The sequence below is a fragment of the Phoenix dactylifera genome, chromosome 6, assembly GCF_051530095.1.
Source record: "Phoenix dactylifera cultivar Ajwa chromosome 6, Ajwa_hap1_PhDact_Kaust_v1.1, whole genome shotgun sequence".
Classification (NCBI taxonomy): Eukaryota; Viridiplantae; Streptophyta; class Magnoliopsida; order Arecales; family Arecaceae; genus Phoenix; species Phoenix dactylifera.
This window is the reverse complement of record NC_143195.1, coordinates 22,651,929-22,724,017: the sequence shown is the minus strand read 5'-3', so window position 1 is coordinate 22,724,017 and position 72,089 is coordinate 22,651,929. Positions and strand designations below refer to the sequence as shown.

General features: G+C 40.6%; 3 protein-coding genes, 1 long non-coding RNA gene and 1 pseudogene across 5 annotated transcripts; 3 read left to right on the top strand and 2 right to left on the bottom strand.

Moving 5' to 3' along the window:
- Positions 1-8,741: 8,741 nt before the first annotated feature.
- Positions 8,742-10,384, top strand: LOC103710302 (heavy metal-associated isoprenylated plant protein 39-like). The gene is made up of 3 exons (XM_008795968.6): positions 8,742-8,893; positions 9,021-9,102; positions 9,972-10,384. Exons 1-3 carry the CDS (start codon positions 8,885-8,887, stop codon positions 10,151-10,153), a joined length of 273 nt encoding a protein of 90 aa, XP_008794190.1. The 5' UTR covers positions 8,742-8,884; the 3' UTR covers positions 10,154-10,384.
- A 205-nt stretch (positions 10,385-10,589) lies between these two features.
- On the bottom strand, positions 10,590-13,365 carry LOC148703159 (uncharacterized). Its single transcript, XR_015987902.2, has 2 exons — positions 13,028-13,365; positions 10,590-11,783 (listed from the first exon to the last, which is right to left on the bottom strand). It is a non-coding gene; the product is annotated as an uncharacterized LOC148703159 (long non-coding RNA).
- A 10,261-nt stretch (positions 13,366-23,626) lies between these two features.
- Positions 23,627-29,752, top strand: LOC148703158 (transcription factor MYB3R-3-like). Its single transcript, XM_088723302.2, has 6 exons — positions 23,627-24,181; positions 24,491-24,548; positions 25,498-25,592; positions 25,684-25,784; positions 28,220-28,348; positions 28,871-29,752. Exons 1-6 carry the CDS (start codon positions 24,026-24,028, stop codon positions 29,634-29,636), a joined length of 1,305 nt encoding a protein of 434 aa, XP_088579428.2. The 5' UTR covers positions 23,627-24,025; the 3' UTR covers positions 29,637-29,752.
- A 5,931-nt stretch (positions 29,753-35,683) lies between these two features.
- On the top strand, positions 35,684-42,654 carry LOC148703157 (uncharacterized; annotated as a pseudogene).
- Positions 42,655-42,924: 270 nt separating this feature from the next.
- LOC103710301 (uncharacterized) lies at positions 42,925-48,936 on the bottom strand. Of its 2 annotated transcripts, none has more exons than XR_015987901.2 (10): positions 48,663-48,908; positions 48,347-48,561; positions 47,937-48,140; positions 47,744-47,866; positions 47,402-47,439; positions 47,161-47,290; positions 44,484-46,601; positions 43,785-43,874; positions 43,536-43,673; positions 42,925-43,421 (listed from the first exon to the last, which is right to left on the bottom strand). XR_015987901.2 is itself a non-coding variant. In XM_088723388.2 (10 exons), exons 2-10 carry the CDS (start codon positions 48,422-48,424, stop codon positions 43,178-43,180), a joined length of 3,168 nt encoding a protein of 1,055 aa, XP_088579514.2. In that variant the 5' UTR covers positions 48,425-48,561; positions 48,663-48,936; the 3' UTR covers positions 42,925-43,177. The 2 variants fall into 2 exon arrangements, 1 of the variants encoding a protein (XP_088579514.2); XM_088723388.2 differs by having other exon boundaries at positions 43,536-43,678; positions 48,663-48,936.
- Between the last annotated feature and the right edge of the window lie 23,153 nt (positions 48,937-72,089).

Sequence of the window (72,089 nt, the reverse complement as noted above, 5' to 3'; positions counted from 1 at the left end):
AGTCGACTCGAGCTGTCTGGGAGTCGACTCGAATCTCAGAGGCAGTAACTTGGTCTTCTGTCTGTTGATGGTCGCGGAGTCTTGGAGTCGACTCGCATATTGCGGGAGTCGACTCGAATCTCAGAGTCCGAAAATTGCTCTCTGACTTTTTCTTGTGTTCCTCTGAGAGTCGACTCTTACTATCCTGAAGTCGACTCGGTGAACATCGGAGTCGACTCGCCCACTTTGGGAGTCGACTCGTTGACAGGTTCTGAGTTGAAGCTTTCTGTTCTTCTGTCTGTTCTCAGTCGGAGTCGACTCGTACTGATCTGGAGTCGACTCGAGCCCGTGCCAGTGAACTTGATACGCTTGGAGTCGACTCGTGATACTCAGGAGTCGACTCGAATCTCAGACTTTGGTTCAGGCTGACTTCTTAACTTATCCAAAATACTATGAACCAAGTCTAGAGACACGTAGACAGGATTTTCACTGAAACACTTAATTGAATTCATTAGTAAACAAGAATTATACTCAAATGCTTTGAGCTCATCAAAATCAAATGGGATTTTAATCAATCACTCCACACTACAGATGAACCTTTAGGAACCAAAATTTAGTCGCCAAAACTTTTACCTCTAGCCCGCGCGAAATACTGGACTCGCGCCAACTTGGTTTTGATTTTCTACGATCAAATATGCATTTAATTGATGTAAAACAATCATTCAGTAACTAAAAAGGATGCGTGCAAATTTATTTCTGAGCGGATTTTCGATCCTGCCTGTAGGATGTCCAAGAATTCTATATATTTTTAAGCGAATTTTCGTTCCTGCCACGTCCTCATGTCGCGTATCCTGTCGATCCATATATTTATTTGATAAGGAGTCAAGCATCGAGCTCGAGCTTTTAAAATTATATTATAATAATAATAAAAAAAAGAATTTAAGTATGAAGAAAAGTTGTGGGATTGAGATTTAGCCGAAGAGACAAGAATATGCATGCCTAAGTGAATTAAGATGTCAAACGGCACCGTTTGAAAATAAGCAGTTTTTTCTTTTTTTGAACTTAGAAATTAGCATTTTACAGGGGCTAGCACAACATCGTTCGATTTTATGGGAACTTTAAGGACCGAAATTAGATTCGTAAAAGTTTTTCTGGACTAAATTTTTTTTAGTCGTTGGAGGTGAACTTTAAGGACCAAAATTTAGTCGCCAAAAGTTTTACCTCCAGCCCGCGCGAAATATTGGACTCGTGCCAACTTAGTTTTGCTTTTCCGCGACTAAATATGCATTTCGTCGGTGTAAGATATTTATTCCGTAACTAATAAGGATGTTGGTCGCAGATAGCCTTCTTTTCTGTGACCAAACGTTAGTCGCCCAAAGTTTTACCTCCACCCGCCAACTTGGTTTTGCTTTTCCGCGACCAAATATGCAGTTCGTCGGTGTAGGATAATTATTCCGTAACTAACAAGGATGGTGGTCGCAGATAGCCTTATTATCCGCGACCAAACGTTAGTCGCCAGAGTTTTACCTCCACCCCGCCAACTTGGTTTTGCTTTTCCGCGACCAAATATCCATTTCGTCGGTGTAGGACAATCATTCAGTAACTAATAAGGATGTTGGTCGCAAATAGCCTTATTTGCCGCGACCACGATTCATGTAGTCGCCGAAAGTGGTCGCTGAAAGTGTATTTTCTTGTAGTGTATATCCATGTTTATTTTAGTTAATGGATATAAATACATATCGAATCTTGGAAATAAGAATATAAACATGGATATAAAATCGAAGATATCACTTAATAAAATGTAAATAAAAGTTCATAAATATTATATAAGATTAAATAAGATTTATATATATAATCAGATATTTGGATACAAATCAAATAGTTATCTACTCACATCTATATCCATTTTTTCTTTAATAGATATGAAAATGCATACAAATATTAGTCAAATATTCGAATTTTTATTACTATCTAAATAGATTCAGATACGAAAATGAATTCGGTGGATATTATGTGATCCACTTTAACCCCTAATGTAGCAATGCAAAAACCTAGACAAGCCACAATGAGAGTCCTATCATTCACTTTGTTAAAGGTGGCAATCAACGGTTAGATTAGATTTAGGTGCGGTCAAACTTATACATTTTATGTTTATAAGTCTAACAGAACTTACCCTAACCTACCAGATGGTAAAAAATAGCTAATCAAAATTTGACTCGCAACCAGCCTGCTTATCCCACATCCAACCTATTGGCCATTTAATTAATCCAAGAACATTTAGTTTTGAGTTTGTTATCGCACGGATGAATTATTTATTTATCACACCTTCTAGATTATTTTTGTTACAAATTATCACAAAATCTTTTTAGTTATATAAAAATCTATTTTTATTGGATCATTAAATATTTTAACAACACATTTTATCTTCACTTTCTCTTCTTTTCTTTGATTACGAGCTATTAGGTCAAATATTTAATGGGTCATGCCACTCACTATATAAAATTATAATTTCTAAGAATATCATTACATCTATACCCTCCATGATTCAACAAATTGAGGGGTCATGATCTGGTTGACTGATGTGCTTGCAAGTAGATGTTGGTTGACCCAAAGCCAACCTGGCCACAAGCCAAAGAGATCAGGTTAGATGGTCAAGTGTAGATTAGGTCGTGGAAGAAGATACCTATGGGAATGCAATGAAACGAATTGAGCTTAGTTAATAACGAGCTCGCCATCGTTGACAAAGGATGCTCTTTGTCACTAAATCCACAGAGATTGACACCCACATCATTGGATCCATGGAAGAGGGTGTCTCTTGTTGCTGGCTTTTTGAGGAGTTTCTATTCTTGCTTTCTTCTTCCCTCTTCTTTCTATCCTTTTCTGGCGTAGGAGAGGATCGATCCAAACCCCATCAGAAGGGAAGTGACATTGTAGGGAAATTAAAGGAGCGGAATGACCAGCTTTGACTACAGCTACCCTACAATCAGACAGGACCTTGACAATGTTTTGCGTCACATTAACGGGTTTAAAACTATGGTCCGATTTAAATCATAAACTCTAAGGGTTCCCTCTAGATGTGGTTCTTGGATATGCAGTGAGGCCCAGTAATCACGAGAGCAAAGACATCACTCTCAACGTGTATAGAAGGTTTCATTAACATGATTAGGTTCCTCATGCACTAGAGTAATTTTAACACTTGCTATAAGTGTTGTACATGAGCTATGGTGTATGTATGCTATTAGAATGATTTTAAAAGTGGTCAATTGCGTTATAGATAAATGTTCAAGTAATAGGTGTGATCTAACAGTTATTACATTATAACGGTTGTCATATGATAGAAATAATGACCATTATTTAATTTCTATATTTTCTGAATTTACTAATTAAAATATTATTTTTGAGGTTGAAATCTCTGTATTGGTTTGGATATTCTTTTTATTTGGTTACAAGATTTTTAAATCTCACTATATCAGTTATCTCAGTGCATGGGTGGCGAAAATCGAGATAAATAGAGTACCTCGGTATATCTTGTCCAATATAGTAAGTGCCAAAATTTGGAAGGAAATGAGATATTTCAAAATCTGCACTGATATTTTTAGATGGAAACTTCAAAATCTCATTTAATATTATAAATTTGAAATTAAACATTACGTTAAGCATTGATTTTAAGATTTATTAATTAAAAAATATTTTGAAGAGAAAAATGATTAAAAATATCAATTGATATGATAATATTATATTGGCTGATATCTCTAATTATATCAATTGATATGATCATATCTCTTCCAACCTTCTCAGCCATTGACCGTGCACTAACTTTCTTCTTTGCTGTATTCTGGCAATTAGTCGAAGCACTTCAGCGTCCCCTATATCTAGGTGAGATGCTGGACGCTATCTTGTTTCCTCTTCCCCAACACTACTCTCCTCTGTAGGGTGCCAAAAGGTGCATGTGTGCTCGTCAGATCTGTTGATCCTAAATAGCTGATTTTGATGATGCAAAATAGTTATGTCAAAAGTTGACAAATTTATTTATTTTGAGTTTAAGTGATAAATTTTAGAAAATAAAAAAGAAAGCTTTCAGCTACCCTCAAAATAAGATTATTTATCTGAAGCTCTATATCAAGAAGCTATCTCTAAAAATCTATAGAAATATTTTTTGAAAGCTCACACACAAGATAAAAAAAATTATCCTGAGCTACCTCAAAAGTCGACCCTAAACTTGCAATGAGTCGACCCCAGCACACTGTCGCTGACTAATGCACCTTCACGAGCCAACTCTAACAGATCGCGAGTCGACTGCAGAACAGTCTCCGAAAACAAATTGAAATCTAAAAATTTACCACATGGACGAGTCAACCCATGAAATATTTGAGTCGACTCCAGTCCAACAAGAGTCAACTCCAAAAAGAGATGAGTCAACTCCTGAATGGTTATGGAAAAAAGACAGAAAGCTGAAAAATTCATCGCAATGACAGGTCGACCCATAAAATTCACAAGCCAACTCCAATCAAACTAAAGTCGACCCCAAACGAAGACAAGTCGACCCCAGAACGGCTACAGTGGAAAGACAGAGAGCAATAAAATTTAGTCCGTTGAAGAATTGACCTCTGAAAGCAACGAGTCGACTTCAAACATTTAACGAATTGACCCTTAAACTGAGAGAGTCGACTCCACAAGTGCCACAGAAGAAAGATAGAGCGCAGCAAAAATAAAAGCAATCTCAAGACGACTCTTAAAGATCACGAGTTGACTCCTAAAAATCTCGAGTCGACTCCAGAAATTAGCGAGTCGACCCCTCTGCACCTGACAATAGTAATAACAAGTTTTCTATAAATCAAAACGGTTGTTTTCATCTCACAATGGCTCTATTAACTGTCTAACGACTATAAAAGTGTTCCAACCTTCTCCAAAAAGTTTTATGTATTGGAACACCAAAAAAAGAAGAAGAGCTCAAGCACTACAAAAATATTCTATCAGAGCAAGAAAAAGAAAGCAGAGAGCCTCAAAGAGAATATTAGTCAAGAACTTTCATTGCAATTTAATCGATTACATCCTTAACATCATAGAGTTGTTGAAGTGTCTTTAAGAGCAATCAAGTCAACCAACAAAGTCTAGCTCCATTTATTATTTTGTATTTATTATTTTGGAGCTATATTTATTGTGCTTAAATTCTTTCTTTTCTTTGCTATAACAAATTTATAGGTTGTCATTTCTTCTATGACAACCTTATTTAACCAAACAATATGCAATTTTCACATCATTATGCGTGCACAAATACATGCAACAACTATCGGCATCAAGAAGCCACCAACGCTACCATATTGACCATATTTGTCACTATACCATAACATGCCACCACTCTAGGCTCCACGTTTGATGTCACCATCATTCCTGATGGTAGTAATTTTTCCAGTGTTGTGTGCCTGATTTTCTGATTGGATCTAATGAAATTCTTTGATTTTTTGCACCACATCATGCCCATTAACGTCCCCACTCTCATGTCCACATTTGTCTGTTGTTGTCCATCAGCAATTCGATGCTAGCTGTTCATGCACTCCCATCCTCAATCTGTATTTTTCTCCACTCAACAGAGAGTCCAAAATTCCACCTAAGTACACTACCATAACGCGGATCATTGGTGTGAAACCCAGTGGACTGGCGAATCACCGAGAAACCATTCAAAATAGGGATGCCATGTTTCGGTCCGTTCTTCCTCGCCATCGCTCGTTGTTCACAGTGGGCGGCCGTGAGTCCTTTGACCCAAGGCGACACCACATACTCCGACACTTTGTTCCAGTGTTAAACGCAGGGAGAAGCTCCTTGGTTTCGTCAAAGAAGAAGAAGAGAGAAAAGAAAGAAAGAAAAAAAAAAAAAAAGAGAAAGAAAGAGAGAGTTCAGCTTCTCTCTCTCGTATCTCCCACTCTCTTTTCTCTCTCTTCCCCTTGCTCTCTCTCTTATTTTCTCTCTTATTTCTCTCTCTTTCCCATGAAATTTTAATAGAAAATATAATTTTTGTATATTAGTCTCTGAAAAGGATCTTTGGAATTAAATGGATTTGTTAGTTGGATTGCGTTCGCAAGGTAAGTTATGTAACTCTTTTTCTAGATTTATAATAAAATTATAAATTTTGTACGAATCGAATTATTTTTGATTTATGAACTTGAGGCATGATGTTTTATTGTTATATATGCATCTTTCCAAAATATTGTATGATTCTTAATTGAGCGTATTGAAATCGATATGGATTATGTTCGACTGATTTTGATGTCGTGAGAATTTATATATCTTACGACTTAGAACACTGAATATGAAAAAACAAGTTTTTGCTTCGAAACGAATTTAGACTCGTAGTTAGACTATGTTTTAATACCCTACTAGTGGGAGTTATTCTCTGGTATATCAACACCTTGCTAGTGGGGGTTATACGTTGGCACATCGATACCCTGCCAGTAGGGGTTATTCATTGGTATATCGACATCCAGTTAGTGGGAGTTATACGTTGACATATTGACACCCTACTAGTGGAGATTATGCATTAGCACATCGACACGCTACCAGTGGGGGTTATATAATGTTATATCGACATGCTACCAATGGAAGTTATACATTGGCATATCGATACCCTACTATTGGGGGTTATGTGGTGGCACTTTGATGTGATCATAGTTCTGAGCTGTCAAGATGAACTTGATGATTTGAAAGATAATTGATTTATGAAACAAGATTTGAAATTTTGAAGTGACTGGATAGCATATCAATTTGGCTTTGAATCGATGTATTTTGCATGCTTAATTTCAGTATATTATTATTTTATTGCTTGATTTATCAAGCTTAAGTATTCATTGCTTACTGGACTGTCTAGCTCATTATATAATTTATATGATTTTTTATTTTTTTACAGATTCAAAGAACTAACCTACTAGGGTTATTCAATATGGGAGAGCGACTAGAAGAATTGTGGCAAGAGTTACTTAGATTAGAGTTCATTTAAATTATGTATTATCTTAGACTAATGTTAGAATTGTGAGACATTGTAAATTGAATTAGTTAATGAAATAAAGATTGTATATAATTAGTCAAATTATTTCTGCTGTCCGATTTTGATATCATGATGAGATGTCTTGCATGCTTGTAGGAAAAATTTCCTACGAGTGTACGGTGGTTGCCGCAACTCCCGGCTCGTGATCTCGGGTCGGAGGCATAACAATTGGCATGATCTTTTTGGGGTAGGATGAGAGACAATCTGGCCCAAATGATACAAGGGTGGGACCCAAACTTAGGCACCTGAGCCTTTGAGATAAATATTTGTTTTGTAAAGTTGGTAAAGTAACTAGGTGTTGTATTTGATAATGCATATCATCTATTCTCGACCCCATTTTCAATCGTTTTTCCTTCTGTTCTAGTTCAAAGGAAAGGATGACATATATTTCTCGGTTTCTTTGAGCATAAAAGTGGATAAAGAAGGTGGCAAAATGCTAATTTGGTTTTTCTCTTGAAAATATAGTAGCTTTGAAGAATGGATCTTCCATTAGAAAGATCTCAAAAATTGCAATGTATCAGCATTCTAGATGAAGTTCCTACCAAGAAAATCAATGTGCATGGGTTTACTGCCGTAAATAGTATGTCAAAACCTTGGCTTTGCAGAAAAATCATAAAATTAACAAGGTACTATAGAAAAATTTGATTGTTGAAGGATTAAGAAATTGCCCCTACACCCTACCTAACATGTTCCATATGAACATATATATATATATATATATATATATATATATATATATATATACACACACACACACACACACATACATACATGTAAGTTAATCTACAACCTTGTGCTACTTATATATTATATAAATATATTATTAGCTTTTCTAGATTCTTTTCTCATGATTTTAGTTAATTAATGCTTTTATGGATAAAGTATTGATTTATGGTGATTGCAATAGGTAACATATTATATTTTAGATCTATCAATATTTTGAATTTTGTAACTAATAGTTTATTATTCTCAAAAAGAAAAAAACTAAAAGTTTACTCATTAATTTTTCAAAACTTTGGATAATTCGAGAATTGACCAAACTAATCCTATCTTGATTGAGGTTATGTTGGATTGGTTTTAATATTGACTAGTTCGGTCTGATTCCAAAAATTCGGATGGTTTGCACTCAACCCTGAACCAACCCAATTGATGTGCTCCCCTACTTCACTATTATATTTAAGCTTTAATTGAATATTGTTATGGGATTAGAAAAAATAGATCAACATCAGTGCATATGTACAGTTGAGATGTACTATCAGTACTATTTCTCTCAGATCGTCATGCTGAATTATTAATAATAATTTAAAGAAAGAATAAGATACCAAAGACACCGACATGATGTACAAAACTATGCAGTGTAAAATTAAAATTATAGATCTCTCTTCTCTCCGATATCTTATTAATTGTTTGGTGTTGTAACTGCAAATTATCTGAATTTTGCATAGCCTCTACTTGGATTGGATTTGGAATTTTCTTATCGTCCCACAAGAGAAGCACTTGTCAATATATTTTTCCTTTTTTTTTTCTTGCTTAGAAGGAGAGGAAAGAATCTTTAAAAGTGCAAATGGCCACAATTTCAAGGGTGTAGCTGGCGAAATCGATTACGACCTCTTGTGCGTTCCGGTGCACCCCCAAAGAATCTGATACTAACTGAACTCTCCAATAGAAATGATGGAATCTAATCAGGCGACCCTACGTAAAGCTCCGCTTTGATTGGCAACACTTGAGGATCCCTGGGCTCCTAAATTGTTCAGCCTGAACTACACAATTGGGTCCCTTATCAGGCACAAAACCCACCCTCCCCTACCTTTGCCCACCTCCATTATTTCAGCTATTTTGAAGGAGGCTTCTCTTCTTTTTCTTAAGATGGCACAGGTATGTTACTCCAGCATTAAATTCTCTCTTATTCTTTCTTTCACAGCCTAATTTATGCATTCATATTTGTAGTTTTAAGCTTCTTCAACAGTCCTTGTTTAATTATGTATTTCTGTGGTTGAAATAGCAAAAGGTAGTGCTGAAGATTCTGGCCATGAATGATGAGAAGACAAAGCAGAAAGCAATAGAGGCTGCCGCCGAGATCTATGGTACTTCTTTCTTTAACTTGGATCTTCTTCAATCACCATCTTGTAACCTTAGTTTTCCAGATCTCTTCTGGTGCAGTATGAACTAATTTGAATTGCTTTAGCTGTGCATGAAGTAATCAGTGATAGCACCATGGCATCCATTAAAACACCTTTGGTTTGGCTTATAGCGAGCCACCATCCTCCCTGTAATTCTCCTTTCTTTCGATGCCAGAAGCAGTAAATTAAACACGGTGTTTAAATTTTATGTTCTGTGTCTTGTGGGTGATTGGAATCAAAGTTTTTTGATTTTTCCTGCTGGTAAATATCCAAGTAGGAATTATCCAAGTCAGTTAATTCGTGTCTTTCAGCTGGAAAAATTTGAAAGTGATAAATAGAACTGCTACGAAACCCTTATTAGCAGATTAATAGATCATTTCGGAATGACTTTTTTTTTTTTCCCTTTGAGGGAAGATACTAATCGCAGCAAGAATGGAATTTCGATACTTCTACACATAATTTATGAAATGTGCTCATCTGACAGCAAGACATGAATTCGTAAACAAATTAATTACATCCCAATAACACTAATATTTCCAAGTTCCCATCTTCAAATCTTCATATGTTTCCAATGTTGATTTTTTTTTTCAAATGTTCTGTCATCCTATTAAATAGTTTCATGTCCCAACAATAATAACCATAACTTAAATGATTTACTAGAAACTATGGATGATGATGAATTATGAACCTTGAGTGCAAAGTAAGAGAGCCATGGAAACAGGTGAAGCATGCTCTCTCTTGCATTTCAAGTCTGAAATACTAATTAGTTGTGCACAGGAAACTACTGCAAACAAGTTTCGAATGTAACCACGATGTTGTGTGTTCTGTAACAGGCATTGATTCAATAGCTGCTGATCTGAAGGAACAGAAGATGACCATTGTAGGCGAGATGGACACGGTGGCAATTGCAAAGAAGTTGAAGAAAATAGGAAAGATCGATATCATATCAGTAGGGCCAGCGAAAGAAGAAAAGAAAGAGGAGAAGAAAGAAGAAAAGAAAGAAGAGAAGAAATAGAGCAGCGCAGCGTCTCAATGCGAGTACTAGTGGTTTTTCCCCTAATAAACCAATACCTGTTTCTCTTGCTCTGTACTAGTCGACCCATAAACCATCTCAGCCTGTCACTCCCATCTTTTCAAAACAAGTGGGCGAGGAAATGCTCTATGCTTCACATTCCACAATCTAGTATTGACTTCCACGATGTCTCTTTCACTTACCTACCTAATAGTATGACTTGTTTTTCTGTAAGGAAGATGGTGACAAATTTGACACATCAGGCACACGCGTCCTCATTCTTTGATGAATCGCATGGCTGATAGATGCCCTGCATGGAAACAATTAAAACCTAGAACACATCATCATGTCATAGCTTGCATCATTCTTTCAGATTAGGCAGGGGAAACAAGCAGTACAAACAAGTGATCAAATCAGCCATGAATTGCATAAAATAAGATGGCTCTAATCAACACTGTATTTCTCATCCTTAATAAAGGATCATATTGTTTTTTTCGGTTACACAGCTTAGTTTTTCAGGAAGCTATATCATATTGGTGTAGTGTAGGGTCAGCATTTATACAAAGAATTGATTCAGAAAAGAATAAAAGTTGAATCAGATGCAATACAATTGGAGTTCTCCTCCTTGAAATCGGTTGAGAAAAAATAGAATTCTGGCTGCAATTGGTGATATCATGTTACATGCTGATAGAGAATTGATCCCAGCATTCAAGCTCTCCCCAATGCCTGGAGAGACTGAATCAAACTTGATTTCCATGTTTGTTGTTAGCATAAACCACTCATGACATTATATTCGACGTGCTGAAAATCATCTTAGCATTTATAATGGACAACAAAAAATTCTTTTTTAAGTGTTGGTCTTGGTTATTACCTTTAGCACATACATTTAAACTGACCCACTACTCTCTCACCCAAAATCTTTATTGGTCATATGATGGGTAGCAAATCAGAGTGACGAATTCAAAGAAACTGTCTGTAGTGGTGCAGCCTCTGCATGCCCCATTCAAACTAAATCTCCCTCCCATGAAGAGGAAAACCTGGAGACCCGCAGCTCTGTTGTCAAGTAGACGTAGAGGCAAGTACTTGCAACTGCATCTGCAGAAATCTTCTTTCTCATAATCAAATTTCCCTTATGAAATTAATAGTATAAATTAACTAGTATTCCTTATCTAAAAACACTGCACTCTCTCTCAGAGGTCACAGTTGGTGTGAACAAAGCATAATGAGAATAAAATTTGAGCAAACATCCTCTCTGTTCCTTTAGTATCAGCTGCATTGGCCTGTTTACAATTATTTCATTCATATGATCAAGTCAAATTTGAGGCCTAGCACAGAAATACCATGAACTTGTGGCAAATACAAACTTGTTTCTTTTCTTGCAAGAAAGAGTTTTGTCAAGGTTTAAAGGGTTCGATTCAAAGCGATATGCCCACAGATTTTATAGGACATGACTCCATGAAATATGCAAGGCCTTGAAATTCAAAACTCAAATAACCAAAATTCCACCATTAACAGATAAATATATGTAATATAACTATGACAGTTCAAAAATTTCAGAAAATATCTAATACAATCTACAGAATTCTTCCTCTCACCAGCAACCCAAGGCTTGAAAGAGCACTATCCCATGGCTCTGAAAAATTATTTTAAAAAATATGAGCAGCTCGGTAAGAAATTTCTCCCCACACAGATATAAATTTAAATAATAGTTGATAACATCCATCCTACTTACAAGATAACAAGTAATATATAACTAAAGTATCAATGCTATGAAGTTTCACTTGCCAATTAACCAGTCCTTAATTATCGTATCAACCGCTCATCATATCTCAATTGATTAGTACATATCATACATTTGAAATCATATTTCAACAATTTTTCAGACAGATAGTTTATCATCATTCCGTAACTCTTTAACGGGGTTTGAATATAACCAGACATTCCAAGAGCACACGGCAGAAGAATTCAGAAATTTTCAACTTTGGACTATCATAATCATATTTCTAATGATAGTATCATATTTTTGAGCCTATGATGGAGCAATGATTACACCACATTTCCAGCCTATGCCAGGGCAATGATGAAAAAATATACCTAGTCGAAAGCTCATATCCAACAATCCATTCATATCATGTACAATTCTCATTCAAATACTTAGGAAACAAACTCTCATTCATGGCATTATCAAGATAGAAACACAATTATTTTATGTGCATCACAAAGTTGCATCCACAACTTCCCAAATATAAATGCCATCTTGAGGAATTTTATCCCACCACAAAAAAACTCAAATCAAGATCATTCACAAGCATTACATTCAAGAAGATGCATGGCCAATTATGTTTATGCACTACCTTTAATACAATGAATCCCGCCACAAAAAAACTCAAATCAAGATCATTCACAAGCATTACATTCAAGAAGATGCATGGTCATTTATGTTTATGAACTACCTTTAATACAATGAATCATACTCATAATAAGGAAAGCATACAGGAAGGACTCTTACCTCTACCAGGCGACAACACCCAATCAAGATGTGCCAATCATTCCAACTATACACCTAACATGTCCAATTAAATTAATATTACTATTTAGTATAATTTATAAAAATTAAATGCTCTCATAAAATTTGGGGACCAACTCATCTAAAAATTTATGTAATTAACCATCCCATAAGCATAAATTTAATTAATCATATGCTGATCTTCTAGTTATCTAATCCCAAAATTTTGGCTTTCAAAGCCAACTTTGGCCTTAGGGTTTCTCTAATCCAGCCTTAATCCATGCTATTTACCCAAACTAGAAAGTAAAAGGCTAGGATTTTACCTAATTAGAGAATTAGAAAATAAGGTCCTATGCTAGCCTTCTTCCTACCCAAATTGTTGTCCTCCAACAAAAATTGATGCGGGAGCGCGGAGAAGATGATTATTCAACGCTGCCGGATCAGAGAAAAACTCAGAACTTAGCAAGCGTCGCGAAGATCCCATGGAAACATTGTTTGGGAAGGAGGATCAATCCTCAAACGAGGCTACCGTGGTGTTGGATCGTCCCGCAAAGGCCTGTATCCAAGTAGGGGATTCTACGTTGCTCCAAACATCAAACCAAACTCCGTATTGCTGAACAAGAACAGAGCATAAAACAGGGGAATTCAAGCTACACTCTCAAGCGTTCCTCTCCTTCATTCCTTGACGGCTAAAAAAAAAATAATAACCAAGAGGAAGAGAACAACGCCCTTCCAACGATCCTTATATAGGATCACAACTTACCCTAAACCCTCACAACGGGACCCAATAACAACCAAATCCTAACTCAACATGGACTCCTAATTCCCAACTTAATTCAGACCCAAAAACAAACTTAATTCAGCAATCAAATAAAGACTATACTTGACTCAACCAAAACATAATTCCAAAGCAAAATGACTCTCCTAATCATGGCTCCACAACGGGGTTTCAATGAGTTCATCCCCCTGGATCAATGTTTTCTTCTCTAACACTTCCATATTCATCGCTGCTGATTTCCTGTCCTACATCAGTCCCCTCCATTTGAAAACAACTCGTCCTCGTGTTAATGTTTGGATATAGCTGCTTTTCGATCAATTCATCCATCTCCTCTGACACAATGAGAAAAGACTTTCCCTCTACTTTAGAAGCTTTGGGGGTAGTACTTTCATTCCCTGTATGTAACATCTGTATCATGCTGCCATGGACGCCCAAGTAGAACATGGCATACGTCCATGTCCACCACATCACACAAAACCTCGTCCCTATAGTATCGCCTAATCGATAGTGGCACTTTGCAAATCTTGTCCACTCTCGTTTCTACACCTTTTTTAATCCTACGAATGTTGTAGGGAGACGGATGCCTCTCTGCCTTCAATCCAATCGCACGAACTAATGCGAAAGAAACAATATTCTCGCTGCTGCCGCTGTCAATAATCACATTACACACAGTTTTGTTGACGATACAACAGGTCTTGAAGATGTTGTGGCGTAGCGACTCTTCTTCACTCTTTGGGACAAACAGGATATACTGAACTACAAAAGAAGCTGGAGGCCCCTGATCAGGCATCGTCACCATGATGTCGTTGTCATCGGTCGGCGCCTCCTCTTGTTCTTCCTCCTCAAAAGGCACCCCTTCTTCTTCCGCAGCTTCGATCACGTTGACTAATCACCTCTTCAAACATTCGTTGGACCGATATCCAACCTCCTGACACCTGTAACATTGTATGGGCATTGGCTTTTCATAGGGATTCCTGTTACCTTTCGGGGCCGCCGACTGTTTGCTGAAATTTTTATTTCTTCTAGTCGTGGACATTGGTGGCGGTTAGCCCGAAGTGGTGACCACATCAACGGCCTTCTGCTTTGCCATGGGGGAGTCCGTAGAAACTGTCCGACTTGTGGGTTGGTTCGCCTTCCCTGTTGCCTGTGCATCGAGCTTTAGGGCAAACTTGTGGCTTCAGATAAACTCCACACTGGATGTAGATCTACCTGATCTCGGATCGTCGGTTTCAATCCTCCGATGTACCTTGTCACTTGCTGATTTTCCGTTTCTGATAGATTGTTATGGGCGTTGAGACGATTGAACTCATCCGTGTACTCGGTCACCATCCTAGGGCCCTGTCTGCAATTTTGATATTAATGATACAACGTCTGCTCGTAATCAGGCAGGAGAAATCAGCCATGTAGATGTTGCTTTATCTTGCGCCAAATGGTGATCTGTATCTTTTCTTGCCGCAGATAGTTATGTTGCAATTGTTCCCACCATGCAGATGCTCCACCCCTCAATTTGTACGTGACCAACTTCACCTTTTTTTGATCTGGGATCTCCATATAATCGAAGAATTTTTCTACTTCGGCCAACCAATCCAAAAATCTCTCGATATGGAGGTTTCCGTTGAAAGTAGGGAGGTCCACGTTCAAACGAAAATCAAGGGAGCCCTTGTTTCGAGTACCCCAATGGATCCCGTATGCCACAGGTTCCGCATTCCCTCCTGGGCAAAACTCATGGAACCCGTCGAAGGGCCTGCCTTCCCCTGGGAACCCTCGGTCGAACGCCCTTTCTCCATCTAGGCCTCTTCGGTTCCATCTGCCTCCCATGTACCTGCAGTCAGTTGGTTCGGCGTTCCTTCTGGGGCGCAGTCCATCGAACGTGATGAAGGCCCCCGCTCCATCTCCTTCTTCGTCAGATGACTCCGGAAGAATCGGCTGCTTACGCCGGTGGGGTGGATCTCGTGCCGGTACCGGTGGACCGTGAAGGAGATCCTCATGGGCTTGCATGCGCTCCTGGTTGGGGTCGATCCGCATACCTTGGAGCACCTATTGGATGTCACGGACGGCTCCTTCCAAGCCGCGAATGGCTGCCCATAAGGCTGGCATTCCTTGATCGCCATCGTCGGGATGAACACTCGTAGCGCTATCATTCGCCATCGAAGCCCGAAGACCTCGCTCTGATACCAAATATTGCGGGAGCACAGAGAAGATAATTATTCAATGCTGCTGGATCAAAGAAAAACTTAGAACTTAGCATGCGTCGCGAAGATCCCACGGAAACATTGTTTGGGAAGGAGGATCAATCCTCAAACGAGGCTGCCGTGGTGTTGGATCGTCCCGCAAAGGCTTGTATCAAGGCGTCCAAGCAGGGCATTCAACGTTGCTTCAAACATCAAATCAAACTCTATTTTGCTGAACAAGAGCAGAGCATAAAACAAGAGAATTCACGCTACACTCTCAAGCATTCCTTTCCTTCATTCCTTGACAGCTGAAAAAAAAAACAATAACCAAGAAGAAGAGAACAACCCCCTTCCAACGATCTTTATATAGGATCACAACTCACCCTAAACCCTCACAACGGGATCCAATAACAACCAAATCCTAACTCAGCATGGACTCCTAATTCCAACTTAATTCAAACCCAAAAGCAAACTTAATTCCGCAATCAAACAAAGACTACACTTGACTCAACCAAAACATAATTCTAAAGCAACATGACTCCTAATCACGGCTCCACGGCAGGGTTTCAATGAGTTCATCCCCCTGGATCAATGTCTTCTCCTCTAACACTTCCATATTCCTCGCTGCTGATTCCCTGTCCTGCATCAAAAATGGAGAAAAATAATAAAAAAAATGATAAGGCCTAGAGAGAGCTAGTTGAAGATTAAGGGTGGAAAAATCAACCTAAAAGAGAGGGATAGAGAAAGAGAGATGGCTAGAGGTGAAGTATAAGTGGCCAATGGTGGGGCGGTGGTGGCGGCGCTTAGAAGAACGGGTGGTTGGGGAGAGAAGAAGGCAGCATGAAACACCCAAAATTTTCTAAAACCTCCTCCTCTATTTCCTTTTTTACTTTCTTCTTTCCTTCTTCTCCCTCCCTCTTCTTCCTCCTAGCATCGAGCCAACATCCCCTACTTTCCTTTCTTCACCTCTCTTCCATCTTCATCCGAGTCAACTCGGCCGCAGCTAGTCCCATCTCGGCTGCAGCGAGTCCCATCGCTGCTTCCCCTTCACCTCCTTTTTTTTGATACGCTCCTCCTTTTTCTCTCGGCCAGGCATCAGCTGAGTGCACCTCCTCCTATTTTGTTTCTTCTCATTCACTTCCCCTTCCTCCTCTCTTTTCTTTCTTCTCTCTAACTGCCAAAATATTGCCATCCTCCTTTCCTTCTTATTTTTTTCCTTCCATTTTCCACCTCGTAGCTGAAAAGAGCTGCTAGACAATAGCATAGTTTCAGATGCCTTAACCTTCAAACTTACTATTACATCATCATCCAAAGAAAATGAAACTAAATAAAAGAATGCCATATTAGATTATGGTAGAAGTGTGTAGCGTTGCACTATAGTAGAGGTGTAGTGCTGAATTACGGTAAAAGTATAGCATCGGACTATGGTAAGAATATAACATTGGACTACGGTAGAAAATTTAAGTTATACCTATACTTAGGATTAAAAAAATAAAATAAAGATAAAGTGATATGATTAGATTAATTGTTGAAGCATCTTTTTTTAAGAGTACGATTTTACTATTTATACTAATATATAACAACTGCCCTCAAATATAATAACTATTCGCTTCAACAATTGCTTCCCATGTCTGGTCTCCAATCCTGATGGTTTCGGTAATTGCCACTAACTGTCCTCCCACTATGCACGTCATAAAAATAATTTCTCTGCAATTGTCAGATCGATAATCATATTCTATCGGCTTTTGGCTTATGCTGACTTTCTGTTTTCATTCGGCCTTAATACATCTTCTGCCTTTAGAAATTTGAGACCAGTATGATTTTTTTGTTCTATTAGCTAATAGACAAGACTTGATCTTTTGGCTTGCTTATCCAGCTTAAAGCTGAATTCTACTCATACGGTCTAAGTCTTCACCCTTATTTCGATTTGTTATAGCTGAATTTTGTTCAGTCTAGCAAGGGTGATGTGATTCCTATTTGCACCGATACCATCAAACTTGGTCAACATGATGCTTGCTTATAGCCACTAGGAAATAATTCCTTGGGCATCTCCAAGCTGTTTGGACCAGTGCACATACTTCCTTGCAATGTAGCCAATTTTTTTAAAAACAAAAGAGATTAATAGAGTTCAATTTTTTTCCTCAATAGTAAGCAAAATTGGGCAGTGAATAGAAGCATACCAGGCCAGGCGACTACTTTGGATTCAAGAAATTGGTCTAGCCATTCATCCGAGGCAAAGGCACAATCAATTCTTTCACACACTCTGGCCAGCCCCCGTCCTTGGTTGCACCAAGTATAATTAGTTCCCAAAAGCCCAAGATCAATGAGCCTATTAGCTTGTAGGAAGGCTCTAAATTCTCTAATATCCTTGTTCATTTGAAAGCAAGGTCCGCCGTACCGGTACCGGTCGGCGTACCGGTGGCCGGCCGGACCGATACGGTACCGGTCCGGTCCGGTACGTACCGGCTGGTACCGGTCCCATACCGGCCGGTACGCGGTGGTTTCAAAAATCACAGCGCGCGGCGCTGTGGTTCTTAAAAAAAAAAAAATCGTACCAGTGCGAACCGGCCGGTTCGCACCTGTACGAGGCCGGTACCGGCCGGTACGGGCTCCGAACCGGCCGGTTCGGATAAAAAACCGGAAAATACCGGTTTTTTATCCGTTCCGGTACCGGCCCACGGCCGGACCGGTACGTACCGGCCCATACCGGCCGGTACGGGCCGGTACGGCATTCCATGTTTGAAAGGACTTGCCCTCTTTCTTCTCATCAGCATTGATAATGCAATTAAAGTCTCCTACGAGGCCTAAGGGCAGGCGCATAAAGAGAACGAGGGAAACAAACACCCAAATGACCCTACGTTGAGCACCATTGGTACTAGCATAAACCACACCAAGTATCCGTGTAGGATAAGAAGGCTAAGAAATAACACTAATGGCAATTTGTTTATTAGAATAAGTAAAGTCCAGATATCCCATATCCTTCCTCCAAGCAACAATAATGCCCCTAGAGAGCCCCTCCATAGGCACAACCAAAGCATTCTAATAAGGGCCAAGAAATTTCTATATTCCCAACAAGGCGTCCTCAGAGATACTAATAAAGATGCTTTTGACATCCATTTAGAGTAATTTAAAGTTTATGTAGCAAGCAAATGCAAGTAACAGTCTAATGGATTTCAGGTGCAAAAGTTTCATCAAAATTAATGTCCTCTTCTTGGTTATACCCTTTGGCAACCACTTTGACTTTGTTTCTTATTACAATTCCATCTTCATTTAGTTTGTTTCTATAGACCCATTTAGTTTCTATAACAGGATAATCCTTAGGTCTACTTACAAGTTTCCATATATTATTTTTTTCAAATTGATTAAGTTCTTCTTGCATAGCATTTAACTAATTATGATCTTGTTTAGCTTCTTCTATTATTTTAGGTTCAATTTTAGAAACAAATACTAAATTATTATAGATATCTTTCATAGATGATTTTGTTCTTATCCCATGTGAAGGATCACCAATAATTGATTTTTTAGGGTGACCATGAACTACCACCATTCCCCAGGTAAGTCATGTCTACCTTGAGATAGCCGTTATGGCTGATCCTCTTCTTCTTGATCAACATCATCATCTTTTTCTTCTTAGTCTGTTGCATCTTTTGTAGATATGCCCTTTAAAGTGAGATCCTTCATTTCTTTGTTCAATGAACCTACATCATCATCAAGATCTTTTTCTTTTTTGAAGAAAGGATATTAGTTTAATAAAAAATAGCATGAATGGACTCTTCTACTACTAAAATTCTTTTATTGAATACTCTATATTCTTTACTAGATGAAGAGTAGCTAATAAAGATGGTTTCATTTGATTTGGTATCAAAATTTTTTAGATTATCTTTTTCATTATTAAGTATAAAATATTTGCACCCAAAAATATAAAAATATCCAATTTGAGATTTTTTGCTTTTCCAAAGTTCATAGGATGTTTTCTTCAACAAAGGTCTTATAGAAACCCTATTCAAAATGTGACAAACTGAATTGATTACCTTAGCCCCAAAGTATTTTAGTAGATGGCTTTCACACAGCATAGTCCTATCCATTTCTTCAAGGTTCTATTTTTTCTTTCAACCACCCCATTTAGCTGAGGTGTTCTAAGTATAGAAAAGTTATGTTCAATTCCATTTTCATTGCAAAATTTTTTAAATTCATGATATTCAAATTTGGTTCCATGATCGCTTCTTATCTTAAGAACATTTAATCTTTTTTATTTGAAATTCTTTTGTATAATTTTGAAAATGCAGAAAATATTTTATTTTTATGTGCAAGTAATCACACACATATAATCTAGAAAAATCATCAATAATAACAAACCCAAAATGTTTTCCGCCAAGACTTGAAATTCTTGTTGGCCCAAATAAATCCATATGCAAGAGTTCTAAAGGTCTAGGAGTTGAAAACATATTTTTGACATGCATTATATATTTTATCTTTCTCAAAACTTAATTTAGGTAGGCCTAAAACTAAATTTTTTCTAGCTAATTTAGAAATAAGATCCATGCTTGCAGGAGTCCATCTACGATGTCATAATATACTAGTCTCACTAATTTTGGCATTCATGGTTACCAAGCACTGAATGTTTGTCATAGAAAAATAGTCAAGATTAACCAAGTATACATTACCATGCCTATGCCCCATGAACCTTATGCCATCATCATTGGAACTAGACACAATGCATTTAGGGGATTCAAATGTAACTTTAAAATCTTTATCACATAATTGATTTATACTTAAAAGGTTATATTTTAAACCATCTATTAACAAAACATTTTCAATGAACGAAGAGGGAGTGATACAAATTTTACCAACTCAAATGATCTTTTTTTTGCCGTCGTCGCCAAAGATAACCACTCCTTTACTTTCAAGAGAGATGAATTGAGACTCATTCCTAGTCATGTGTCGAGAGCATCTACGGTCCAAATACCATTTTCTATTTTCTCCATGGGCTACTAGACACACATTATCATCATGAACCATGAGGTGCAAGTTATTGTTTCTTGGATCTTCTCTTCTGAACTAGTTTCATTGTTGTCACTCTAAGTGGTGACCATTGTCTTCTTTTTTGGCTTTTTTAGGGCCATCTTTAGTGAAGGACAATCCACTTTAAAGTGGTCAAGCCTTTTAAATTCATAGCATACTAGCGGTTGTTCTTTCTCCTCTTCTTTGCTCGGCTCTTCCTTAGCCAAAGGCCTTCTTCCTTGTCTTATTCTTCTTATAAATCTTCTGAATTTTCTTATAATTAAAGTTATTTCTTCATCCTGTTCTAAACCATCTGACTCTTCGCTCTCTTCTTCTTGTTGAACTATTGACTTAATTGCGAGGGTCCTTTTTTTTATTTATCTTCTTATAGGTTCTGCCTTATTAATAGCCTCTGAGGCATCAGCGAACCCAACAGTTCTTCTAGAGGAAGGGCATTGAGGTCCTTTACTTTTTGGATGGCAGTGACTTTGGCTTTTTGGATGGCAATGACTTTGGCTCGATAGTATTTCAGTGCAATTTAAGGGGGATGGCCCAAAGTAGTAGATCTTGAAAAGCTACCTGACTTCAAAAAAAAGATTATCTCAATCGAGTGCCATATAACTAAGTTATAGCCTCCTCAAGTTTCACACACGATTCGACTTTTTAAAGTAGCAAATTTTGCTCCTGGACTTTGTTCAATCTTACTAATAGTGGCCAAAACAGAGCATATCGAGTTTAGGATCCTCCTGAATCAAAGTGAGACTAGTTCAAGTTTTTCAATTTATGTTGCTAATTTTTAAGACATCTGGATTTGACTAGTTTAGATTCGACTTTGATTCTCCACCAATGGAGTTTACTTCAAGAGGACCACGAAGTAGTTCATTGCATCTTGGAAGTAGACCGCCATGAACTCTTTGCACCTAGGCAGAAAAAATTTTACTCTAAAGGAAGTGCCTTCTGTAGCATGTCTCGAGCAGAGAGACATCCAAATTTAATTTGTCTATTCAGTGTATGTGCAAAGCAAATTGGTCAAAATAAGCAAATTAACCTTCGCTTCAAGCTCACCCTTGCAATCTACTTGCTCCTTGCTGCCTCTTACGCTGTCCTTCTTGTCTTCACCTTGTGCCACTATACCAATATATGAAGTCTGATCAAGGATAACAATAAACAATAAATAATAATCCTTAGCGTTATACCAAGGTCGATCTAGGAAACAACGCATAGGTGCAAGCTTGACTTAAGTGCTAAGTTTCATCCATGAATTTGAGCTCTGTTCAAGCCTCGCCCCCAACTTTAGTACTATAATTATGGCAGCGATACTCGATCAAATCTGATAATTATATATTGCATCGAAAATCTATATTTTTATTTATTGTGCTAGTAGTAATTTAGTCCTAAAAGAAATTTTAATTATGATGCGATGAGCACGTGATATCACTCTCTTAGAGGAGGTGAATGGCAGGATCAAATTGGGTCAGTATAGTAATTTAGAAGATCCAATTGAAAAAATTTAAAGTCAAAGGTTTGAGTGCAAATCGATCAAATAAAGAAGATATTTCTTAATTTATACTAATTATAATATTATAATTGATACTGCCATAAATAATGGTAGTTATTACCAAACAAAGCCTCCACGCTTGGTTCATTGTACGTTTTTTTTTTTTTTTTTTTGTGAAAATGGCATATTATATATTTCTTAGTACAACCATCCTAAGTTTAAAGAAAGAAAATGATACAAGCCAGGAGGGTTAATATCAGCCTGAGTCTATGAAAAATTTTCAGAATGCCGAGCAATAAAGGAGGCAACCCAGTCCACAGCTCTATTTACCTTCCGATACACATGCAATGCCTGGAAGGACTCCATCTCCCTAATCAGCCTGTGGATCTCACAAATCAATGGATAACCATCTCCATAGCGATCCATTATCCGTATCCAGTCGATCACTATATAGTGTCTCTCCAGATATACTCTATCAGCTTCAAGCCCGAGCCGGACACAAGTACATATTCAAGGTTGTCTCACAAGCCGGGGTCCCGCTAGTCCAATTGCATACATTAGTTTTTCGAGCTGCAGCCTTCAGACTAGTTTGGGATGTTTCCAAAATAATGTGTCATGCCTATCAAAGTGTTTTAACCTGACTATTACTCGAGTTGCTTCTTTTGGGAAGGCGATCTTAAAAACCATCCCGTTTTAGAACCGTTACAAATCTTACTCCTTTTCTGATTAGAAAAATCGATACTATAAAACCGGAACGATGTTCAGTATTTGTCGTTGTCTGTTCCCTTTTCTTCTCTCGTTCTTTCTACGTTGTTGTCTGATCCCAGCGTCTTCTCCAAATCCTTTTTTGACGTTTGGAATCCCTCAGAATAAGTTGTCGATCTCTTCTTCCACGTTTCTTCTCGTTCTCTTCTTTGTCTTCACTCTGAGGGCGCGCCTACTTATTGGTTTGAGAAAGCGAGCGATTTGAGGAACCCGAAGATTGTTTATTGGTTTTCTTCGATCCTTTTTCCTGGTTCTTGATCTTGTTTAGGCGCTGTTGGAATTGGGAGAAGAGTCGTACCGATGGTCGTGGAAGCGAAGCGGGAGGACGCAAATGGCGAGGGGATTAATGAAGCTACCCTGGGTTTCTGCCTTCCAGTTTTGCATATCGGCTCTGAAGTGAAACCTATGACTCTTCCTGGGTAATGTTTCTTCTACTCTTACTTGTAGTCTTTCCTGCTATTTTTTGTTTAGTATTTCAAATTGCATGAATTCGATAGGAAGCAAGCTTTTTGGCTTCTAAGTTAATTTGTTGTTAATGTGTATTCATTATTTTACCTCTGTTTTAGTTCGCAATAGAAAAGTTTGCATCTATACAGATGAGAGGATTACGGAGATATCTGACAGATTTGGCGTGTTCTCTTAGTTGGGTTATTTATTGTTTCTATTATATGTTTTTATTAAAGAAATTTGATCAATGAAAAGATTTTGAGTTTTAATTTATTAAATTCTGATTCACTATGATTGGTTTTCTTCTGCCGCAAGAAGGAAAATTATCGAGGTTTGGGGGGTTAAATAGTTGATTTTCTATTTTCTTTTTATTTTTTTCATGGGTAGTGTTGATAGATAGTAATAGTTACTGGTTGCTCTTTGAATGTGAAATCTATGGTAGGTTTGCGAGTACCAGTTGCCCTGTTACTCTTCTGTTACTACTGTATTTCCTAAGGACTAATATTGCTGTTACTGTACTACCTTTCATGAATCATGCCTTTGCTTGTTGAACCAAGCAGGAATTGAGAACTTTAGTCAGTCACTTTGGCAGATAATAACTACATCAGATTATATAAGTTATTTTTATTTTTTTTACCACAAAAAGTACGTAATTGTTAGTGGATTTCATTTTATATTGTGTGTTGTCCTTGTCGAACTCCTTTATACCATGTATCAGATCAGCTCTAACTTTAGGTTGTTTCTCATGACACCGATGTGTGCAAAGTTCTTTTATGACATCTATTCTAAAGGTAACTGTTCTTGTTTCAGGAGAAGAAGTGGTCCAGTCAGAAGATCGACAAAGGGAGGCTGGACAGATGATGAGGTGACTAAACCAATGTGATTGTATTTTGTTTAGTGTGTTTATGATTCAAATGCACATGTACATTGTTGAGTTAAGGCTTTGGCATCAACCTTTCAGAACAAATCATTCTGGCATATTATCCATTTAAAATATTTATTATCAATAGCATCAAGATAATACTGTCACATTAAATAGACCTTGTTTGAGAGAATAAAAGGCAGCCATGAGGGACAATAACTTTGAGCATAAAGCTTTCTTTATTTTGAGAATGTTTTGAATTTTATAATGGATACCGGCTTCAGGCGATAATTCTTTGCAATTTTGGCACAGGATGATATGTTGACTGAAGCTGTACGACAATTCGATGGGAAAAACTGGAAGCAAATAGGTGAATCATGTTCTATCGAAATAAATGTTTTCCTGATTTGTTTTTAAATTCTTTTATAATGTGCTTATATGCAGTAATATTTTTCTCTGGCCTGCCTACCTCATTACTGCCTTCAGAAAACATCTTACAGTGCTTGATAATAAGAGCATGAGATTTGACATGCTTGTTCAAATTTTCAATTAATCTACTCTGCTATAATTTTTTCACAGACATTGCTGTTATTTAAATTGAATGGCGTTTTTGTTTATTTATATAAAACCTATCATTCAGCTAACTCCTTGTTTTATATTTGATAGTAGTCAAAGATTTTTCACCTAAGCTTTAACAGACATGGCCTTTATCATACAAGACTAGTTACCACAGTCCCTTTTTCATCATAGATGCATCACATTAGTCATTGTACCCTCCAGTATACAAAAATGTAATGCAGAGACAAAAGTAGTTATTTGACCAATGAATTCATTTGTTTGCCTCCATTATCATGCTCTAGGATGACTAGCAGCATAATCCAATAATGCCATGGTCACCTCTTACTTTTTGATACTGTAATTGGTTTCTTGAATGTTTCACTTTGAACATAGTCCAACATTGCTATAATTACTGCTTATTTCTTAAAATTGTTATTAGGCTTTTCTGAGACTTTCACTTGGAAATACTGAGCTTTTGTTGGGTTAGCTTTTTTTTTGTTTCTTGATAAACTTTTACTTCCTTCTTTTACTTCATAAACATATAAATTCGATAAATTTTAAAGTATAGAATTTAAAATTTAATCCCATCTTCCAGTCAAATGTGATATTTCAATGTTTCTTTCTTGAGTATCTAATATTTCGAGTTATGATTCACTTTTGTGAAAGAACATTTGCATTATTGCTGTTAGATACCTTTTTATTGAAAGGATTAAAATTTATGTATGTAGATCTTGTCTGACAATGGTTGTGCTCTTTTCCAGCTGAACTATTTCCAGGTCGGACAGATATTCAGTGCTTCCGCCGCTGGCAGAATGTTCTCAACCCTGAGCTAATAAAAGGAACCTGGACCAAAGAGGTAGAATCCATCATCTTCTTTTTGTCCATGTATATTGTCACTGCACCATATTTTGTAAGTTGTTTTAGTGAATCTGCCATTTAATATGCAGGAAGATGACCTTGTTATTCGACTAGTTGAAAAGCACGGATGTAAGTGGTCTGTCATTGCAAAGTCGTTGCTGGGTCGTAGAGACAAGCAATGTCGAGAAAGGTAGTGTGGCAACAGTTCAAGTATAATTTTTATATTAAAAGATAAAAACTTTTGGAAACTCTTTCTTTATGGAATTGATAATCCTCATGTTTCTCAACCATTTTCTGTTAAAACTAGTATCACAACCCAGGATCTTACCCAAAATGGCTAGTCGGAAGGTATTTTTTAGGTTTCTTAGTCTTGTATACATACCCAAGATTTTCCGACCAATAACCAGTATGGGACAAAACACACGCCCGCACGGGTCCTCACATACTCTCCCCATTTAAGCCCTAATGCCCTCGTCAGGCTAAGGGTCCAAATCCATTCAAATCTAATCATAAGTATCTCAATCGGCCTGTAGTCAGCCTTAATGAGCCCGTGGTGTAGTGTCTCCTAGTCCACATGGGTCGTGGGCCAGGTTCGCTCCAATACCATTTGTCACAATTTAGGACCTCGCCCAAAATGGCTAACCGGAAGAAACTTTTTAGGTTCCTTAGTCCTATATCCGATGTGGGACTAAACACACGCCCGCACGAGTCCTCACAACCAATTCTAATAATTCTCATGAGCACATCACACAGATTGTTTAATTTATGTATCTTCAAAATATAATGTTAAATTTGCCTATGCTGAGGTTCTATCATCCATACAATTTCAGAAATTAAACCAAAGAGGAGTTAGTAGATTTATTTTGTCAAAAAATTAGATAGGAAAAGTTACTAAAGTTACTGAACCAGAACTCTAAAGTCCACTTCTCAGTCAGACTATATGCAGATTTTGACAAGTGATTCTAATGATAATGTCTACTCAGAGTTTCTTCAGTTACTATTTGAACCCTACATTTTAAGTTTGATGGATTAAGTAATCATTCATAGAAATCACTGGTTAATTAATGTCTGCATAGCGAAACCTGTATATGTAGGATGAGGCTTGTTGTTTGAGTTTGCAAGTCTTGGTAGCAGCAGATTCTTCGCCTTGTAGATCTTCTTGTATAGCTGATTTCTACTGTTGTAAGAGATGGTAGCTTAGTTTCTTTGAGAGACGTCTTTAAAGTAGTAGTGCTACTAGCCCTCAGTTCATTTGAAAAGACAACAGGACGATAGGCCGAATTGGCTGGGTTTGAACTCTGTAGAAACAGTAATGGGATCCCTTGCTGAAATTACAAATTTGGAATATTTTTCGGTCTCCAGTTTTGGATATTTAAATGCTGGAAAACATCACTAACACAAGAAGAAACTACTCAATGATCTTGCTAGCATATGATGGAATAATCAGTGGATCTAGCAGAAGTTTGGATATAAAGAAAATTTTATGGACATGTTGAAACTTTGCGAGGACATCTAGAAGTTTATTGGACTTGTTGTTGGGAAATGACCCAATTATTTGCCATAGGCTTTAGGATTTTTTTTCCAGGACTATTTCTATTATGGGCTATATATTTTGACATGAGAAGCTTTTCCCAATTCCTTCTTCTAAATTCTGGTATGTCATCTCAGGTCTTCTAGATATGATGCTTAATCTAATAACACAATTGGAATCCCTTCTCTAAAGGAATACTTCAAACAAGGTTTTAAACATTCAGATATGGAGTTATCATGTGCTTACACTAGGTCAGTTCAGATGCATAAAGAAGACAGGTATGGTATGTATCAAGTGATATGGGGCCAGCATGCCAGCATGGAGTGTCGTACTTTGATCCTTGCCTCAAAATCTTTCTCGTACATGCCTACATGATCTCATTTGGTTAATTACTTCAGCCTTCTTCGGTTCACGTCTTATGCAATCTCATATAGTTTACTGATGTTTAGTCAACTAAGCTTCCGTGCTATCGTCATTATCATCCTATAGTTTTTAGTTTCTTGCACAGTTGTTCAGTGTTCTCATTCCCTAGCATGTTCTTGGATCTTATTATTGCCGAACAATGAAAGCATGACAATATGGTCTTTATTTCCATCTTATTATTTTTTTCTTGAAGTTTCAAGAGCTATGTGTCTGTAATATGGATAACTATTGGTAATTTTGCATAGTAGGTCTGTCGTAATGAAATTATCATCACACCTGTATCTCTTGGTACTTAGTCTTGGTAGGGAATTCATTTCTAGTTGTGTATCCATTGAAACAACAATCCTTCTATTATTTTGTAGTTCTGTTGGTTTATAAACTTTTCCCTGAAAGGTTCTTATTAGTTCACATTGGCATGCTTTTTGTATATGCAATGTATTATGCAAAATTCAGCTAGAGAGGCAAGCTAAACAGAAAACAATCAATATTGCAGTTCCTCAGAAGTTTGACTTTCATGATATTATCATGAACCAAAAGTTCTGTCGAAATTTAAGTTTATTCGTTCTGGGGCTAATTGTGTTGTCCAATATCAATTTTTCAAAAAACAATGTCAAGTCACGAGATGTTTATATCTTCTTCTCAAGATTGGAGAATGACTATATCTTTTGTAGGTGGCGCAACCACTTGAACCCTGCAATAAAAAGGGATGCATGGACAAGAGAGGAAGAGGAGGTTCTAGTTCGCACCCACCAAATATATGGAAACAAATGGACAGAAATAGCCAAGTATTTACCAGGAAGGTACAGTAATACTTGTTGCTAGTATCTAGTAAGGTTTTCTATTATTGTCTTTCTGATATATTACATTGCTTTCTTTTGATATTACTGAAGATTTTCTTGGCCTCTTGTTGAGGTATGGCATAACATTATCTTCGTTACAAAAATAATGATTGTTGAACTTGGATATTCCACATCAATGAGTCTCATGTATAAAAGCATTTAGACATCGAGTCCCCAGTATACTTGATACTTTATGTTAAATGGAACCACGTGACTTCATAGAATATGACTAGTTAATTTAATTTGTGGTATGGCAGCTTGCTGTAGATATTTTGGCTGATTGGGTAGCTTTTTTGTGGACACATGGATAATTCAAAATTCTTTCGGTATTTAGAAATCAATTAATAGAAATTGACTTTGAAAGGGTTGTGGTGACATGCATTTTTTTGTGAGATATGGAAGCCATTCAAAATTTAGCATTCTGCTTATAAATTATCTTTACCCTTTTGAGTATCCATCAACTTTTTTCTTTTTAATCATCAGGACAGACAACTCCATAAAGAATCACTGGAACTGTTCTCTCAAGAAGAGATTGGATTCATTTTTAGCATCAGGGTTTATTGAACATCCTCCTGGGGCTATTGCTATTGATTTGAACAATCATAGACAAAACGCAGAATGTCCAAAAGCAGATCCTCTGAAGAGATATGCTTATGATTTTATATCACAAGATTGGAAACTAAATGCAGACAGGCATATCACCTCTAATGTGGGTTTGGGTTTTGAAAATACCAGCCTAAGAGAACAGTTCTTGGACTTGCAGTGCTCTTCTATGGGAGATTCCAAGTGTTTACAAGGAGGAAATATACCTATACCGCCAGAAGATTCCAAATGCTTGAGCAAAGTGGTGGAATCAATTACAGAAGATGATTCTAAGTGCACAACGTCTGGGGAAACTAATTACAAATCTTGGAAGAGAGTACAGCTGAACTTACTAAATTCTGGTGGCTTGGCCCTTGGAGATATGAAGAAAAAAATTAAAGGTGACAAATCTGCTGATATGGACAGCATTCTTACTACACCTCGACATTTTGAGAATGGAAATTTCGGTTCCATGTCTCATGCGCCTTTGCAGTTGATGGATCTGGATGATTTTCTTTCAAGTGAAATGCTGTCTAAATCTAAGAATCATATCCAACCTACACCGCTAGACCTTTCTTTAAGTCTTTCTTGCATTCCAAGCAGCCCAGAGTCTAATTTAAGAAGTGCAGCAAGGAGTTTTAAAAAACCTTCTCTTATGAGAAAATGAGAATGCAAGAGTTTTAAACCATTGTTTCTAGGAAAATCGAAGATGGAAACAGGTGATGCAAAATATTCTGCGGGAATTAGCAATTTTTCTGGTGCTACAAAATCTGCAGAAAAAGAGATGGGTGGAGTGTCGTCTATCGTTGTGATTTATGTAGTGATTTATGTAGGCTTTACACGAGGTTCAGCTGCAATCAACTACTGAAAGAAAAGAAATTACTTATATGAATGAAGTAAACAAGATGTAGTCAATTCTTTTTCTGAATATATCCTTTCTGTGAAAATGTATTTCCTTTGGCATCACCTGTATATCAATTTTCAATATTAAACCAGCGTGCATTAATTTTTATGCATTATTAGCTCACACTTTACATATTATCTCACTAGCTCCAGCATATATAAGTTGCCCTTGATGTCTCAATCAATTTAGTACAATTTTTTCCTTGGCAAAATCTTCATGGTGAGCCACATTTCAGTCCTTCCCTCCCCCCCCCTCCCCCCCCCCCCACACACACAAATTCTAACTTGGTTGTCTACTAAATTCAATCTTGATAAGAAATTGATAGTAGCTGCAGTTAACTTGGTTGTCTACCAAATTCAGTCTTTTTGACATATTGCACCAATTTCACCACACGAGTTATAGGATGCATTAAAATACAAATATGGTAAAAAACAAGAAGGTCTAGAAAAATACATTGTAGAAAAATTTAGATTATAAGATATTAGATAAAAATCACTAGTGCAACAAACCCATGAACTGCAAGCTTTGACTAATGATATGAGCCAAAAAGGAATCAATCTTGATGAGAAATTGATAGCGGCTGCAGTTAATGACAAATTACCTTCTAAGTAAAAATCTTTTGTCTTATCACTAAAACATAAAAGTGATTTATCAACTATGAATAATTTAATCATTTCTCTTCAAATAAAAAAATAAATAAGTAGACAAATTACCTGATGATTTTCAATAAGGTAAATTTGGTAGAGAGAAACAAAAAAAGAAAATTTAGAAAGAAAAATATAATAAATTTAATCATCTATTGAAAATTAACAAAAATAAATTGAGCACTTTGCAAGAAATTACCGTTGTCGGAAGGCAAGCCCCTAAAGAGTCGGAAAGATTAGATAGCCCATAGAAATATGGTGACCATCGGATCCAGTTTACTTAGACTCGATGAAAGGTCTGTCTCTATAAATCTTGAGATAAATCTAGCATATCAATCTACTGATCGGTGGTTTCATACTAGTGCTAATATTCATATTTGTGCTGATAAATCTCTATTTTCTATTTATCAAGTCTCCAATAGAAAACTATGAAGATGGAGAACTCAACTATTGCAAATGTGGTTTGTTACTAATAAACTATCGGATGCATAACCCCTTTCAATAAAAATTTGAAAGTGATGGTTATAAGGGTTGGTTTATATATTCAAATTAAATGCTACAGAAGTTGAAAGAAAATCAGTTCTTCTTTTGTTAACAGTCTTGTATCTTTTAATTTGTTGCATGGTAGACTTAGTCATATAAATCATAATATATTTAAGAGAATGATGAATTTTAATTTGATTCCTAAATATGATATAAATACCAATGAAAAATGCGAGATATACGTAAAATTTAAGAAACCAAGAAAATCATTTAAAACAATATAGAGAAACCAAACTTTTACATAGTGATGTATGTGATTTAAACATTCTAATGGGAAATGGGAAAAGAAACTTTATTACTTTTATAGATGATTTCTCTAAATACGATTATGTTTATCTTATTGAACAAAGATGAATCTTTAACTAATTTATGATCTATTAGAGTGAAGCTGAAAATCAACTTAAGAAAAAAATTAAAATTTTTAGATTAGATAGTGGATGAGAATATACCTCAAATGAGCTAAACAATTTTTGTGAAACAAATGGCATTCTTCATGAAATTACTCCATCTTATTCACCCTAGTTTAATAGAGTGGCCAAAAGAAAGAATAGAACTTCAATTTATATGGTTAAGCATACGATTGCTTGTTCTAGGATATGTTTTAATTTTTGTGAAGAAGCTCTTCTATCAGCTTGTTATATTTTTAATAGGATTTCCCATAAGGGTTTCAATCTAGCACCTTACAAAATATGAAAAGATAGGAAATCTAATTTAAATATCTTGAAATGTGAGGATGTTAAGCCTAGGTCTAAATTCTAAAAAATAATAAGAGAAAATGAGGTTCTAAGATTGTAGATGCCATATTTATAGGTTACAAGTGGATCTTTCAAGAGAAATTGCGAATAGATGGACTTCTAGATTTATAGGTTCCCTAGTCACTAAAATTATATCCACTCGGACTGCAATTGCTTTAGCTTCTATATTTAAACTAGAAGATTACCAAATGAATACAAAAATAGCATTCCTTAATGGTGATCTTGAGAAAAAAAAATTACAAAGCGTAACTAGAAAGCTTTATAGAACATAGGTAAGAACATAAAGTTTACTATTTAGATCCTTGCTAAAACAAGCAACAAAACAGTGACGTGAGAAGTTTGATTCAGTAGTTATGTTTTTTGGTTACTCTATATGTGAGGTTGATAAATGTATCTATACTAAAGTAAATTGTGATTCATATATTATTATGTGTCCCTATGTTGATGATATTTTTATTGTTGGAACCAACATAAAAATTATTGATGATAACTAAATCTTTCTTGTCTAGTAATTCGACTTGAACAAACTAGGAGGTGCATATGTAATTATAGGAATTGAATTGATGATCACCACAAGAGATTACTGTTACACAATCACACGATATAGAGAAAGTGTTAAAGGAAATTTGGTAAGTTTGATTGTAAATTCCTAAGCATGTCTTATGACCATAGTGTAAAATTAAGTAAAAATAGGGGTAAACAAGTGGTGCAATTAAAATACTCACATATTATTGATTCATTGATGCATGTTATGAATTGCTCTAGATCAAATATTGCTCATGCAATAGGAAGGCTTAGTAGATATGCTAATTCTAATGCACAATATTGGAAGCACTCGATAAAATACTCAGATATTTAAAAGGCACTAGATTTTAGCATATTCCTTTTATTGGTTATCTTGCCATATTAGAAGGACACAGTGATGCAAATTGAATTGCTGATTCAGAGGACTCAAAGTCTACTACTAATATGTGTTTATACACAGTAGAGCCACAATAGCTTGGAAATTAGCCAAACAAACTTATATCTCAAAATATTATGTAGAAGTTGAGATAAATGCACTTGATAGTACTGGACAATTTCTAGAATGACTTAAAAGTTTGTCAGTAGATATGTTGGTAATGGAGAGGCCAATTCCTATTGTATTTGTACATTGTAACAACCAAGCGGCTATAGCTAAAGCTAAACAAAAACACTTCAATGAACTTCAGAGGAACATACACATAATCCGAGACTAAAGACATTAAGGTACATTCAAAAATAAGGAGTAATATCATCAACAACCTAACAATGGAATGATGCTTAATTGATCCAATGGTTATATTTATAGAATTCACATATAAGTCATCCCAACATACAATTCAAGTTTAATCAAATAGAAATTCAATTATATGCATATCACCATTAATGAGTCTCGAGATAGATGTCTTATATCACCATTGTTTCGGGTACAGATAGATGTCTTATATCACCATAGTTTCGGGTACACGTCGTGTATTACCCATTCAGTAATTTTATTCAATAGTAATTCAATAAGATTACTTTTCATTCCCTAGTTAGCACAGTTAAGACCAACATCATCGTTCTAGCTCCAGCCCATGGCAGGCCAAAACATACACCATATTTCTACCCATGGCTGGCAACCACAATTATGCATCTCAGCTGCAGCTGATATTACTTATACCATATTTCATACATGCCAGCTAGTCCAGATGCCTCTCTTTTTTTCCGATCTTATAATTATACCAAAGTTCTATTAAGCATAATTTATTATCTTGATTTGATTTCAGCATTGGACTAGTCACAGCCATGCTCCAGCCTATGGCAAGCCAAACACATATCATTCTTCCGCTCATGATTGGCAACCATAATATCATATCTCAACTCATGGCTGACACCATGTTTCACACATGGCTGGCTAATCCAAATGCCTCTCTTTTTCCCTACTCTTACAATTAGGCAAAATTTAACTTAGTTATATCACAACTATGATTAAATAAACTTCATTATCTAGAATTGGCTTTCTAGAATTAGACTAGTTACAACCACGCTCTAGCCCGTGGTAGGCCAAACGCAATGCTATATCCCTGCCAAGACTGGCCCAGCATATACACCACATTTCTTATGGGACCAACCAATCCAGATGCGCCCATACCCAATCTTACAATTATATCAAAGTCTTGATTTATTTATAGCCTACATGAGTTCTATAATTAATCATAATTAATAAGTTTCATACAAAGCGAAACTAAGTAACATCGTATCTATGCAATATCACATCAATATATAATATATATAGCAATATGTCCAAAGTATCCACAATCATGCAAGATATATTTATTCAAAAAACTTCCACAATCATCTAGATGATTATATTGAGGGTTCCAACCAAAATTAGAAGAAGTTGCCTCTTCAATATAGCAATATGGAGCCACTCTTCTGTGGCTCACAGCCTCCATTGGCTGATGAGCCCCCTGGCAACCCATCGAATGGATCATCGCTTGCTCGTATAAGGAAGCAGTGCAACGCGTTATAAGCCAGATGAGTGAGAGAGAGAGAAAGAGAGTTTCTATATTATATAAGAAATCTAATTCACACCAATTCCTCCTGTTTCCTCTGGTAATGTGACCTGTCATAAGGCCCTCCTTGGAAATCCCATTTGCCAGCAGTGAAAGAGAAACTTGAGAAGTATAGTACAAGTGTACAACATAAAGCTATGAACTGAATTGTGGCCTCGAAGAGAGTGATTGCACTCCTTTTTCTCTGGTTTCTGCCCACTTGGGTGGCAGGTGGTTCCTGAATTTTTTTATCTGAACCGGACTTGGTCCGGCTAGATCAGAATCGGACCCAAATTTTTTGGATCGGATCCAAATTATACATAGATCCGGCCTAGCCTAAATAATCCATTGGATCAAAAATTGTAGCAGTGGATCCGATTCGACTCAACTCCATCTTCTATTGAGTTGAATATAGGTCAAAAATTAGGACCAAACAAAAAACCGAGTTAGGTCGGAATTACTCATGATCCGACTCGACTTATCTGTATCCCTAATTGGCGACAGACTCAAGTACAATGAACGCTGATCTTCTCCTTAATTTGTGAACTCAAGGGCAGGGTGTCTAGCTCAAACCTTCTTGCTTAAACTACCACCCCTCTATATGGTCAGGTCTCATCCTTAAATTAATGGCAAATAACTATTCTTTAAACTAAAATATTGTCGATAGATGATCATACTATGTCGCCTGAGACCTCGGTTTGCAATACATACTTGGAGCCCCTAGTCCCGCAATGCTAGCCTAGACCCCTCTAAGGGTCAGCATGAATCTACACGGCAACTCTGAACCCACCACCGTCCACTAAAACATATAGGGCTCGTTTGGTTTGCGGGAAAAGAAGGGGAAAAAGTGTGGTCAACGGAAAAGTAATAAGATGCCCTTTATTTGGTTGGAGTTTTCAAAGGAGAGAGATGGAAGAATATAATTTCCACATTTTATGAAAAAGTTTTTTTTATGAGAAACATGAGAAGGTTATTTTTCTATGAGGTAGAAATCACTTCATTTTTATTTTTTTTCCAAAAACATCTTTTAGCATTAAAGAAGCATTAAAGACCTAACTTTTATTAAGGGTATAATAGAAATTATACATAACTTTTTCAGAAAAATAGATGGTCAACCAAATATAAACACCCTAAAAATCTATCACTTTTTCACGTTAAACCAAACGTTCCAAAGCAGCGAGAGAAAACAAAATGAGAGAGAGATATAGGAGAGAGAGAGGAGAGAGAGAAACAAGATGGAAAGAGAGTCCTACGGATTCTCTTCTCTTCCCAAAAAAGAACATCCACAGCCGCGACCTCCAGTGGTGGGGATGCGGCGACGTCCTCCTATGGTGGCGGCCGCAGCGGCAGCAGCATCCTGCGGCGACGATGATCGGCCGGACGGGAAGAAGGAGAAGAAAAGAAAAACAGGGGAGGTGAACACGAATCCGACGATCGCCGGGGCAGTCAGGCCGTTGCGAATGGTTGGGACTCAGAAATCAGCATCGAAGTAGGATTAAGGTGGATTATCTCATTCCGACGACGAATCAATGGTGGCTTGCCGAAAATGCTCAATGGAAATTAGGAGCGAGATCCTAGAGAAGAAAGGAGGGCCTTTTATAGGCTAAATCTAAGCATTGCCGGAGTCCAACACGCCCTCAAATCCCCCATTCCTCGCCGGACTCGGGGAAGAAGACTCTTCCTCCCCGTCTCACGTGCCGGGCGCACGCTGAGTGGGCCCAGTAGCCGGCCCAAGCCGAATTGGACCAGGCAGGCCCACCATAAATGGGGCCTTACATTCTCTCCTCCCTAAGATATTTGTCCTTCAAATTAACATACCTAAGAGTTCAAATGTTGAAGATACCCAATCCTTATCTTATCCCCAAGCTCTTAACTAGCCTCCTCAACTAGAAAAATCATATCAAGTCCATTGAAACACTCTCTAACTTCGAGTTAATATTTTTTACCAAATTCAAAATAACTTAACTCACCATATTTTTGTTGCCCACTCTAATGAAAACCCACCGAAATTATCTGAGTTCGCTAGATAATTTTCTACTTAATAAAATCCAAAATTTGACAAATCTTACAAATTATAACTCGAGACACAAATTGTCCATCGAAAGCCCAATTCTATTTGGCCAGTCACTCCAGGAATACCTTATGGGCTGGTGATTGTGAGGTGCCCCGGGCATTTCGTGACATTTTGTTTTCTGACTTTATTGGATGCATTCATACTTGCTGGGTATGAATCCACCCGCTTTAGCACATAAAAAAAAGAAAGCCCAATTCTATAGATTGATTCTAGCACAATCCCTAGTAATTATAAATCTAGATTTTAATACCACCTATGTCAAAGTTACATCCCATAATTTTTTTAGTGAATAACCGATATAGGATTAAACATACACCCATTCTCGTCAGGGCAAGAGGTCCAAATCTATTCAAATTTAATAATAAACACCATTATCAGACTATGGTTAGCTTCAATAAGCCTATACTGCAGTGTCTTCTAGTCCATATGAGTCATGAGTCAGGTTCGCTCTGATATATTTATCACAATATAGGACCTCACTCAAAAAGCTCGCGGAAATATATTTTTTTTAAGTTCTGTAGTTCTGAATAAGTATCCAATATTTTCTTGGCGAATAAGAGATGTGAGACTAAATATATGCCCAAACAAATGCTCGGAGCAATCAACTTTTATTTCCTATGACTCTATTACAAGGGCATTAGGATTATAAGGGTCACACATCAATGTGAAGTATAAAGCACATTCATGCTTAAATTAGTAATTATGTGTTACAAACGATCCTAAGAATATATTTGATTAAAATGTGGAGTCAAAATATTATTAAATTTGTCCGACGGGTCTTGTGTTCATCAAGCAATTGCTTTTCCCTCTTAACTATAGGATAAGGCAATGGCCTGATTCTCTGATTAGAGGGATATCAACCACCTATTTAGTTAGAATATGGATTCAAATTCTTAGGTCCTACAACCTTGTTCTTTATTGACTAAGCTTCCATTTAGTATCCTTGAATGCACTTGTTTGGTGCGTGGGTGTGGGTGGGTATGTGGGTATAGGTGTTTGTGGGGGTTTTGGGAAGGGCAGCTAAATAGAGGTTAAGCTTTAGTTCCCAGAGTTAGGTAGGGAGGGAGGGGAGGGGAGGGAATGAGGAATTGAGTCCCTTGTTTTTACCGTACCATTCTGTTGAACCAATAATGACGCGTAAAGTCAATATTCGGAATTAGAATGCATTCTTGCAGGAATACATCTCCTAATATATACGATATATTCTTGCAGGAATACATCTCCTAATATATTCTTGCAGGAATACCTCTCTGAATGCTGTGCTCTAGTCAGGTTAATATTGTCACTGTCAAATTGTTGAGATATTTCTCCATATCCTTTACTTATGTTTTCACTACCCATGAGTCTACATGATATGTTGTTCACTTTGCATCTGTTTTGCTCTGGTTGTTAATATTTGACAATAAGCATATGTTGTTAAATGTTCCATGTTTCTTAGGTAATAGATTTTGATGACATGTTTCTTTTCTTCTAATCACAAGGAATGTTTTGCCTTCATTCCTTTTCAACAAGTTCAGCATCATCTTCGAATATGGAGGTCCATATGCATCATCAAGATTATCCTCTATATCTCCTTATTTAGATGGTTTGCCTCGACTTCACTTCTTTCAGGTTAAATTGGAAAATCATAATCTTGCTGCTTCACTTTGTGAAGGCTTTGTATCCCTGCATCCTAAGTCTACAGTGATGATCCTCTTCCTTCATCTATCCCCGCATGGTAGCTTGTTTATTTAGATCATAAAATAGTAGTTACTTTGAGACATGGTTCACCATACCAGCCCGCGTTGGGCGCAGGGTGTACTGTACTTGTTTGGTACCAATACGGATGGTGTCCTGATACTTGGTATGCTGAAAAGACCTCGTACTGTACCGCCATATTGTTAGTGTAGCACCAGTATGGGGTCCGGTACCGAGACGGCGAACCTTGCTTTGAGAATTCTGCTTATATTGCTACTTTACATTATTTGGAATATATACATAGTTCATGATATAATATTGTTGTTGAAATTATGTCCAATCCGAATCTTTTGAACTTCAGAAGATACATTCAGTTACAGAGTGATTATTCATCTTTCTCCTTTTATTTTTATTTTTTCTGAAGAAATTGTGTATGATAGTCACGTGACACACTGCTGCGGATACCCTTGCACTTGATATTGTTTTGAGTCTCAATATCTGTTAAACTGACAGAATCTCATCAATCTTCATTTAGAGTTGAATAAAGCATTATACTACTTGATTAACAATGGCCTGTATCTTTTTTCTGAAAAAATTGTGCACGAGAGCCAAATGACAAACTGCTGGGGCTACCCTTGCTTTTGATCTTGTTATGGCTATAAATCTCCTTGTAAACTGACAGAACCTCGTCAATCTTCGTGTAAAGTTGAATAAAGCATTATGCTACTGATTAACAGAATGCTGGATTGCATGTATTTTCAGTTGCTTTTATGCACCCTGCTTTCGCATTCATGTCTATTTAAAGGCAGTGAACTTCTTCAGAACTTCTCACTGCTTGAATAAGGCATGTAACATCGAGGAGAGCCAATTTTAAATATCTCTATCATGATTCATTTCATCAGTTGGCATTTCTTACAACATACTGATTTCTTTATCCATCATAGTATACATAACCCAAGTGTAATGACCGGTATTTGCTGGCATGAGAAAAAAATGATGTGTCCTGGTATTTTTGAACTTCGTGTTCCAGTGGAGAAACTTTATTCAATGAGATGGACATCACCATTTCAGTTACTGAAATTTTTCTTGTTGCACAGGGTGTTCTTATTGCTTATGTATTTAGGAGTAATGTGGTGAATTTTGAAATGTTTGTCTTTCATTTCTGTTTTATTCTGGTTTAGCAAATTTTCACTGCACTTTAAATGACGTTTTCTTTCTCATTGGTTGCAAATTTGTGGTTCTAGTTTTTCTTCAACACAAGGTATGCTATACCATACTGAACCGGGTGGCACAGAGTATACTAAACTGTACCAATTCAGTAATAGGATGCAGTACACTTAGTACGCCGGAACTAAACCCCCATACTGGGCGTTATACCGACACAGTAACAGAATGGCACTGGTATGGGGCTTGGTACTGAGATGGCACACCATTCATATACTTACAGTTCAAACTTCAAACCATGGATTTTGTTCTAGGAAGCAATCTCAGAATTCATGCCAAATCTGCAGAAGGGCCTGAACAGCCAGCACATAGTAGAAATACCACATTTTGTGCCTGTAGAGGAGAAGAGCTGTGTTTCTTCTGAATCTGCAAGTCAAGTAGATATAGCTTATGAGAATGAGTGTGTGTGCCTTCCATATCCAATGAATCCAAGAATATAGTTTACAATTACACCTTCCTTCCCTGATGTAGTGATCATCATCAATAAGCAAAGTTCTAAGAAAAAAATGCTCATGTCTTGGGGAGCGAGAGATATATACGCCTTTGGACCTAATCTGTCTGAAACATCATCTATTCCAATGTTGATGGAGAACATTGCAACCAACATTCTGATGTCACTTGGTTCTGGTTTCAGCAGTTTCATACTGGTAAGTGCCTTTTCTGCTTTGAAGCTCTATATTTAACATATGACACGAAAAGAGCACATAGATTCTGTCTTTTTTATTACATGTGTGGTATCCCAGCTTTGTTATGTTGGCCCATTAGACCTCAGAAAGCTAATAAACAGTCTTTCAGGTTGACAAAATCTTGTGGAACAATCTTACCAATAAACCCAATGGCAGATCACCAAAAGTCTAGAAAATGCTCACAAAACTACAAAAGATAAAGCAGTCACATATCATATTTATAGGAATTTGTGCTTTTGTATTGTTTATCATAACTATTACTGTCTAATTTAGAATTGTAACACCTCTAGCAAACTTCAGGATGCTTTTTAAGAGATTATACTGTATAACTTGTTTCTATATACTTCTTTGGTTTTTGATCGCTGAGTTGCCAGTACATGGTGTTTGACTGAACTTTACATCACAGCTTGCTCAAAAAGCTATAGTCTGTGGATGAGTTGTCCCAGCCGAGACATCTTTAGCTTACTCTGCAGGTAATTGTTTCCTATGTGCTTAGCTTGTTGAAACTCCCAAGCTTTTCTTATGATACGATCATTAAGCTATATCTAAATCTTTTGCTGCTTCAAGTTATATCTATGTATTTAATGACATATACAATTTGCATGTTTCATCTTCCAGATTTTTGATGGAGAAAGCAACTGCCTTGCAGCCATAATGGACTCATCTGATGCACTTTATGCAGCAGCTGCTAGCCAGCATATGAATTTACAGTTATTTTCCTCATATATTCTGGTGTCAACTGATGAAATTGTTCTAAACTGCATTAGAAATATAACTAAGTTGAGTGTCTCTAACCTGCAATGCCTGTTTCAGAAACTCTTGGTGAATCATTTCTTACAAGGTTTCCTTATATAAATCCCCTCTCAGCTCATGCTATACTTTCATCTGGTAGTGTCTTTGTTGAGTTTCTGGAGCGGTCGCACATGCGCAGAATTTGAGCTAAGGTTTGCCATACCAGTCAGTATCGTACCATACCAGCATACCATACTAGGTGGACCATACCAGACGTCCCACACTATACTAGAACTGGTATTGAACTGGTATGCAGTCTCGTACCGTACCGACACTCGATACGCCTTGCCGTCTCGTACCATACCGATCCTCGGTATGCCTTGTTGTCTCATACCATACTGCATAGCGATACTGTAATAGATGGTATGAGTATGGGGTTCGGTACCGAGATGGCGAGCCTTGATTTGAGCTATTTCAAATTATCCTGTATCTGATGAAAGCATCTCTAGTCAGTGCTCTATGTAGATACAGGGAGAGGGGGGAATCTATATCCATAATGATAGAAAGTTCCTCCTATTCAGATAGTAGTAGCAGACCATTGCAGTCACCAAGAAAAAGACGGAGGAATGCCTTTCGAGCCTTTGTCATGCCTATCAAGGATCCCTTCTCTGCTGAGCCACTAAATGAAGAGATGGAGCTGCCTTAAGCTTTCCAGCCATATCAGTTGAGAAATTTTTTCAACATCCAGATTAAATTGTAAAAGACTGAGGGCCATAGGTAAATGGGGAGTGAATACCTCAATAATAAGTAATCATTGATAGAGATGATTATGAGCCTCTCAATGAAGATTTCGGTGATGAAATCAATGATTATAGTTACACTTTGGCTGAAAAGTTTATTCCCAAGTCAAAAATGTCAAGCTTCTTAAGGATATGAGAACTGAAAATTGAGCCAAGAGTCAGAAGTTTTGTTCCTACCAGCAGAGAAGTGTTTAACACCAACAGTCATTGTACCTTCCCAACCTCTGTAGACTTCAACCATGATTTAAAATATATTTATATACTTCTTTAAAGGATAAAAATCTAATTCTGAATGATGAAATCAACAAAAAAAATACAGCCATAGACTTCAGCAAAGTTGATCTACTTGTCAGAGAGCAAGAATATTAGAAAGAGGATTTTGTGCAGGACTGCACAAGAAATCTTCTTTGTTTATCAACTCAAGAAAGATTGACACCCCTTTAAGGTGAGAATCCATACTCAAGTGCAAATCAATCATCCAGGCTGCAACAAGGCCCTGGATGGACAATTGATCTCCTGCGTGGAGTCAGAAGAGCAGAAAGCATCAGCAAACCTTGTCATGCAATACATGTTTCAATTGTACTAGGAGTTCAAATTAAATATACACCTTCAAAAAGTCAAATCCCCTCTATCATTGACAGTTACAGATATCAAGGAGGTTCCCAAACAAAGAAAACTGCCAAGCAGAAGTGGAGGAAGGATATTAAAGTACAGACAAGTTCAAATAGTGAGGAAAAGAGTAAGTCATCCCTCATAATTCCAACATGGACCCTCATTGACAAGAGAGCAAGACAGGTATATATTCGTGTTACCCTAACTGGTTTTGATATTGTTGGTTGATAATTTGTATGGTGTGAATAATGTTATTTGATAAAAATGCTACAGCATCTGTCTTTCATGAGAAATGGAAATGAGAAACAAAGCAAACTGGTCTGGAGAAACAGAAACAACCCTGCTACAGATTGTAACTACAGGAACGATAGCAAGAGGAAGGTCAATTGAGTGTTCTCTGGCATACTGATGCAGTTATCAATGTACTTTTAATAGATGTTGCTAGTTTCTGTCATTTTAGCTACTGTAGTGCAAGAGTAAGGTCCTATGTGTAAAACTGTAAATGATCTGTAATTGTTTGTAAGTTCCTTTTATGGGACGTGAAGTTCTCTGGTGATGGTTGTGTCTGATTAACACTTAATATGCAACCGGGAAAGCCAAAGTTGACCCAAAAAGGAAAATAAGTCAGATGAAATATTTTGGCTTATTATTATATGTAGATATTGTCTACCACCAAATTTGTAAAATGTTGATATTCAGGCTTGCACTTAAAGTGAAACCTTGAAAGAAGAACACAATATCATACATTTCTTTTAAGCACTCCAACATCAGTGTAGGACTTTGTATGCCACTCAATCAAATTTAACTGGAACTTGTACATTTTCCAACATAAAAAGCATATATAACATCCAAATGGAAAAAAGAATATATATGGATGTACACGCTATACATCTCCTGACAAGCCCTAATTGCCTTGCAAGTCCTGGATCTGCCATCTGGTGCATGCAGTTGCTTGCCTATACAGGAAACACAATCTCAAGTAAACTAAATTGTACAACACTAATTCTTCAAAGCGTTTTTTAGAGTCCGGATTGTTTTCACAAGCTGGTGCCTTTCACCTTCTACTTCTGCGAACTTGAGACTTATTTCAGAATATCTTTCTTGCATTTCTTTTAGCTCAGCTTCCATTGACCAATTTCGTTTTTTCAGTGCTGCCATTTCACTTAATGTCTCGGCTATCTTGTGTTGATCACAGCTACAAGAAACAAAGCTTCCTCCTTTCTCAGAATTAGCTCCATTGTTGCTGCAGAAATGTTGAAAATTTGTGAGGACAGTATGAAAACTTCTTCAGTTCTTATTCAAGGTCCTTTCAAAAGCATTTTATGTAAAATACCAGCAAATATTGACCATAATTTACCTTATGACTGGTTCTTTACTAGCACCATTTATTTCATGTCTACATTTTTTATCTCCCATCCTGGGGTATCGATCATGATGCTCACTGTTTTTGATATTGTCAGTGCTGACAAACTTCAAGTTCTTACCGTAATCCTTTCTGTTCTGCATAATGCAATCAACCCATGATTAGTACTTAAAGAGTTAAAGAAAGCATAGTTTTATAGTTCATTGACTTAGATTTTGTCTAGAGTATACTAAAGTGAGATACCTGTACTTGGGCAATGTTGAAACTTTCAATATTTGTTGGTATGACCTCATCTTCAAGCACATTTCCTGTCTGTTTGTTAGAGAGATAGCCCTAACATCAATCAAGTATGCATTAGGAACTTGAAACCAGCAAATTAAAGATTTCTATTTGGAATCCAATGAGCTATATATTTTCAAATGAGTTTACTTACAAAGTTGTAGACATGCTTTGTTTGTTGAAATTAGATACTGTTTTAATTTTCATATAATGTCAGGCTATATGTAAAGAATAACATCTGCATCTTCATGCCTATTGATAATTCTTGTGAGGGGGAAAAGAAACCCTGGACATTGAGAGGATTCCATGCAATTTTCTTTGAAGCAGTTTTGGATATTGATTCTTGACAAGAATTTTTTCCTTTTTTGAGAAACAATTCTTATGGAGTACCATGCAAGTGCCAAACTTTTGGCTAATTTTAATATTATGTAGACTACAACTAAAAAAGACAGGTAGAATATAGAAGTGTGTTTGTGAATGCATTAATATGCATGCATATGTCTGTGTGTATTGTGTGTGGCTATGCATGTGCATGCTTTGATGCATCTTTGTGTGCTTGCAGAAGAAGCTAAGATTGCTAGCAGCTTCTTTAGAGCCATGAGCTGCTAGACCAGATCATTAAGCCATGTTCATTACAATTGCATTTGTTGCCACATTGCTGACCTCAAGTTTTCTCTCCATACTGGTGATCATGTCCTCCTTCTTCTGAAGGTCACTCCTTAAGTCAGAAACTTGTTTCATCAGGTTCTCTTTTTCCAGGAGATCTTCAGACAAGGAAATTTTCAAATCACTGATTTGTACTTTAAGGATTTTTGCCTCTGAATTTAGCATTCTAATCATTGTCTCTTTTTGATCCTTTACATGCCTCAGTTCATTCGATTCTGCCAGTGATCTATTTACTTCCTCCTTCAATGATGTGATTTCTCTCGCAAGCAGATCTCGTTCCAAATTTTTGTCTTGCAACAGCTTCTCATTTACTTTAGTTGAAGTCTTCAATAGTTCCATCCCGGCTACCAATTTTTCTTTCTGTTCTATCTGTTCAGCAAGAAGATTTTTCTCCCTTTTAAGCTCTTCAATCTCAGCTCTGAGTAACAGCATTTCTTCTGATGAAGCTTTTGTCCTTGCTTCATCATATTTCTTTTGCTTCTCAAGCTCCTCACGTTTATCTTTGAGTTCCATGAGTTGCCTATCCGTTTCCTTTGATTTGAAACCTATCAGGTTTAGTAGCTGTTGCGTTTTAACACAGTACTGGCCTTTTACTGATACAAGCTCTTCGCTAGTTCTCTGTAACAGTTCTTCCATATGGCTTTTTTGCAAACGCAGTTCACTAGCTTCATCTAGTCTTTGCATGACTAATTTCTCATTTGCATGAAATGTGGATATCATTTGTTCAGAAAGCCTTCTAAATTCCTCTTGGAGCTGTTCAGCAGTGCTAGCAGTGTTCCATCTTGTCTCCCTCAATGTCTCTTCTGCTTTTATGGCTCTTTTCTCTTGCTCTACCTTGGCTAGTGTTAGAGTTGCTATATCTGCTTCAAATGCTTCAGCCTGACTCTGAAGTTCTTTCTCCAAACTCTCTACATGGGTTTCAAGGTCGTTGATTGTGGCTAAGTGTACTGAACATTCGTACTGCATCCTGAGTTGTTCTCGCAGCTGTGTTTGCTCCAGCTTTGAAGATATATCATGGTTTTCCTGTTTCAAAATTTCATACTCCAGAGCGAGCTGTTCCATTTGTATTTCTAAGTCTTCACGATCTTTCTTGTACAACTCTACTTCACTGTTAAGATCTTTGATCTTCTTTTCCAGTGAAAATGCCACTTTCATATCATCACCCTCCTTTACTAATGCATCCAATGCATATTGCTTTTCGCTATCATGTTCAGAAGTTTTTTTGAGTATCTCTTGTCTATATTCGGAATTCTGCAGATGCGAGAATTTGTTTCCAAATTCCAATTTTTGGAAATGCCCATTGATTTCCTCCTTGATATCCACTTTGCTGCATTTGTTGGAGGAGATTTCCCTGTTTTTATGTTCCAACAGTTCATCCAGATCTCTGACAGCGAGTAGCAGCTCAGAGTTGGCTTCTTGTGTCTTCTGCAGTTGCAACCGGAGATTTGCATTCATATTATTCTCATAATTCAGCTCTTTCTTAATTTCTTCAAGCATCGAACATGGATCTTCTCCATCGGGCTGTAACTTATTTATAAAATTTTTATCATCGTTCATTCTTTTCTGGGAGAGCTTGAGTTCCTCACATTCCCTTCTGAGTGCATCTCTTTCCTCTTTTAGGCTACTTATTTCTGTTGAAAGATCTTGTCCTCGTCTGTTCTCCTTAACAATTTGCTTTCTGAGAGTCTGCAGTTCCAGGTCTGATACTTCTACCTTTCTTGTCAAAGAAACAATATCATTTCTTAGTTTCTCAAGGGTTTCATCTGGGTCCTGCAATCTCTCTCTCATCCCAGCCTCTTCTGAATTGTTTGTTGACCCATCAGTGCTTCTATCAGGAGCTGAACTTCCAGACCAGTCACTCGAACTGGTCATCAGCTTTTGAGGAGTATCACTGTTGCTGAGAAGTGACAGCAAGCCAGGTGAGTCCTGATGGATGTTCTTATGATTGAATCCATTTTCTTTTGCTGTATATACTGAACTAGTATCTGAGCCTAATGCTGATACAGCATCAAAGCTGTGAGATTTTCTGAGGTTGTCATTCGAATCATCAGGAAGGGGCAAGTTTCTGCTAGATGAAAATTTTAGTTGTCCTTGGCTGTCTATTATCGAGGTGTCCTGGAAAGGTGAAAACAGAAATTTCAGAATTTCACTGAGCGCTGCATGCAAAAATGATGATAAAACTGAATAAACTATATTCCATCTTTCAATCTAAGCATTCTCTTGAACCTGAGAACTATATGCCTCATTTTCTATCTACTGCTTGAATTGTGTTGACTCAAGGAAGTTCAAAGAATGAAGCCATTTTTATTGAATGCAGTAAGATTGGGGACTATAATACATTTTCAAATGTAACATTTAATTTTTCACTTGACCATCATATATTCTGTTTCATGACTAAACTAATACAGGCTCAGATTTTACAAAATATATGCACAGCAGAAGGTGGTGAGATATACTTCACAGCTGACTGTGGATCATGAAGTTAAATTTTCATCATAGATAGATGTCAATGATACATACAAGCTTGCATTTTTCTTCTACCTTCAACAGTGAATTTATGCATTACTAAACATATTTATCTTATTGAAGCATTTAGCATCATCAGTCTTTACTTGTTAAGTTAGTGATTTGATATACTCAAAAGATTCATATACTCAAATAGATTTGGCCCTACTTCCACAGAGTTGATGCTGTTTGTGCCTTCGATAGCTTTGGAGACTTCCTCTTCATCGCACCTGCTTAACTCGCTCAGCAATGTTCTTTGTTGCTGTCTGACTGTTGTATCTCCACTTTCACTAGTTTCTCTAAATAATCCGGGAAATGACCATAAAACCAACCAACCGATAAGCAAAAATCCCTTAAAACAGGAAAAGTAAATCTCTGATACACTAATTTATGAGCAGTCAGACTGTTACCTTCCCTCACCATCACCCTGCAATCTGTGCACCGTAACCTGTCATTTGAGTAATAAACCAATATCAGAAATTGTATAATTAACAGCCAAATCTACCTTCCCTCACCATCACCCTTCCCACTCTTTTTTTTTTATTATTGATAGTGGGGTTGGGGGCAATGTGATAGGATTTAAAACATATCGCTACGAAAATAAATATTGGGCAGTCTTACAGTTTGATCAGTTATTTATATCAGGCCATAATCTGGTGGAAGCTTGTGATATCTAGGAAAATGCAGTACCAGATAACAAATGAGAAATGAATGCAATGAACTCAAAAATTGGGAATGCTGGGAATGCTGACATGCAATATAGCTCCTGCGTCCGATGCCTTCAGAGGGAGAGAAACAGAGGAGGGCTTAAACACTTCAGCATAATCTGCCATATTAATGGTGACTTCTCCCAGGACTTCAGCTTTGGTTGATCCCTGTAAGGCCTTAAGAAATCAATGACATTTGTAAGAACTGTACTATAGCAATCAGAAGGATCCTTCATACCATTGTTGAGACAAGAAATCGGTATACTTTCTCATTGATCCTTCCAGTTTTTGGATCGCGGACTAATCTCACAGTTTCATAGATTGGATTTGCCCAGCGACAGGTCCCGTCGGTCGCCGCAACCTTCTCTGATTTCGCAGTTGGTCTTCCAGTATCTACAGGAACCAAGGTTACCATGATCATCTCCCATCCAGCCCGCGGTACCTAAAGAGATCAACAGAACATAAACCAGAAGAGATTCATGTAGATCCTTGATCTCAAAATACATCTTTGAATCATAAAGAATCATATCTCAGCCAAATTCTGGCAGTAAAAAGGAAATATAAAACTAGTCCATTTAGAAGTGTACATTTCTGGCATCAGTGAGACTTGACTAAGATTTAGAAATTAAACATTGATGATTGGAATACCTGGGTTGCCTGGAACTGGAATTTGAACACAGCTTTGATCTTGTTCTTCTCGCTCCGCCATCTCGCCACCTTAAACATCTTCCCCGGTCAGCCTCCGGCGTTGCAATGCAGGAAAATTACCTCATCCCCTCCTATAAATGACCATGCATTACAACATACAGAAACTAAGAGGGCTGAGACGGCCTCTATGTCCTCCTCTTTCCTTCTCACTCCACCTGGAGAAAAAACAAGAACAAGAGAGAGACAGAGCCTTGTGGCAGAGAAAAGAGGGAGTATTGGAAGTGGTTGGAGTTCAGATATTAAACACCACACATACCTGTGGAAGGGGAATATGGCGGCTGGGTGAGAGAGCAGGAAAACAGCAAGCAAGCAGATCTGAGGACTCCACTCTGTTTCTGGCGAAGTTTTTTCTATTGTTGGAGCAGAGTGGTATAAAATAACGCAAAGTTGAAACATTAAGAAGCTTCTGTAGAAAAAAATAGATGCATCGCAATGTAGCTCCAATTAAAAGATGAGCAAATTAATGGGAGGGAGTGGGTTGGGATGATAGAAGATGTCAGCTGCTGAGTTGCGTAAGACTCACAGTAAGCAAAAGAGCTTCTTGTTGTGAGGGGCCGCGTGGACGTGCAGAGAGAGGCCAGTGGGGTCCTGATTTCCTTAGAGTGTGGGGTTGGTCCTTTTTGAGAGCCTTTGCAAGGACTAGATTGGATGCTGGTCCTTTGCATCCCTGATCAGGATGTAGAGTATGATCAGAACCATCCATCCAATGGGACTTTTCATATGTCTTTTGCATTGTTTTCCGACTCCAATTGAATACAGCTCACCAAGGTTAATATTTCGCGTATCTTGTACCTCAAAACTCTGTTATAAGGACATCCCTCAATAAGAGAAGGTGAAGATGCCACGATCAAGAATCTTATCCAAAAAAAAAAAACTAAATAGATGATATTTTTTAAATTTATTAATTTTATATAAATACTTAAAATCTTTCTGATAAATAACTAATGTGGAATTAAATATATGTCTGCACGGTCTTTATATATTTTTCTTATTTAAGCTCTAACGTACTCGTCAGGCTAAGGATGCAAATTTATTTAAATCTAATCATAAGCATCACGATGCTCCGTAGTCATCTATAACGAGCTCGTGCTATAGCATCTCCTAATTTACATGAGTCATGAGTTGAATTTGTGTTGATGCCATCTGTCACAATTTAGGATCTCATACTTAGTATTTTTTAGGTTCCTTAGTTCTGTATAAGTATCTAAAATTTTTCTAGTAAATAATCAATATGGAACTAAATATATGCCCGCACAGATAGAAGGCTTTTAAACTCTTGTTGTCATGGTAGGTGATTGATGTTGGATTTATTGGTTTGCATTGGTTGAGTTGCAAGGTTGGACAACTTTAAAATGATTACGAAATCCTAATGTCCTAAGCGATATATAACATAGCAGCATGAAGTGGGGTGAAGCATCATTTTAGACATGACTTTGATATTTAATAGTTAGAAATTTTAGACTAACAAAATAAAAAAAATAAAAATAAAGGTTTGCCTGCTATATTTTACAAACTTGGGACCTGATAATGACTCCTTAATATCAATGCAGATCAGAATCTAAGTGGAGATCTTGGCTGCTATGGAAAAAATAGCTGTGACCAAAATTCTATTTCAGTTCAATAATTTCATGCAAGACTATGTGGTTGAAACTATAGAGGATGCATAATTTTTTTCTACATTATATTTCTACACTATAGACATAGATCCATAGCTCTGTTTTAGGCATGCCTGAAAACTTGACAAATGGAATGCAGCATAGGATTTCAAAGACTTGATCCCTAATCTCATGCTCCCACAATCATATCTCCCCATCTTTGGCACCCTAAAAGTCCCTCTAGGTCACTATCTTCCAACCTATTGTGTGACTAAATATTGCCCATATAGAAGAAGTTTAATGGGATGGGACACTGCAGTGCCACCTACCATGCTACCCTCGGAAACGGCTTTGATTCTCTCCCTGCTTTCCTACGGTTTCATAATATTTTATTTTTTAATTCTATTAAATATATTCATATTAGATTTGTATCTATTTTTTTAATTAAAAAAAAAAGTGGAAGATTAAAAAAATATGGCTCTTTTTGACCCCAACAACATTTTATTTATGCTGGACACGAATCCTGAGACTATCTTTCTCATAGTGCAAATGTAAAAGGACAAGAAAAACACATACATTTGCACGGCCAGTTGATCTAATAGCCATACCTGTCCATGGACCCCAGCAAAAAGGACTTATTGGTCTAGAAATCACCAAGATCTCGGTCCGCTCATTGCTATTGAGGATTGAAGAAAGCCGAGATAGGAAGGTGAAATCTAACGGCCTCATTTTTAAATTTGACACGCATCAACTTTTTGCCCTTTTTTTTCCTTTTACATCTTTGTTTCTACCAACATCATGCCCCTTGGGGTCATTTTTTTTAATTGTTAGGAAAATGACTTCTTACCTGAAAAAATTCCGTTTTCCACTCACCGACATCAGAAGATATTAATACAATAAAGCACATGATTTCAAGCACTTGTCTTCATAGTATAAACTGTTGGGGAGAATAAAGTTTCCCCCCAAATGACATAAATGCCCCAGAGAAGCCGTACAACCTCCGACCCCGGACAGCAGTAGTCGGCGTCCGACCTCGGAACGCTCGGCCACGAGACGACCGACCCCGAGACCTCCGACCTAAGAGAAACCCCGATGTCCGAGGACCGTACTCTAACATCCCTCCGGCATTTATTGCGCATGGCCGCTGTAATCTTCCGGCACACTCAACAATAAATGCGGATCTCCGGCTTACTCCACCATTAATGCGGATCTCCGGCTTACTCCACCATTAATGCGGATCTCCGGCTTACTCCACCATTAATGCGGATCTCCGGCTTACTCCATAATAAATGCGCGTGGCTCCTGACATCTACGGATCCCCAGCTCTCCACGGCAAATCGACCCAGCAGAGTCTAGTCGACTATGATAAGTCTCTGATCTCGGCCATACCGCCAACATCAGTGCAATGATTCGCCTGACCGAGCACCGACCTGAACAACATGCCGAGCCATACTACGGCCTCTCCCTGTTACATCACAGGTAAACCGACCCCCGCATATAAAAGGGAGCCTTGGCCTCTCAAGGGGGAGGAAACATTGGTACCCCCAAAAATTCACTGTTTATCTTCCTTCTCCATACTATTTGCCCCCCTCACTGACTTGACCGTCGGAGGGCCGGCGCCGGAAAACCCGGCCACCGGTTCGTGTGCAGGCACTCAGACAGAGGACGCCGCCCGCCGACGGACCACCGCCCCGCCGTGAGAACTCACATCCGCTCCCTCTCTTCGACCGAAGATTGCCTCCGGGTCTAATTTCCAGCAACAGTTGGCGCTAGAGGAAGGGCCCGAGTAGCAATCATGAAGTTGAGAAGTAAGGGAGCCTCTAACATCTCCCGGCGTCCCCCGCAAAGTCCTGGACACTCCGTCCAGAATTCTCCAACTCCAGCTGATCCAGTTCCTCAGGTCCAGCCGGAACAGTTTAACGCCCTGGTGCAGCAAGTCCAGGCCCTGGCCGCCGTCGTTCAAGGTCTACGGCGCGAGGAGGCTTTACCCTCACTTCCCCCGCAGGCCCAGGCCCCGCCGGAGTGTCTCCCCAACGGCCCGGTTCTCCCCAGCCAAAATTTGCATGGCTCCTCCAGAGCCAACAATGGAGAACGAGCTTCTCCCCAGAGAGAGTCACCAGAAGAAGGTTTCGACCGGAGACCCCAACTCTCTGAGGCGGAGTCAGCCCCGGACCGCCGTGGGCTGGCGCAAACCACAGCGACAATCCCACGGGTGGGGGAGCTTGACCGAAAAGTTGAGCATCTGGAGCGCCAGATCGCGGCACTCCACAGCAAGAAGGCAAGACAGGAAGGGGACTTTGTGAGTTCACTACCAAGTCCCCCTTCTCCCGCCAGATCGAGGACGAGCCAGTTCCCGCGAGGTTCAAAATGCCTCAGGTGGAGCCCTACAGCGGAATCACCGACCCCCTTGACCACCTGGAGAGTTATCGGGCCCTCATGGCCCTACAAGGGTCCTCGGAGGCTGTACTCTGCAAGGCCTTCCCAGCAACCCTCCGAGGAACCGCCCGGCTTTGGTTTTCTGGACTGAAGCCGAACACGGTGTCCTCTTTTGAGCAGCTCGGCAGGCAGTTCGCCACCAACTTTGCTGCCAGCCGGCGCCAGCGACGGACATCAGACTCCCTCCTGGACATCAAGCAGAAGGAGGGGGAGTCCCTCAAAGAGTACCTGGACCGCTTTACCGCCGCCACATGGGAGGTTCGCGAGCTAGACCAGTCGATAGCCATGTCGGCTTTGAAGACTGGGGTTCGCTCTTACCGATTCCTCTTCTCCATCGAGAAAAGCTTCCCGGCCGACTTCACCGAAATGCTGGCCCGAGCCCGGAAGTACGCCAAGGCCGAGGAGGCAGTCGCCTCCAGGCGGGGAGCAATTGAGCCCGCCTCGAAGAAACAGAAGAAACGCCGCGAGGAACGCGGCCGACAAAGGAGCCGGTCGCCCCGCAGAGAGAAAAATCTCCCCAGACTGAGGAGTCCGCCCCGTCAGCAGGGGCGACCTCAGCAGAGGACACCTCCTCGTCCGAGGTCTCCACCACGGCCCCGGATGTACCAGGCGAGGTACGAGAACTATACACCCGTTAATGCTCCCCGGGCCGAGATCCTGATGGAAATTGAGGGTCGGGACTTCTTCCGACCCCCGCCTACTATGCGAGACACGGGATTCCCCCGAAATACCAGGAAGTATTGCCGCTTCCACCGAGACCGTGGGCACGACACGGAGGACTGCTTCCAACTCCGGGACGAGATAGAAGCGCTCATCCGACGGGGAGTACTCAACCGGTTCGTGAGGAATCGACCTGAGGAAAGAAGGCCGGCGGAGAATGTCGCACCAACCAAAAATCCAGGCGACAACAGGCCCATCGCCGGCACCATCAACATGATCGGGCGGGCCTCGGCAGGAACGGCCGCCCAGGGAACACCCCCGAAGCGCCCACGTACCGATGAAGTCATCTCGTTCTCGGACGAGGACTTAGAAGGGGTCGAGACCCCTCACGATGACGCTGTGGTCATCTCAATGATTGTAAATAGGTTTGATGTAAAGCGTGTCCTAGTTGACAATGGAAGTTCAGCCAACATTTTGTACTACCACGCCTACCAAAAAATGGGGTTGACAGAAGGACATCTCCGGAGAATCAGTGCCCCGCTAGTCGGGTTTACCGGAGATGCGGTCTCGGTTGAAGGTGAGGCTAGCTTCCTTGTCACAGTTGGCCTCGCCCCCCGGGAGAGCACTGTGAGGATGGACTTCCTGGTGGTCCGTCTGCCCTCGGTCTACAACGCCATCCTTGGGCGCCCAGGGTTAAACACCCTTCGAGCCGTGGTTTCAACTCGCCATTTACTCATGCGGTTCCCCACCGACCAAGGAGTAGGCGAGGTCCGCGGAGACCAACTGGTCGCCAAGCAATGCTACATGGCAGCCCACACAGTGAAACAACCAGCTGAGGCGCCAGACCGCCCGACGCGCCCTTCACTCCCCATAGAAACCCTCGATGCGAGGGACACCCCCTGGAAGAAGCAAGTAGAGCCCGGTGAGCTCCTTATTCAAATCCCACTACGAGAAAATTTTCCCAAGCTAACCGTGCAGGTCGGCTCCGGCCTCGGCGCCCATGAGAGGGATCGCCTCGTCAGCTTCCTGCGGGATAATGCCGATGTCTTCGCCTGGTCGCCCGCGGACGTGCCAGGAATTAACCCTGAGATCATGGTCCACCGACTTCAGGTGAAACCAACCAGCAAGCCTGTAAAGCAGAAGAAAAGAGGCTCCGCCCCCGAGCGACAACGAGCTGCGGCCGAGGAGGTGGACAAACTCCTCGGAGCTGGCTTCATCCGGGAGGTCTCCTACTCGGACTGGCTCGCCAACATAGTCCTCGTAAAGAAGGCCAACGGAAAATGGCGTATGTGTGTGGACTACACCGACCTGAACAAGGCCTGCCCAAAAGACAGTTTCCCCCTCCCGAGCATCGACCAACTCGTCGACTCCACCTCGGGACACCAACTGCTAACTTTTATGGACGCCTTTTCAGGATACAATCAAATCCGAATGGCGCCAGAAGACGAGGAGAAGACGGCCTTCATCACCGACAAGGGCACCTACTGCTATAAGGTGATGCCCTTTGGCCTGAAAAACGCTGGGGCCACCTATCAGAGGCTGGTCAGCCAGATTTTTAAAGACCAGATCGGCCGGAACATGGAAGTCTACGTGGACGACATGTTGGTGAAGAGCCGAGCGGCGGAACACCACATAGCCGATCTCGACGAGACGTTCGCCAAGCTCAGAAAATATCAAATGAAACTCAATCCGGCGAAGTGCGCGTTTGGGGTCACCTCGGGCAAGTTCCTGGGTTTTATAGTGACCCAGCGCGGAATTGAGGCCAACCCGGAGAAAATCCGGGCACTGCAAGAGATGTCGCCTCCAAAGACAGTTAAGGAGGTGCAGCGGCTCGCGGGGCGGGTAGCCGCCCTGGGAAGGTTCGTCTCTCGGTCGGCCGAGCGTTGCCTCCCCTTCTTCAAGAGCCTCAAATGGCCGAAAGATTTCCGGTGGACAGAAGAATGCCAGCAGGCCTTTGAAGAGCTTCGAAGCCTTCTGGCTTCTCCCCCACTGCTCACCAAGCCCCGGAAAGGCGAGGTCCTTTACTTATATCTGGCCGTCTCCCCAGCCGCAGTGAGCTCAGTTCTCATCCGGGAAGAGGACAAGCTCCAAAAGCCGGTCTATTACACCAGCCGGGTTCTCAGGGATGCCGAGACCCGATATTCTAAACTTGAGAAGACCATCTTCGCTCTCATCATCTCGGCTCGGAGACTCAGGCCTTACTTCCAAGCCCACACGATAGCTATATTGACCGACCAGCCCATGAAGCAAATATTGCAGAGGTCGGATCGTGCGGGGAGGGTCGCCAAATGGGCGGTCGAGCTCGGGGAATTCGACCTCGAATATCGGCCCAGGCCGGCTATCAAAGCTCAGATACTCGCCGACTTCATCGTGGAGTGCACCCTTCCGGACGACCCCGAGCTGCCATCTGAGTCCGTGGAGGAGACCCCGAAGCAGCCATGGGTCCTGCACTCGGATGGGTCTTCGACCCCGGGGGGCAGCGGGGCCGGACTTATCCTCACCAGTCCAGATGGAGTGGTGGCTGAGCAAGCTCTGCGCCTCGAGTTCCCGGCCTCGAACAATGAGGCCGAGTATGAGGCTCTCATCGCCGGGCTCAAGCTGGCGAGAGAACTAAAAGTGGAAGATCTGACGGCCTTCAGCGACTCCCAGCTGGTGGTGAACCAGGTCCAAGGAGATTTTGAAGCTAAAGGGCCATCCATGCAAAAGTATCTCCAAAAGGTGCGGGAACTCACATCTGCCCTGAATTCTTTTAATATTCGGTACATTCCCAGAGCGGAAAACCTCAGGGCAGACCAGCTATCCAAACTGGCCACCTCCCGCATGAGCGAGCTTCCCAAGGGAACAGCGCTCGAGTATCTTCAGACCCCCAGCACGGAGGAACCCGAGCCTACCATGTACGTCGACTCCGAGCCAAGTTGGATCGATGGGCTCATCTGCTACCTTCAGGACGGAACCCTACCTCATGACGAGACGGAGGCTCGTCGAATCAAGCGCCAGGCTCCCCGGTATGTCTTGTACGAGAATAAACTCTATCGACAATCATTTACTTCTCCCCTTCTCAGATGCCTCCGCCCCTCCAAGGCGGACTACGCCCTCCGAGAGGTCCATGAAGGGATCTGCGGAAATCACCTAGGGGGTCGAGCCTTGGCCCATAAGATCCTGCGGCAGGGATACTACTGGCCCACACTCCAGAAGGACGCAACAGATTTCGTCCGCAAGTGCGATCGGTGCCAACGAAACGCCAATATCCAGCGCCGACCTTCAGCTCTGCTGACCTCCATCATCGCCCCCTGGCCGTTTGCCCAATGGGGGATCGACATCCTGGGGCCCTTTCCCCTGGCCACCGGACAGAGAAAGTTCCTGGTCGTCTCCATCGACTACTTCACCAAATGGGTCGAGGCCGAACCCGTTGCCCGGATCACCGAGCAAAAGATGCGGGACTTCGTGTGGAAGTCCATAATCTGCAGATTCGGACTACCCCGTATCCTTATATCTGACAATGGTCGACAATTTGACAATGTTCATTTCAGGAAATTTTGCTCTGAACTCGGCATTGATCACCGTTTCACCTCGGTCGCTCACCCCCAGACAAACGGAGAAACTGAGGTAACTAACCGAACTATTTTGCAGGGACTTAAAGCTAGGCTTGATCGGTCCAAAGGACAGTGGGTCGAGGACTTGTACAATGTCCTTTGGGCGTACCGGACCACGTTCCGACTACCCACGGGAGAGACCCCCTTCAACCTAGCATACAGCACTGAGGCCGTCATCCCGTTGGAGATCGGCCTGCCTTCTCCCAGAGTGGAGCATTATGACCCCGACACCAACTCTTCCCAGCTAAGGAGCAACTTGGACCTTGTCGAAGAAACGAGAGAGATCGCCCGGGTTCGCATGGCGAGATACCAACAGCGAACGGCCCAATACTACAACTCCAGAGTCAAGCCCAAGCTCTTCAAAGTAGGGGACCTCGTCCTCAGGAGAGCCGAGGCTTCTCAACCGACCGAGCAAGGAAAGCTCGCCCCAAATTGGGAAGGGCCGTATCAAATCTCCCGGGTACAACGACCAGGGGCGTACAAATTGAAGTCCCTGGAGGGGACTCTGATCCCACGAAGCTGGAACTCCGAGAATCTACGGATGTATTACCAATGAAACCCTAAGGGGTTCAAAACAATCAGGACAATGGACTCAGCTCCTTTTTCTGCAAATATTTCTCTCACCTTGATAACTGTAATCCTCTTTTAATATTGGGTCGTCTGTGATCCTCAGATTCCCCGGCCAAAATCGGGATGCCTCGAGGCTCGACCGTAGAGTCCCAAACTCCCTCGACCTCGGGAAGAATCGCAAGAACGATGAGACGTGGAATGGAGCAGGATTCCTCGACTTAGGCCGAGATGCCCCGAGTGTCGACAGTGCGTGCCCAGACCCCTCGACACTTCGGAAAGACGGGATAGTACCTTCGCGGCCCCCCGTGGCGCTCATCACCAACAACGGGGTAGTACCTTCGCGGCCCCCCGTAGCGCCCCCTCGACTAAGGTCGGGATGCCCCGAGGGTCGACCGTAGAGAACCAGACTCCCTCGACCTCGGGAAGGCGCCGTGAGGGGTGGAAAGGGTGGCTCCACCTGGGGCGCCACGAAGTGGACCCCCAGGAGCGGTCGACGATCCCCGATCCCCGAAGCGAGCGATCCCTCGACTAAGGTCGAGATGCCCCGAGTGTCGACAGTGCGTACCCAGACCCCTCGACACTTCGGGAAGACGGGGTAGTACCTTCGCGGCCCCCCGTGGCGCTCATCACCAACAACGGGGTAGTACCTTCGCGGCCCCCCGTAGCGCCCCCTCGACTAAGGTCGGGATGCCCCGAGGGTCGACCGTAGAGAACCAGACTCCCTCGACCTCGGGAAGGCGCCGTGAGGGGTGGAAAGGGTGGCTCCACCTGGGGCGCCACGAAGTGGACCCCCAGGAGCGGTCGACGATCCCCGATCCCCGAAGCGAGCGATCCCTCGACCAAGGTCGAGATGCCCCGAGTGTCGACAGTGCGTACCCAGACCCCTCGACACTTCGGGAAGACGGGGTAGTACCTTCGCGGCCCCCCGTGGCGCTCATCACCAACAACGGGGTAGTACCTTCGCGGCCCCCCGTAGCGCCCCCTCGACTAAGGTCGGGATGCCCCGAGGGTCGACCGTAGAGAACCAGACTCCCTCGACCTCGGGAAGGCGCCGTGAGGGGTGGAAAGGGTGGCTCCACCTGGGGCGCCACGAAGTGGACCCCCAGGAGCGGTCGACGATCCCCGATCCCCGAAGCGAGCGATCCCTCGACTAAGGTCGAGATGCCCCGAGTGTCGACAGTGCGTACCCAGACCCCTCGACACTTCGGGAAGACGGGGTAGTACCTTCGCGGCCCCCCGTGGCGCTCATCACCAACAACGGGGTAGTACCTTCGCGGCCCCCCGTAGCGCCCCCTCGACTAAGGTCGGGATGCCCCGAGGGTCGACCGTAGAGAATCAGACTCCCTCGACTTCGGGAGGTACCACAGGTCAGCAAAGCGTCCGCAAACCCGCCGACCTGACACAAGACCCCTCGACCAAGGTTGAGGTGCCCCGAGGTCCGACCACAGGGTCTCAAACTCCCTCGACCTCGCAAAGAGCTACAAATCAATAAAGTCTCCCCAAGCCCTCTCAACCTCGGCGGGTGCTGTCGGGTCCGTGAGAAGCCCGAGCCCCCTTAAAGTCAAAAATGACTCCGCAGGTCGACGAGGAAGGGAAGCAGCCTACTCCACCATGCGAAGCATAACTCTGAGAATGAAAGAGGTACATTCAACTGGACGCCCTCCTTGTCAAATTTTATTTACATATTACTGAGCGGAATCTTAATGTTGGAGCCTTATCTCGCCCCAAAGTCGGGCCTCTCTAACGGGTCGGCTTAGGATCGACCTCCTAATTACATTATGCATGCACCGTTCGTCAAGCCTCCGAAACTGGTACAGAGGATTTCATAAATTAGTGCCCAACTCGGCTCTTCGACGTAAACTCCTACGTCCGGCTGAAAAAGTGGTCCCGGCCACGAATGTGCCAGCCAAACGCGGGTACCAAGGCAATCTCTGGAAACCCAGCCTTGCTCACCGAAGCCTCGGCAGAGTCCGAGAACAATAACTACGAAAACCGTCGGTAATAACCTGCCTATTGGCCCGCGCTCCCTCTGAGGGGTTTGGAGTTAAGTTCGGAGACCCGACTAAACTCCCCGATTAGCGGCACGCACAGACCTAGTCCGGTCTTAGTTAAAGGGCTAAGGCCCGACCTCGACGCCTTGGGACTCCCCTAAAGGCTAAACGCAATGACCTCCACGACTCCCAAATCCGAGCTATAGGACTTAGAGAAATTTTCTAAAAAAAACTCAAGACTCGGAGCTCCTCTTCGTCGGGATGACTGGAACCCGAGAAGGCTAAGACGTAGCCCGGGAAGAAGGACAACTTTGTTAAGCAGCCCGGAAATTAAAATGCAAAGCTAGGCCATCGAGGCGGTTCGCTAAGGCCCTGGCCTCGGTCATGACAACAGAGGGAAAGATGAACACGGAATGGCAAAAATACTTTTTCATTAACAAAGGGCCGGAAGGCCAATTACAAAATTGGAAGTCGGCCGCTCAAGGGCCGACCCCGGATACAATGAAAAAGAAAAGAAAAATATGCTAAGTCCTAAGCGGCGGGAGCCACATCCGGGGGGTCGTCCGGCACATTGATGACCTCAAGACCTTCCTCCGGAACAGGCTCGGGGTCGGGAGCAGGAGCTTCGGGCACCACCTCCGGGACAGCGTCCGTCTCGGCCGCCAGAGCCACCTCCATGACACCGTCCGCCTCGGCTACCCCCGTCGAAGGCTCGGCGGGGTCTTGCTCGTATATTCCCGCCTCGGATGTCAGGATGGTGGGAAGGGCTCGCACGTCGGACCCCCAGCCCCGGTCCTCCCTCGGACGGACCGTCGAGAAGTCGTACTGAGGGCAGTACAGGCGCACCTGCTCTCGGAAGTTCTCGAAGCCTCGAAGGAAACCGTCGACCGTCTCCTCCTCCAACATGTCGCGGAACTCTTGCGACTCTTTGAAGAGCTCCACGGCGTGCTCGGCTCGTTCGAGAGCCCTCCTCTCCCGGGCCTCAAGTTGCTCGAGTCGGAGGCGAAGGGCCCTCTCCTCATACTCGAGGGCCGCGACCCTGGCCTGGACCTCCCCCAAGCGCGCCTCCGTGCCGCGCATGGTTGCCTTGGTCATGGCGTGAGCCGCCTTCTCCTCCTCAAGCGCCCCCACCACGGCAAGACGCTCGGCCTCGGTGGCCGCCCACCGAGCCTCGGCAGCGGCCGACACCGCTTCTAGCTCGGCGATTCTTTTCTTGGCCGGCTCCAGCTGCTGGCCGAGCTGCCGAACTTCTTCCCGATACCCGTGGGCGAGGAACGCCATGGTGTCAAGCTCGAGAATATGCTGAAAAAAAAAAAAAAGAAGAAGAAGCGAGGGTATTGTGAGTTGAAAGGCACGTATGCACGCTAATAACTCCGGAAAATTAAGAAGGGAACTTACCCGGGCCGTGCTGCAGTAAGCACTGCCGGCGACCTCCTCCAGCGAAATCCCCCGGAACACGGCCCGGTCCGCTGGAAGCACTGCACGCCGCAACATGGAGCGTGCGACCTCGGCGTCCTGAAAGGCTGAGCTCCCCTCAGGAATGGAAGAGTCCGGCTCAACCGACTCTTCTCGGAAAGCTCGGGAAGAACTCGGCACGATCGAACCCGAGGTCCCGGAGCCGCTCGCCTCGGGGCCTCGGGCAGGCCCGGGTCCTGGCTGCTGCGGCCGGGCCACGGACGATTCCCCCCGCCGGGCAAGGGGGGCAGGGCAAGGAGGGGCCGATGGGCCCGCATCACTGACCACCCGCTCCCGCCTCGGGTCGGCCGCAGGGGCCCCCGCCTCGGGGCCACTCGTCCCGGCCGACGAGGAAGCGCCGTCTGTCCTCGCCCTCCTCCGAGGCTGGGGATTAGCCCCCCCGGCCTCGGCCTCCCGCCTCCTCAGGCGGGAAAAAAGCGACGTGTTACTGGTCGGCATACGGGGAATATCTGAAATCAAAAATTTTTGTTAAGTGTCAGGCCAGTGGCAGTAAAAGCGAAAGACAAAGAATGAAAATAACGTAGCCGCCCTTACCCTCGGGGCGCGCCGAGCTCAGACCCACGCTCGCCAGGGCGTCCTCCCGCAGGAGCTCGGTCAGGTCGTTGCCCCTCCCGAGGGCTCGCACAGAGTCTAGGATCCTCAGCTCCCTCCCCGTGGGCTCGGAGAGTCTGTTGAGGGCCTTCAGCCGTGGGTGTCCCCACCTCGGCTCAAACCCCCAAGGCGCCATAGACGCCAGAAAGAAAAACTTCCTCTTCCACTCGTGGATCGAGGAAGGGGCGCCCCGGAAGAGTGACATACCGCCCCAAAAGGCGAAGTACAACCACCCTACGTCCGCCGGGTTTTTCTTTAACAGAAAACACCGACGAAAAAGGCCTACCGAAATCGGGATCCCGTGCCCGAGGCACAGGGATAAAAACCCGATTATGGTCCTCCATGAGTTCGGAGCTAACTGCGCCGGGACGAGCTGGTACTCGGCCAGTAAGTCGCTCACGAACTCATGGGCAGGAAAACGCAGGCCCGCCCAAAGTGTCTCGCGGTAGACCGCGATCCGACCTGGGGGCGGCTGCGTCACCCTGTCTTCCGGCCCTGCGGTTTCAAGGCGAAACCCGGGCTGGAAGAAGAAGCGGGAGCGGATTAACTCCAGCTCCTCTCCCGACAGACTCGACCCAACCTCTTCGGGACTGGAACCCATTCTCACGGAAGAGTGGAGCAAAAATTAAGAGTAGAAAATGGAAGTTGACGAGGAGGAAAAAAGAGGAAACCCTAGTGAAAACAGGAAGAAAACCTACTGGACATTGCCGGAAATCGCTCCGGGCACCACCAGCAAGATTCAGCTGAGGGAGGAAGCAGGGGGGAAAAACGACGAAAATAAGAGGCAGCCAAGCAAGACCTTTAGGGCAGACTCGTGGGGTTTATATGGACCCCCCTGACGGCCCAGATCGACGGGGTCAGTTCTCATCCCCCCGACCGAGTTGCGCCACGTGTCGACCTCGGAAGCCGAGGCACCGTATTCACTCCGGTTTAATAAATCGGATACGAAATCGAAGCGTTGTCCCATCGGATCTCGGGGCCTCATCACGGGTCCACAGAATCAAATCGTCCTGAGGAACGAGCGGACGTAACCCCCGCTCCCCTCGTTTAATAAGATCTGGGACACGTGGAGCCCCGATGAGGCCTCCACTTCTTCGGAATTATGATCCAGTAACATGAAATCGAAAGCGTCCGACCTCGGGTCGCGCCAAACCCCGTAACGGCACACTCATTAATGAGCCAGAAGCGTCGATTACGGAATCGAGACATCGCCTCGACGAGCTCGAGGTCCCCCCTCATTAATCCGCCGTAAAATGATCCTGGCGATTCAAGAAGCATGATGATACGAGCCCCATCATTAGCTCACCGAATAAAGCAGCCTCGAGACGAGGGCGCATATCTCACCATGAAGACTCCGGAAAACACAAGGGGGCGGGCGAGACCTTCCCCCCAACCTTAGTGACAGATTTTACTTCCCACGTCCGAGCCCCACAAGCCGCTCGAACTCGGAAGTCGGGGGTAGTGTTGGGGGGAATAAAGTTTCCCCCCAAATGACATAAATGCCCCAGAGAAGCCGTACAACCTCCGACCCCGGACAGCAGTAGTCGGCGTCCGACCTCGGAACGCTCGGCCACGAGACGACCGACCCCGAGACCTCCGACCTAAGAGAAACCCCGATGTCCGAGGACCGTACTCTAACATCCCTCCGGCATTTATTGCGCATGGCCGCTGTAATCTTCCGGCACACTCAACAATAAATGCGGATCTCCAGCTTACTCCACCATTAATGCGGATCTCCGGCTTACTCCACCATTAATGCGGATCTCCGGCTTACTCCACCATTAATGCGGATCTCCGGCTTACTCCATAATAAATGCGCGTGGCTCCTGACATCTACGGATCCCCAGCTCTCCACGGCAAATCGACCCAGCAGGGTCTAGTCGACTATGATAAGTCTCTGATCTCGGCCATACCGCCAACATCAGTGCAATGATTCGCCTGACCGAGCACCGACCTGAACAACATGCCGAGCCATACTACGGCCTCTCCCTGTTACATCACAGGTAAACCGACCCCCGCATATAAAAGGGAGCCTTGGCCTCTCAAGGGGGAGGAAACATTGGTACCCCCAAAAATTCACTGTTTATCTTCCTTCTCCATACTATTTGCCCCCCTCACTGACTTGACCGTCGGAGGGCCGGCGCCGGAAAACCCGGCCACCGGTTCGTGTGCAGGCACCCAGACAGAGGACGCCGCCCGCCGACGGACCACTGCCCCGCCGTGAGAACTCACATCCGCTCCCTCTCTTCGACCGAAGATTGCCCCCGGGTCCAATTTCCAGCAACATAAACTAATAGCCATTACTATAGTTCTGACTACTATTATGTCATCACATAAAAATGGTGACATAAATTTAAATAATAAATATCATTAGACTATATTTTGTTATAAGAACTGGTATGCAACATGAATGATTAGCGACGCTACGTGATTATTGGTCCATAATATTTGTTCACTCAAGCTTCCTTGTTTAGAAAATTATTTTTTCTTATCAAAAATGAGATTAAAGGTAATTTTGTCAAAAAAGTTCACTTTATTTCCAATTTTATAGAGATGGATCATTTTTAATATTTTTTTTCACAGATTCTTTGAACAAGTTTGGACCATTATAGTCTGCTCCTCGTGACCGTCGCATAAAAATTTTCATTTGTACAAACCATGTATTATGTATGCATTTATTCCATTGCATTTTACTATCAATGTATTTTTATTGGCTAAAATATGTGTAGTCATAATGTTCAGTCTAAAAGGAATCATCTTAAAAGAAACAAACTTAGTTGGATTACCAAAAATTAAAAAATAGTTTAGTTCTTTTTATAGAGTTAATTAAAAGTTGACTGTAGCTAGTATAACTGGAATGATAAAATCAGAATTTTATCCCAAGGAGCTCCTATTAAATGCTCAACTGCAGAAGCTTAATGGTTTTGGGGGCTTGCAACAGTGTTTCATAAATTGGTGCCCAGGTCCCAAAATATCAGCTTTTGGATCTGCCACTGTTCAGTACTCTGAAGCTACACCAAACAGTTACCATTAATTATCTGTCAGTGGACCTTAGTCGTGGTCCATTAGGTGCTGTGTGTACTTCATGATAGTATATACCTAAACCAAGCTTGTTAGTTGGCTTGGGTTTCTATTTGCAGTTATTTTCCATAGTGAATTAGATTCATATATATTAATTTATATAACTTCATATCCTTTTTTCTTGTTATTTGAAAGGTTTGTCAATTTTTTTGGGTTTACAAGAACATGCAAAATGTATATACCAAAAAAAAAACATGCAAGCTAAATAATATAAGATGCATCTCCAGTGAAAGTTAGAAGATAGAGTCTTGCTATGTTAGGGTTTAAGAAAAGAAAACAATCTATCTTACAGTTTGTGGGGAGCGCAACTGTTCATAGATGAATATCATGGTGAATCCCATTGCGCTTTTCTGCACTGAAAGGTGGTGCTCATCATGAATGATAAGATAATTCTGTTCTTTAACATATATTTATATTAAAAAAAATTATTCATTTTTTCTATATCAATGGATCTTGTGGTTGGGGAGGCAGTTTAAGTCTTTCAAGTATGCCCCTTTTTTTAATATCAAATTAAAATTAAAAAAAATGTTAATTATATAAATCTCTAGGGCAGTAGGCAACTTTGATTGCGTGCGCGCGTATACATACTCACACACTCTCTTTTTGAATGAACGAACGTGCTTCTGGATGAAAAAAGAAAAAATGATAATAAAGAAAGAATTTCGATCGTAATATAGTCTTATTTAATCTTGAAAATGTTTCCAGTTTCAAAATGCTGATGTTGGTTTTTTCTTGGATCCAATTTGGTGGCAGTCACTTTCCTTCCGTTAGTTGTAATATCCAACTCACAATCGCAGAGTCTGCTCAAGCCCTGTTCATCCCAATTTCATTTTCTCCAAATTCCCACCTTATATCTTATCTCAGTAAACTGCATCAATGAACAATGGATTGCACATAACATCAATATCAACCGTACTTTGACACCAACATCTCATCCTGCTTGGGGTACCGCTCTTGCGTTTTATTTTCTAAAGTTACTTTTGACTTTGTCATGGTTCTGCACCACACCTTAGCACAATAAGTCTTTGTCATAATTTGAATTATATATATATGAATTTGATCTCATATTGCTGATTATTTGTCGTGATTCTTATATCGATCATAATGTGTATCGTAATATGATCTTATTGTTGATCACAATTAGTTCTCATGATGCATGCCATTTCCATTTTTCTAAGATGAGATAAAAAAAATAAATTGCTTGTATTTACTCTCCGAGCTCTCATTTTTGCTCATCACCATCATCATTATCATTTTTCACCTCAACATAGCATGCTCATCCTACTCCTACTTCGAAACATCTCCTTCTCCTAATATGAATTCCAATACCTTGACCAAAATATTAGTTTATGTCAGCACTCACCGGTACAACATATTTAAAATCTTAACTTTTAATACCTTGGTTGATGTAAATTCATATTTTCTAAAATTTTGAGTAACAAAATATTGATATATTCTTTTTTGTCATGAGAGGCAAGATTTCTCCATTCTCTTTCTATCATAATTCAGTTGTTTAACAAATAAATGTTTTCCGTCCAATTTACTTGTAAATGAAATGAGAGATGCTTCCCCAGCATTTTGTTAAAATGAAGAAAAGAGATATTAAAACTAACATCTAGAAAAGTTCTAAATCTTGGTTTTACTATATTAGCCTATATATATATACACACACACACACACACACAACACACACATATATGTATTAATTGATTCCTGTATATATCATTTGAGATCTTAGAATATCTTGATTCTTCAAAAAAAAATTCCACAACATTTCATTCCAGCCAATATATATCAAAATCTAGGTCATTGACCGAGAACATCTTGGCAATCAAATACCTTGCTTCAGTAAGAGTGCCACTCAGTTGAGTTGATGACCTAATTAACTTTGATCTTTCTCTTACCCGAATTTTTTCCAAGCATCCTTCCATCATAGTTCTCAAAATAGGAGAAGAAAAGTTTTGTCATGGTCTTACTAATTATTTCACAACAACCCCCTCCAAATAATTATTTTCTTCCAATCTCTCCATTCTTTTCAATTTATATACTAGAATTTAACATGACCAATGTGACTGAACCAAAATATTAATATTAATACTTTACATAGGCAAAGCAGATGGCGGGCAATGTGCATGTATATCGTAGACATACTACCATCATGGCATGTGATACCCGTAACGCGAACTTTGTGGACCCATGGCCTCAGGAACCTTCCTTTTGTCCCATGCGTAGGCCATTAACCTCTAGATCTTTTGTCATAAAGTGTTTACAAGAAACGTCCTCTTTTTTGGACTAATTTGAATCATTATTTGCCTTTTGCCCCCTTTAGTTCTACTTCAGTTAGCACCCACAATCACAATGGCAGTTGTCTTTACCTCAATTGAAGAAAGTATCTTCATTTCCATAATTTGCAAATGATTCTCTGGCCCACTGGAGTAGTGGTGCAATTGGAAAAGTTTGATGGGCTTAGGGAGACAGGGTGCAATTGCAAATGATTCTCTTGCCAAGCTTGATGGCTTGCTTTGGTAATATGGATGAACATTATGTTCTTATCCATAACTCCATCTCCTAAATGTTGATATAATGAGACTGATGGTGCTTCATGTTCAACTTTGTTAGTATTCTCTATTGTCTCGGGTCATGACAATAGTGCAAATCCTTGTCATTTTTCGCTCAACTGACCAAGAATTTCACTTAGGTTTTTGGAAACTTGGTGCAAGTCTTGCTTTGCTTTGAGTTTCCAACTAGCCTACCAGTATAGCTTCTTGGTGATGTACCAAGTGGCTTAAATTTGTTCGTGCCTTCACCTGGGCTGCAAGAGTTCAGAAGTTTGTAACTTTCACATTAGCATGATATTGGGTCCTATTTCATTTAATTTTTATAGTGATCTCTATAATCAATCTTTTCTACTTGTCTCAACATCTTAATTCTCGAGTTGTCTCTTGGCTTTTGACAACAATGTCCAATTCTTTGCTCATACAATGAGTCTAGTATTTATGATGTTCTTTTCTCATTTTTCACCTTTTCAATGGAGATAATTAATGTAGGGTATTATTGCTTAAGATAATTAGAATACATTATGAATAATTTCGCACACTTATTTTAATACAATTTTGACAAACTTTATTAGGCACTTAAGATTCTCATTTTTGAATAAAAGATTGTCATATATATCTCTTGCTCTTGCAAACCTTTTTAAGATCTCTATAGACTCTATTCCATTCTTACTCTGAGGATCTGACTGTTGCTACACTTTTTGAATGAAAGTTTCCATATTAATCTTCTTTATGTTCCTGCTGTTGTTCAGAACTTTATACACTTAACCTTAAAGATGTTGATGTTTTGCAATCCCACTTGTACTCCACTCATTCTCAATATCTATATTAGTGACCTACGGTACACTTTAATCTTTTTAAAAAGTTATCTGAAACCGTACCATTATCTTTACTATAAAGTAGTTAAATTGTACCCTACCTTTGCCTAGCCCTGTTAGTGGTTGTCATATCTTACCAAATATTTGTTGTTTGTCTGCTTTCTATGGCATCAAACATCAATTTGTTTAGTGGTGGATTTATCATCTGGTTACTTGATTGAGTTTTCTTTATCTTCTTTTTCATTCTTTTGACCAGATCTTGTACTTAGGATATATGTTGATATTTGACACTATGTTTCTTATTGGCAGCACTATTCCTTGACGATGTTTCCCGATAAGAAGCTAGGTCGTAATCTAATACTTTTTGCAAATGGGTTATAAGATGCTTACTCCATTTGAAACCCAAGAAAAAATTTCGATATCTCTATTCTCTCATAGCAAAATCCACACACACTCCATGCTATCAAATGCCGGCATGCTCACTGCATGTTCCCTCAAACCTAGGGTTACGTAGTCCTTTTGTTTTTTTTTGGCAAATCGGCATCTCACTATGAATTGCGAGTGTACCCTGAAGCATCAAAATATAAAATACGGGTTAGGCCCTGCGGAATGGGGGTGTCGCCTACTCTTTCGAGTCTCGTATGAAAGTGAACTTCAAGTTGATTAACAATGCTGTAAACAAATACAACCTTGTAGGACTACCTTTCTTCAAGAGTTGGAAGCCATAGGAATATAGCAAAGATAAAATCTCTGTTGGATCATTGCTGTAAGGGTTTGGGAAGTACATGTAGCCCAAGAATATTTACAAGATTAGGAGAGTTATAATAGGACAGTGTTGGTTGTTGCATTACTTGGCTAAAAAGAAAACTGATTCTTTCTCGTGATGTGCATAATTGGCCCCAGTGGCAGGGAACTATGGAGTATAATTGCATGTTTGTGGGATTTCTCAGAGTTTTTATGTAAAATGCAGCTTCATATCACAGGGCAATTCACTAAAAACTACAGTTTATAGTTAATATCAATCAAAAGAAAAACCTCATATTCGGATCAAATTGGGGTAGCTTTGAGGTGGGTTCAATATTGGATAAGAATGTAAACAGACACGTGACATAATTACTTTTTTTAAATTTATTTTTCTATTTTTCCATCATGGTAAGTGAATAAGAAACATGATTTTTTATACTGAACGCTAGGCAACATCTGTTATATTTAATCCTCAGATGATTTCTTACTTGGCATAAAACTATGGTGATTTGACAAACTTAATTGTTGCCTTTTCGTTTTCATGCAAATGATATAAAAAGATACATACATAGTATCATATCTAATCTAAAATAACATCTCAAACAGTAGTTGACACACTTCTGTTAGTGATCTTCTGATAATTAGCAAACATAGTGTATATTTTGCTTGATTTAGGCCAATTGGAAACTCATTTTGATACATATTCTTCACCCATGCCCCTTTTGAATCAATCATGAACTCTTCCCACGTAGTCTTAATGGCATTTTATTTTACTGTTTCTTTTTTATCTAATAAACTTCAACAACGGTATCAGCTATCTCTGTGTGTGTGTGTGTGTGTGTGTTGTGAAAGAATCCACAGTAGGAACTGGTCGGGAATGACTAAAGTTCCAAATTAGTAGTTTAGAAACCAGGATTTTTTTTTCTAAATCAAGGATAAATAATGGTCCAAGATTATCGAGGGGCGATGTCGCTTAGATTCGAACGCCCGAACGTCTTGTTTAAATGCCAGAGGATGTACCATGTGAACTAAAGTTTAGGACAGCCACCCTCTAATATTTGAACTAAAATTCCTTATCATTGTAAATGACAGTTTTGAGGAATACTTTCTAGCGGACTAATGTATTAGTGATAAAAAGTTTGCAGCTACATGACTTAACATACTTGTTAAACTATTTTTTAACTAATTTTTGATGGAAAAAATGAAATAGACATCATCAAACCATATATTCTAAAACTCCGAGCAATCAAAATTTAAATGCTAACAGGTCTATAATCAAGAAACAAATGCAGGAATTTGAAAATTTTTAAAAGAAATTAATAAAACCAGTTTTCTATTTATTATTTAATTGGGCTCTAGTAAGGAAAAGAAAAGCAATGATCATGTAATCAAAGTCTTTTTGTTTAGTTATCATACATCGCTCCTAATTGTTAATAATTAACTTCGTGAAGTTAGAAAAGACTGCATAACGTGGTGTGCGCCCCAAGTTGAGATCTGGCCTTATAATTTATAGAAGCTCTCTCTGAATGATATAACAAACAATCAATAGATTCCGTAGTCCCATGCAATTCCCTGTGCCACTTAACAAATCAAAGAAAAACTCAAGAAAGTTTTAACTGTTCCAATATAAGGAGGGCCATGCTGAGCTTTAGCTGTTAACTCTCGGAAAAAAGGACAGAGCTTGTGGTGGGACCGCAAGGGGTCAGGCTGGCTGCAGGGGTTGCTGGTTTCCTTTATTTGCTTTTGAAAAAAGCTGAATCTTTTAGCCTGCCAGGCTCCTTTGGTCGACCGGACATGGTGGGATGGGCCTGAGAGGGCTGTGAAATGGGAACATAAAGCCTTAGAAAGTGATGCCTTACCGACATTCGTGGGAAGACAGGCAAGTTGTGGCTTCTCTGGGCGATCATCTCGTATTGAAGCTTTTGGGCTGCCACACAATCCGAATTAATTTCAGACAAGCAAAATGCTTTTTAGACTCTGAAATTTGTTTAGTGTGACTTTATAATGCAACTGTTTCACAGTTAGATAGAAAAGATAAAGAAATCAATAGAACATGTTGCTGCCGACCTAGAACGATGACGTGGGCTGCTTCTATAGATCTGCAAGACAACAAACAATGTCATAGGGCTCGCTTGATTAGCTCTAACTAGCCCTCTGATATTTAAGTTAGAGAATAATTTTTGAGAAAGAGGAAGAAGAAGAAGAAGATAAAGATAGAGTAATGCCAATACTAGGTAATAATTAAGTGATAGTGCTATTCAGTAGTTAGAGTGATAGAGTGATTCAATATATATATATATATATATATATTTGATGAATTAAAGAGTGGCTCAATAGTTACCTTCCGTGAAAGGTCTGAATTAGGTTCATTTATATTCAAAATCCTGAATCATATGAGGATCATATCCTAACAAACTCGGAGTCATATTGTAACAACCTATTGATGTGGTATAACAATCTAGGAATGTATTGCAACCGCCTGGCACATGATGGAATTGCTGGAACCTCGTGCATATTTGGGCAATCAAGCTGCATCTGCCATGAGAAGATTTTGCTCGGCTCGAGTTGGTTGATGAATTGATTAATCGCAGGGCCAAGCTGAGAAGATTTAGCTTTGGAGGTTGGATGCTTCTAGTCTACTTGTCCCAACTTTCAAGTCGGCTAGGAAGTCCCTACCAAAATACCTTAGGGAGTCTTTGATAGCTCTTGGATTTCCATATAGATCATGAGCTAGACGAATCAAATCATGCCACTCACCTTGGTTATTTTTTGTCATATCACTAGCTTTCCTTGTTAGATGTATGCCCTATAAGCCAATTTTGGCTGACACATTATTAATTTTAGGACATAATTTGTACTTGACTTTATTATTATTGAATAAATGAAAGACATCTTTTTCATTCATATTATTATTGTGTCTATGAATCGTCCAAGGAATTAATAAGATGATGATGCATATTCTCAAGAGTTGAGAATTTGAGCCATGTATCATTAGTGATTAATTTCTAAACGCTCCTGATCGATGGATCATCATGAGGACGGTGATCGATCCGATGAGATCAGTGCACACATTACTTTCTCTATGGATGGACGAGACTCGAGTCCACGGTGTAGGGACACTGAAGTAATAGTGCAGGTGCTTGTTAGAGAACAAGGGTACTGAGCGTGACCAATACAAGAAGTCACTTGGATGTCTATCCACTCGTCAGTGACTTGCTTGATGTTGCAGTAGTGTGACTGGTCCTTTGACCTGCGATGCTTCGGCTACTCACAGTGAGGTTATTGTAGTTTGACTGCACACATACATGGTCTCCAGCCATATGGGTCCATGCAGTGTAGATTGGCTGCAGTAGGTTCGCTGTAGGAGTAGGGTATGCACCTATAAGGAATTTATCGACCTTGATAGATAAGGAGAGATCCTATGTAATTTATAAGATTGAGTTCGTAAGACCTCAGCCGGGGCAGATTGCACAGTGGAGAAAGAGTTTTCCGCTCTCGAACTTAAGTCGAATAAATCTTGACATATGACAGACGAAGAGGTTTGACGAGTTATCCATGACCTCCGTCTTGTAG

What these genes read in the sequence shown, in the direction of transcription:
- LOC103710302 (XM_008795968.6), top strand. An exon ending in GGCTGCCGCCGAGATCTATG is followed by an intron (nt 9,103 to 9,971) that starts GTACTTCTTTCT and finishes GTTCTGTAACAG; the next exon opens with GCATTGATTCAATAGCTGCT.
- LOC148703158 (XM_088723302.2), top strand. Translation starts at nt 24,026, where the DNA reads ATGTATCAGATCAGCTCTAACTTTAGGTTGTTTCTCATGACACCGATG. An exon ending in GAGGCTGGACAGATGATGAG is followed by an intron (nt 24,182 to 24,490) that starts GTGACTAAACCA and finishes ATTTTGGCACAG; the next exon opens with GATGATATGTTGACTGAAGC. An exon ending in GCCAAGTATTTACCAGGAAG is followed by an intron (nt 28,349 to 28,870) that starts GTACAGTAATAC and finishes TTTAATCATCAG; the next exon opens with GACAGACAACTCCATAAAGA.
- LOC103710301 (XM_088723388.2), bottom strand. Translation starts at nt 48,424, where the DNA reads ATGTTTAAGGTGGCGAGATGGCGGAGCGAGAAGAACAAGATCAAAGCT. An exon ending in GATTTCTTGTCTCAACAATG is followed by an intron (nt 47,867 to 47,936) that starts GTATGAAGGATC and finishes AAGGCCTTACAG; the next exon opens with GGATCAACCAAAGCTGAAGT. An exon ending in CAGGGTGATGGTGAGGGAAG is followed by an intron (nt 47,291 to 47,401) that starts GTAACAGTCTGA and finishes CGGATTATTTAG; the next exon opens with AGAAACTAGTGAAAGTGGAG.